The following is a 72,089-nucleotide window of genomic DNA, read 5'->3' on the forward strand; positions in this document are numbered from 1 at the left end:
CCAATCACCGATTCTAAACCCCCGACATCAACAAAATCAAAACAAACATTACGGCACAACACACAAAGACAACAATATAACAAACCATGAAAATTTTGGTCCTTTGGCTTAAAACAAAAGAAAGCTTTGGTCAATACATAAGTCGACCAATTTGTTTTTTTTTTACAACCGCCATCATCGATTCTAACACCCCTCGTTTTAAGTTTTTCCCGAGACAAAGCGTTTATTCATAATTGTATCGTAGTTAACACTACACAAGATATCAAGATAATCGAACTTATAGAACAAGATATGAGCGGTAAAAATTATATTGATTCTATCCTCATGCAATCTACATTAAACAATGAGAACTTTATCAAACATAATATATCTACTCACCTGTAGCGCTCTCTGATTATCAGCCAGCTACAAGAAAAACCTTCCTTTCTTCTTTTTCTTCTTTCAGCCAAACTCCTTTTTTTTTTTTCTAAAACCCTCGCGGTAGCTGTATTTTTTTTTTTGTTTTGCCCAACCCTATTCTGTTTTCTTTCTGTTAAAAACAAAACCGCCGAAATAGGGAAGAAGGTTATCCCATAAACCACGTCTCCTATTTCCACTAACACTTATCATATTCTATTTTATCTATTGTCTATTATCTATTATTATTATTATTAATATTATTATTATTATAGGAAAAGCAAAATAAAAAGACGGGGTGTTATAACACCATTTCGAGATAGCCAAACCAGCAGACCTAACATATTGAGAAGATATTTGCCAAAGATTTCAAGAATATTTGCTTTCTTGAACTTAAAAGCTGATTTATATTAAGGGGAAAACAAAAGTGGTTTCTTAATTTGCTGTAAAATGGTCGAATCACTAATGGCTAACATTCTTTTCAATATGTGGTAGTATGATACGCACAACATATTTAGAACATATTTAGAACCCATCAGACAAAATCTCCTCAAGATTCTTTGCAGCATCACGAAACAATGCCTTAAGATCCCAGCATTGCAACTTTTTAAGCGTTGGCTTGTTCTTATGACAACCGACATGTGTGTGCCTTGAACAGGATGTGTTCTATGATATTTATTTAGTTCGGGTCATGTACAAAATGCTGTGAAAAAGAAAATACGATATTTGTCAAAATCAGTGAATTTTAGAATGTAACGACATTTTAATTAGCATCAAGATTTCGAACTATGATATATGTTTTGCTAGCATATGGGCGAGATATATATATATACAATTAATTAATGCGTTCCTAAATAAAAGATCTAGAAAGAAACCGCACCGAAATTCCAAACAGTAGGGTTTCGGTGGGTGCGGTGAATCGGTGAGATAACTTTAGAAGGCCAAGGCTATAAATAATCATATTCTCTTGTATTTTTTGACAAGCATTCTTTCTTCCCTTTTGCATGGGTTCCAACCTTTGGGACGTATTCTAAATTCAATACCTTCTTCCTTTAACCTTCGCTTGATACTTCTGGTCCTTGTTTCTCTCTTATTTGCCCTTCACAGAGAAGAAACATACAAAAAGAGATATAGCTAACTAGAAAAGATGTCGAAGTATGTGGAGTTATTGGACATGGGGGTGAGAATTGCGGCTAGATTCCATTCACACTGCCCTCAAACGGCTCGGATGTATTACCACCCTCCTTCAAACGTTCAAGGCAACCACAAGAACAACGACAACAACCAGAACAATACATCGGATGTCTCTAATCAGCTTGTGAGTGGTAGCTGTGGTAACAAGGCTATGGATGCAGTTGAAACGAAGGATTTGTTTCTATACTTAGTCTGAGATGTACGTCCAATTACCCATATACTATTATACTACCCATCTAATTTTCTTATAGAGTACAGTACTCAAATTCCCATCTATGCACAATGCTTTTCATTTAATCTTCTTTGTGTTCGATTATTCTTATTGATATATATTTTGTTGTGTTATAGACTTATAGAAGACAAATACTATGTAGGTGGAAACGTAGAGAAAGTAGTCTGTGTACAGACTAAATAGGCGTGTCAAGAAAGCTGATGAAATGCGTTTAATTTACTTTAAAACTAATGACCGTTTTCATTCTGTCTGCCAAAGTCGTGATTGACTATGCACAGCTTTTTGTGTGTTATTAACAAATGTACAAGTAGCTGTTCAAAGTTCAAACTTGAAAGTGACAGAGTCAACTCTTGAGGTTTTAATATGTTTTTGCACACGTTTTTCTTGCTCCCCTATAACTTTTGTTCATGCCTTTATTCCACCAAGTTAATCTGAAATTTCGAAAACAATCTTGGTTTTTTGAGTAATCAACAATTCAACATGAAATATACATTACATTCTTATAGTCTGATACTCTGATGAGCGAAAGTTCCGAAAATGTTGCAATATCAGTTTCATCTGTCGAGAGTTTAAAGACTAAGTGAGTGTTATGGCTGTTGTGAATAAATTAGTACGAAAACAATGCTATCCACTACAAATAGATCAACCCTATACAAAGGTTGATCATTCTCTCTAGACAATTCAAGACTTCAACACCCTCAAAGTACTATCTCAACGCTTCTCATTAACAATTTAACAAGCATATAAAGTAAATATAATAATGCAAAAGAGAACCAACTATAAGACAATGATATATCTACATCTATAATGGCTAGTTCCAAATTTTACTAGATATCCAGAATAACATATTACAAGAACTCTCAATTCACTTACAAAGAATGAACACTCAACTTACTAAGAATTTCTCTCTTACAATCTCTTTCTTTCTTTTGGTTAGGTTAAATTTTTACAGAAAAAACTTTATATTTATACTGTTTCCGAAAACAGTCGAAGTCGTGCTGAAAAATGGTGGGGCGTGCCCTTGTCTAGGCATACATAAGCGCGGGCACGCCTTACACTAGAGAAAGAAAAAAAACTATTTTTTTCTCTATATTCTCCACCTCGGTGAGGTTTTAATACATAAAACCGAGCCGAACACATCCAGCAAGAAGTATTAGTCTCGAAACTCCCCGTCAACTGCCCCGAAGGGCCATGCCCACAAAGGGCTATGCCCGCGAAGAGCCACCCACAAAAAGTGTCTTGTTCACGAAGAGCCACAAAGAGTGTCTTGTTCAAGAAAAGTCACCCACAAAGAGTCATGCCCATGAAGAGCACGTCGTGCCCACAAAGAGCTATATTCACAGAGAGTCATGCTCACAAAGAGCAATCACGCCCACGAAGGGTCATGCGTAGGCATCAATCAACAATGCATGAGCCTCCACCATTTGTGGAGTACCTCCAACCAATGTTGGAACTCAACTCCATAGAGAACTTTCTACAACCCAAAGCCTTTTTGCCCGTAGGCAATGAAACAAATTCCTAAGTACAAAACTTGTCACGAGCCTCCACCATTTCATGCATATCCACCGACCAATCTTTGCAATGACCATCTCTAACAACTTCTTCGAAGTCGTTTGGTTCATCACCCTCGATATTCAGTGTGTAGGCAATCGAGTCCGGTTGACCATAATGGTTCACTAGCTTATCATGCCCATACTTCGTAACTTGTTTCACACTTCTCTTTGGCTTTGATCTAGCCAAAGCTTGCTGCTCAGGTTATTGTAGCTTTACTTCTTGTTGAATAGTTCTTTCATTAAGAACCTCACTCTCTATAGCATCCTCTGACGCTTCCATCTCAATCACTTGAGATTTTATAGAATCACCACTATTTCCAGCCTTTTCCAGCCTGCTAAAATGTAGCACCGAAGTCTCTTCAAAGGTAACCTCACTGCTGACTAGGAACTTGTGGTTCTCAAGACACCACAATCCGTATCCCTTTTCATAGCCCAAGAATATAGCTTTCTTAGCTTTAGGATCAAGCTTACTATCCTTCATATGGTAGTAAGCACTAGATCCAAACACGCGCAAAATATCATAATAAGCTGGTTTTCCTGTCCATACCTCATAAGGTGTCTTGCAGTCTATCGCCGGAACTGGTGATATATTATATAAGTAACACGCCATGGCCACTGCATCTGCCTAGAACTCTTTGCCAAGATTGTCATTGGAAAACAAACACCTAGCTTTCTCAAGCAACGTGTGATTCATTCTTTCTGCTAACCCATTATGTTGCGGCGTGCCCCTCACTGTCCAGAGTCTTACAATACCCTGTTGCGCACAGAACTCCTTGAAATGACCATAAGTATATTCAGTACCATTATCAGACCTCAAAGTCTTCACCTTTCTTTCTGTGTGTTTCTCAACCATTGTTTTCCACCTTTTAAATATCTCGAAAACTTCATCCTTGGACTTCAAGATATATACCAACATATAGCGTGTATAATCATCGATGAAAGAGACATAATATCGGTTACCTCCCTTAGAAGCCATTCTAAAGGGTCCCTAAACATCCGTATGCACATAATCCAGGATGCCTCTCGTCTTGTGCTTGCTTGTACCGAACTTGACTATGCATTGCTTGCCATAGACACAATGCTCGCAGAATTCCATACTTGGTTTCTCCAAGTCTTTCAGTAGCCCTTGCTTGCACAACTCAGACAATCCCCCTTGGCTTATATGTCCAAGGCGCATATGCCATAATTTTGTGCACTCATAATCATCACCATATGTACCCACTGCTACATCGCCTATCACTGTACTACCCAACAAAGTATACAAGTTTTCATGTCTTTGACCCTTCATAATGACTAAAGAGTCACTAAGTATCTTTAGGACTCCACCATTTCCCACAAACTTGTGGTCTTTGGAATCCAAGGTACCAAGATAAATAAGATTCTTCTTTAGCTCAAGAACATGCCTCACATCAGTTAAAGTCGTCACTACACCATCATGCATTTTGACCCGTATAGTTCCAATTCATATTGTCTTACAAGCAACATCATTACCCATCAAAACGGAACCTCCACTCAAGTTCTCATAGGTAGCAAACCACTTCCTATTTGGACACATGTGGTAGGAACACCCGAAATCAAAAATCCACTTTTCGGTCATGTGGTTGTCTTGTGTAGACACTGAAAGACTTACATCATCCCCATCGAAGTCGGAAGCATACTTTCTTCACTAACATTCTCATTCTCAAACTTACCACTCATCTTGTTACTCTTTTTCGGGCTAGGGCAATCACATAGATAATGTCCTTTTTCTTTACAATTGTAGCACCGTACATGTTTTGAATGAAGGCTTCTTCAAACTACCCTTCCATTTGCTTGTGGAAGTCATCTCATTTGACATCACCCTCGTCGTCTTTTCTTTTGTTTATTTATCAAACTTCTCTACGTCAAATATAGCATTTGACATTTTGGGAACCTTTTTTTCAAGTCACACACAATAAGCCAAAAAAATATCTCACTCAGGAATTTTATCGAACACTTTGTCTACGCAAATTTTGAGTACTATAGTTATTCACTAAAACTCAAAATCCTAAGTCGTATACCCCGCTCTGATACCAATTGTTGTGAATAAATCAATATGGAAATAATGTTATCCACTACAAATAGATCAACCCTACACAATGATTGATCCTTCGCTCTATACAAGACTTCAACACCCTCTAAGTACTATCACAACGCTTCTCATTAAGAATTTAACAAACATATAAAGTAAATATAATAATACAAAAGAGAACCAACCACAAGACAAGGATATATCGTGGTTTGACAATTTGCCTACGTCCACACTAGCAAGTTCCAAGCTTTACTAGATGTCTAGAGTAACAGATTACAAGAGCTCTCAATTCACTCACAAAGAATGAACACTCAACTCACTAAGAATTTCTCTCTTACAATCTTTATCTTTCTTTCTTTTGGTTAGATTAAGTTTTTACAGAAAAAACTTTATATTTATATTGTTTCCGAAAACAAGTCGAAGTCGTGCTGAAAAACGGTGGGGCGCGCCCTTGGCCAGACAAAAGTCGAGTGCGTGCACGCCTAACAATCTGATCGTTTGCCAAAGAGAGGAGTACAGGCGCGCCCTTGTCCAGGCATACATAAGCGCGGGCGTGACTTACACGAGAGAAAGAAAAAAAAAACTCATTTTTTCTCTAAAATGGCGTTGATATGTTATGGCGTGTGTACATCTCTAAATCCAAAGAGAAAAAAAAAACATGCAACATGCGCGCCAAGACAATTGTTCTAGTTTTTGTTCTCTGATGATTTCAAGTTAGGCATCTAAACTCACAACAATTAGTGGCTCACGTTCCATCACATACTTAAGAGTACTCCATACTAAAAATTTAAATTGACAATTGCCGTTGAAGATAAAGCGTGAAAATTGAATGAAATGGTTTAGTGATCATGTGATATAATGTCCACATGAAAAAAAAAAAAAAATCATCCGATACACTAGCAGAAACTATCACCATGAATTGGCTTCTGACTATCATTTTGGTTGCAATCAAAACGAAATAAGCTTTCTAAGACAATGTAATAGGCTAATAGCAGTCATGCAGGATAGAGGACGCACTTACCCCATAGGATGATTATATTGAGTGTTCAATTTACTAAAAAATACCCCATAGGATGATTATATTGAGTGTTCAATTTACCAAAAAAAAAATTGCATTGATGTTCAAGAGTCGAGACAGTAACCAAAGTTGTGGCTTAACAAAATTATAGAAGCTAACATCCCGCAAGACTATTAAGTATTAGGTAAGTGTCGATGAACGGAATAGAAATTGTATTAGTTGGTGTCCTGTTGTTGTTGTAAACTTCGGAAGAAAGGTGACTATAATATATATCTAAAGATTTGGAATTTTTTTTTTTCGTAATTAGTATTAGAGTTTACAAAAATTTAGAGACTATGTGAAGCCTTGAAAAATAGAGCTAAGAGGGTATAGTTATAATATACTAGCAAGATGCACGTGCTATGCACGCGATGTCAAACAAAACTTAAGGAAGAGTGTAAACATAATTTGCTTAACACTTTTCTTATTTGGTAACCAACTTGGGGGGAAATTGATGTACTGTTCATAATTGTGTTTATGGTTGCTAAATTTTCTTGTTGAGAGAATGAACTTAACATTTAAAGAAGGATATAGGTAAGCATCTTGCTCTTCAATATTGTATACCTGAATTTTGCAAGTTAACTAACACCATTTATTCAAATTGTAAGAAACATAAAACTTCTCGTCCGAGTAAAAACAATAGTGTCATATACTCATATACGATAGAAATCATAATATTATTCTATTACGATTTTTGTATTTCATTATTCAGACTTTTTGTAACATAATCTCCTTACTAGTTATGTTTGGTTTGTTAATGCCCGAGTACTACACTATCGTCCACAAGAAATGCTTAAATTTGATTTGAAGCCACGCTTCTTTAAGAATCTGTTCGAGAACTTAAAGAGGACTTCTCGATTAAGGAGGGCAATTTTTGGGCATATTCACAACAAAGTTAGCTTCTTAATGGCTCTGTTTTTGGGAAGAGTTATATTTAGTTTGAGAAACTGTAAATTCTATTGAGCAACAAATATGCGAGGAAGACAATAGTTTATGAAAATTTTCATTGATTTTGTTAATGATAAAATGGAATTTTTCCATTGCTAAGCCAGGATCACCATATATACAGAAACCCTTCAACCAACAACAACAACAAAGTAAAAAGTTTTAAAATCAATTATATAAAAAGAAGTGAACAATTTTTGCATTAAATGGAAACAAAAGTAGAAATTGTTTTTGCAAACCAAAAACTGTACTAAACTATTTTTTTTTTTTTTTTTCCTATTGTGCGAGTGTCTCTATTACTCTATTATATATTTGAACGAAAAAACTAATCCTAGAAAACTTCTAAATATTTCAATCAAAACAAATTATTATAAGTAATACTTCAAACCCTAAAAACTTTTTACACAAAAATTAGGCTACTTAGTTCGGAAAAAGAGATCCCCCTTAAAAAAACCCCACCATATGGGCCTAATTAGTATCTATAAGAACTTGAGAAAAACAAAGGATGAGGATGGTACCTCGAAAAAAAGAGTTCTTGAGGAGGGAAGGTTGCTTTGATTGACTTGCTTCTAGTTGGCCAATTTGCAGGGAGCCTCATCAAAAGCAGAGCAAAAACCAAAACACTGATCAGGAAGGATCGTCCAAGCACATTTAATTGGAAGAAAAACCCAAGTTAACAGATTGTTCTCCTATAACCTTGTCATTGGTAAATTAATCGGTATAGGCTTTTGCAAATGAATACATTATTGTCCCTAGAAATTCAACATTGAAAATAAATGAAAATGTCTTTTAAGGAAGCATCAAATGGTACAATAAGAATAACCGCCAAGAAAATCAAGGTGTAAGAAGTTAAGCATTTGCAAATCCCCTACGTTGATTGCTTCACAAACCAAAACTCCAAGACTCTTTGGCCGATTGGATTTATTCCTGCTGCTTGTTGTTTGAGGTTTAACTAAAAGTCTTCCATTGAGAACACATGACTCTGAATTTCAATATATATCCACAACTTTGACATTACCATGCTTATTTTAAGTTCTATAAAATCGTTTAAAAGGTCCAAAGTACTCTATGTCAAAGGAGGAATAGCCTATACCCTAAAAGTAAGCATACCGGCCCAAGAACCAAGATTGTCAACGCCCGGACCACTTTAGGCATATAACGTCCAACCGGATTGGCCAACCAGGTGTCTTTTCCACTCCCTTCCTTCGTCACTTTCCTTGCATCATCATATTTCACGTCATCTACATACATGGTGGAGAGTAGTATGTAGTCACCACTATGACGTTCTAAGTTCTAACTGAAGGAGCCTTCTCAACTGCAACACCTACCCAATCGTGTTTCTAGGTAATCGCCAGCAAAAGAAGTCATAGTTCCTCTCCAAGCTTTTGGTTGTTGAGAAGCGCTACATTAATTTGGTGTTTATTGCACACCTTTTGCCTCTTCAAATACCCCAGCTCAGCTAAGAAAATTTATTGTACATTCACAATGTTCACATTTTGGTTGAACACCACAAAACTTCGAGAGGCATACACGAATCCACAAGCACTAAAACTAAAGCGAAAAAAGTGACATGATTAAGGCATAAAACCGGCTTCGTTCCATGCAGTTGAAAAGAGAAGGATAATGTGCAATTGAAAAACCATATGCTTTAATACTTCTTCATGATATAATTAAGAATGAAAATGCTTGTGTTAGATCGTGTACTAAGGCATTTACTGCAGATCTAGAATCACCTAATCATTTCAAGACAAAGGTACTGATTTTCCCACTTGATCTAGCTAAGTAATTTTTAGGAGAGGTACCTGTCCAATGTAGACCTTGCATCGTGGCGTAAAGTATCAGATATTGTGATAGCTCCAATGACACCTTCTCCTTCACGTCCAACATATACAACAGTTTTTGAGTCATTTGATGATGATACCTTAAATGAGCTTTGGGCCTTAATGGCCCAAGCCAATGAGATACGTAAAATATTGAAATGAGATAAGGAGATCCCCAGTGAAACTGTTGTATGAGTGTATGACAGATCCCTTAAATGAGATATCAATAAATTAAGCTAATATGAATAACTACTCACTTATAAATATGGAAGAGATAAATGGATAAAGCCATAAATAATGTAAAGGGCCCAAAACTGGTAGTAATGGACTACCTGAAATGGCGGTTTCTGAGGCGTAAAGGTCGACAATTAAGTTATGTAGTTTTACGACTATAAATACTTTTATCAGCAGCCCCTATGTACCTAGTGATCCTAAATTTCTGATAGTGAAACATCTACCTGTAAAGATTATTCAAAAGTTTCATATATATATGACATACTCCCAAATAAAGAGATCACTGCCATGAAAATAGAGTATAAAAGTGAAAGAGAAAATGCAACTCAAAATGATACATAGTAGGGAAAATTAAATTGCCAAAGCTAGTGGCTGGAATGCATGTGCAAATGTTACTTGGCTGCAAGTTGCTATGTACAATAGGCAAAACCTCAACGACATTTTTCATGCATGTATCTAAGACATCCAACAATTTCAGTTGCAATTAATCTTTATTATATTTATAAAAGTCAATCCCATCTCATCTCCTCTTGATTCTAAATAAGAAACATAAGAAATAAAGAACATAAAAATAAGGATTGTCTGTAACCTACACATTATATATGAATGTTATTCGGTAAAACTTACAATGTTATATCACCCCATACACATTTGCAGTGGAAACCTCGATATAATTGGCGATTATAGGTTACAATGCTTAAATAACAGTTCTTTTCCACGTCATATATTAGAATATTAACAGTCTTTCAAGTATGCATTCACTATTATTAACTATGCATGTAATTAACAGCTCAAAAGTATTAGCAACTATGGGCGGGAAAATTTATTGGATTGAAGGGGTTACATAGGCTCTCTGTTTATCACTCACAAACACAAACAAAGCAAGCGTTGGCTTCAAACAGTGTGTTATAGATTACAAATTGACTTATAATGAAAATGTAAAGCTAGAGCAAGAGAGCATACTTGTCACATTATAGAAGCGGCAATTACCACCCACGGAACCAACAATTGCTCCCTGTTAAATGAAGTTTATACGAAAAATGAGGCAAATTTCTTGTACCAGCAGTAGAAAAAAGAACAAACAATAAAGGGTTGGAAGAAATAAATCACATACCTTCCCATCAGGACGATAACAAAGAGCTGTGACTATTTCTTTAACATCAGTCCAATCAACAACACGACAACCAGGAACATCCCAAATGCAAACTTTTCCATCTATGGAACCACGATGAATGAATAATTATCGTCCCACGGATTAAATTGAATACATGTCACTGCATTACATGTTAAGAAACAAACATATCGGTGACTTAAGAATTAAGATAACTATGAAGAAGCGGGACAAAAATGGTATTGTCATGCCCCGTGATCGATCCTAGGAAACCGATACATTAGTAACCATATGTGTGTCGGATAGTAACACCGCAAGCAGCGAGAAACCTACCATAATTGTTGTGAGAAAAAACTCGAGGCATCGATCACATCCTACTCGCCACAAGTTTAACCGTTTTATCGAGAGAGGAAGACACGAAGATTTGCAAAAAGCGTCACGGTAATTATTAGAAATATCAAACTGGGTTTCTTCGAGAATATCGTTTAATGTTCGTGATAGAAGTACTAACCATATGATTTGACCAAGACAAATCCAAGATCTCACCATCGCTTGTGCCCGTAGAACTCATGCGGTGGCTTCTCCGATCGAAAGACTCTTGGGGAAAATGGCACAAGATGAATCGATGTTTCTTCGGGTTCTTAACCTTCCTAATCCAGTAACTTTAATGTTTTCATATTCGCTGCGTACCTTTCTCTGGAGAAACCATGTAGACACCATCAGTGCGATGGAATTTCCTGTGCTTCCAGTTGAAGTTCTGTTGCACAACTGGAATTTTCAAAGAACATTACATCCTTTAGAATAGAAAATCGCAATGAGAAGATAATTTAATCTCTCTTCAAATATAAAGAAAGCAATCAAATCTTTAGGTAAAAGTAAAGAAAAAAGGAGGTTAAGAAACAAAAAGGCCTACCTGAATTGTCTTGACTGAAGGCTTGGTTGAAGGCTTGGTTGAGACGTCATCCCATTTGCTTGTAGTGACAGATAACACGGTAGACTTTCTGACACTACCGTGTTATCTGTTTGAGGCTACGGTTACACGATCCAGGCTAGGGGGAGAAATACAACTAAACAGTATCTTGCTAATTCAGGCAATCATAGGACCAAGGCCAACAGACCGCAAGAATAAAGGATAGTGACAGGGATAAGTAAAACATTTCTAATATAATCATTCAGAAGGGAGTCTGATTCCAACCTTGAATGTGTGTTCAGAAACTAAAAGATGATTATGGAACTGGGAAGTTTGGCTCTGTAACGCTAGTTAAGTGTTTAGTAGTTCTTTCTTATGAATCAAATGTTTGCCTCATATATCTCGGAAGCGGGACCGCAAAGCATTGCTCTTGCTTTCCTATCCGGAGTGACCCGGATAATATCATTTGTTCATACACGTAAGGAACACGGTTATCAAGCACATTATCAAATTCTTGTTAAGATAAAACTTAAAAGATTAATCTAGATGAAGAAATGCTAAAACTTAGTAAAAGTGTCATTTAGAATGAGGCAATTTAACTGCCACGAGATTAAAGTACAAGTTACCCGGGCAATCCTCCATATCAAAAACGAGGGTAAGAGGCACATAGCTCACTGAGATCAATTATAGTCATGCTAAAATAATAACTATTTTTTATCATTGTTTCCATGATGTCATCTAAGAAGCATACAAATTTCTAAACTAACACCTTCTTACTATTCACTTAGTTAGTATAGGACTCATGGGGAGTCTTGGGATCGCAAGAGGTGGAGAGGCCCTCCATAAAATGCATGAGCATAAAATTGTCCTCATGTGGCAAGGAATATCCATGTGGAGTAGTGGCAATTGCTCAAACAAAATCCTTTGAGTTACATTGAAAAGAGTCCTCCAAAGCTACGGGTGGGAAAACATCCGAACTAATGTAGTAACATCCGGACATCGAACAACTGAACAACTGAACTCTTTCTAATTCAAATTTGAGAACCAAAGACCCGGTTGATACGGTTCTAACAGACATTACGACATGTTCCCCACACTAAAGGTGCACCTACTCATTGACGGACTTAGAAGGTATACTTCTAATCAATTACACATTGAGCCCCTTACCCGTTTTTATAGTGGGCAAGTCAAACCCCTAAGAACATGACTAAACAACTAATAGTACCGCCACACCTTCCCGATTTACACGCTTAATGTGTGTTACTATGTGTGTGTGCTTAATGTAAAGAACATAATAACCACAATAAAATAAATTTCCCCTCACCTTCAATCCATGTACATAATCATCGCGCTTATAATAAGCCAGACTCTTAGCAGCTCTCCATTCCGCAGTCCCCATTCCATCTACAAAACAAAGACAAACCCAAATAAAAAACACATAAACCACAATGAAACAATCCAAAAATCCAAAAATCATCCAAACTAATACTAACAATGATTATTCTCGCAAACCAAAATCACAGGCAAATGATTTAGTGTTTGGAAACAAAAAGGCCTACATGAATTGTCTTGACCGTAGGCTTTTGATGGGTTCCTTCCTCCCATGTCGACGACCACGCTAGAAACCACCGCATAACAAATAAATTTGTCGAAGTCCTTCTTTAGTTACATTCGATCTAACCGGAATTGGAGGCATAAAGCAAAAACCAGTACTGGAAATTTATCAGCATACCTTACTCTGTCATCTTTGTACAACAATAACAATAAGGTAAAGTCAAATCCAATCTGAAATCTACACCTATAAATCTAAATTGGGGAAAAAAGAAAGAGAGAACACATGCAAATATTAGAAGAAGAGTTGGTTAGGTTGCTTAAAGAGTTGTGCGCAATTTCCACATCCAAAGATACTTTGAATGAGTTACAGAGATACTTTGAATGAGTTCATGAAGAAAGGAGGGGAAGTTGAAAGAACTAAGTTTTTTGGACTGTTTTTAAGACCCGATATTAATGGAAATTTAAGTGGGTATTAATGGTAAGGCTACCCCGCGTACATTTCAATATAGGCGTGGATTTGGTTTTTGACCTGAATTGACATAAAACTCCTTTGTGAGTGTGTTGTAATTGAATGGTATAAATAAAAATAAAAATTTAAATGACGAAATAGTCCTTTTTAAAGACATTGAATAATTTTTTTTTATATTTAATTAGGGGTATTTGGTGGTAGAAAAAAGGCTGGTCTAATTTAAAAGGCCAGGTTAATTATGATGTATTTTACTAATAGAGATATCTAAAGATATATCTAAAGATTTTGAATTCATTTTTTTTCGTAATTAGTATTAGAATTTACAAAAAGTTGGAGACTCTGTTAAGCCTTGAAAAATAGAGCCAAGAGAGTATAGCTATAATATATATCTAAAGATTTTTGTGGTTGGGGTATTATATTTGCTTTTAACAGCCCATATAGCCCCCCATTGGATTTGTCTGTGGTTGGGGTGAATGAAATTACTATGTAGTCCTGATGGATTGGGTCAGGATCCACCCATTTAGCAGTATAAAGATGGGCCAAACGGCCCAAACCCAACCTACGTTTGTATGTCTTACAAGTTGCTACCGAGCGAGCACTGACTACGTAGTGAGAAAGCACGCAGTGCTCATGCGTTAGAATTGCAGCTGAGAAAGAAACCTTAATTGCCTCATAGTCAAAATTTCGGAATCTCATGTTAAGAGTCAAATACAAAATGAAGGAGCAGGCGTGTAAGGTGGCCGTGTAAAGAGTAACTTTTTACAGATGAACGAAGTATAGACTGTCTTAGACACGTTTACATTTAAACTCCAAAATCAATTTCTCCTCCCAGTTTCCATCCGATCCAGAATTGAGTTTGAGTCATATGTGTGGAGTTCTGATGTCTCTCTGTTACGTTCGGATGGCATATAAACGCTTTCAATCTCCGAGGGCTGGAAATTATAACCATTTTCTGTGTTTGAAGACGGTTCGGCAATGCTTCCTCTCTCGGCCAACATCTCAATATACGCATGGGGACTAAAACCTGCATCCAACATTCCAACAAGAGGAAGAATTCATTAAAAGTAGAGAAAAACTTATCTTAAATATTCCTGAAATTTGAAAGGGGAGATGGCGCAAATTCACATAGGTCAACGTGAGAATATATACAATATAACATAGTTACATGGATGATAGAAATTTTGTAGGGACAGATGATAGAAAACATACCATCTGGATGATAAGGAGGAGGAAAAAACTGCAAATAACACGCTGAAGCCACAGTTAATCCTGCAAAACAGAGAGAAAACATTAAGAAGTGTTTGCTGTACATAACACTTAACAGACATTTCATTTGACTAGACATGATTCCGCTGACTACAAATTAAGATTAACTCAAGATGTACGAACCTATAAGACCACCAGCAAACACATCTTGCCAATGATGCCAATAGTCATCAACTCGAGATATTCCAACAAGGGCTGCAACAAGCAAGGGAAGTAAAGGAATGCAAAGCTTTGCAACATGCCCTTTGCGATCAAAGATTCTAATTTTCCCCGATAAGTACCAAGCAAGGAAACCAAGACCTGCAAAGGACCCTACAAAAAATTGAATGCAAGTGTTTATTTTACTTTTTCATTTCATTCTTATCAACAATAAACTGTGAGATCAGTTGAGATTTATAATCCCTTATCGGGTCTAAAGCCTTGCGTTCAAATGTATAAATCCTAGGGCCTCTCCACTTATCACCAATTGGTTTTAAGTTGGATGCCCAAATTCTACAAGATCAATTACTTATTAAATACAAGAATGGAACATCTAAATATTGTGGAAAAAAAACTTTCACTGAAACAAGCGACAAGTAAAAGATTAAATTCAAAATGATTCCAGGAAATTGATGCGTAGTGGGTGAAGACCGCTTTCAATATCAAATATTTGCCTAACAGCTAAATTGTTCTCTCAGCTGAACCAATTTGCACAAAGTGTTTTTATCAAATGAAATCTAATGGATAATACCGCTCCTTGCGAAATCCAAAATCCAAATCCTCATGTAGATATTCATCTCTAATAAGTCATTAACTCATTAGGAGTATTTCAAGATTGATGTCAGACATGGTTGTACAGGTCTTAGAAAAGACTTAAAACTAAATAAATACAAGTTATTAGCTTTTGTCCACTAAGACTCTAAGAGCACAAACACACGATTCAAAAGATTCATCACCATCCCTCAAACTGGAAATCCCTAACGTCTACTAGCAGAAAATTGGAAAGTGACGGCAGAAACAGTGGATCATGTTCAAATAGGGAAAACACACATATATCCACTACAAGCTCCACACACAAAAAAAAGTATCCACCACCATGGTCAACGAAGACTGAGGGCTATAATTAAATGTAAAACTGCAAATTAACACTGCATGGAACATATGATCATCTAACAATGTCACTGCTTACATGAAGTATGCCCACTCGGAAAACTCTTATGTCCTTCCTTGATGACTGCCTTATCTCCATGACAAATAACATTCTTTGTGACAGTATCGTAAAACTGCACATGCCAAATCACCAAGATCGTGTGACCTTTGTGTAAACTAATCACGAATTCATGGAAATACTAAAAGAAAAATTAAACGATAACAAGGTAGCAACAGTAAGACCATACATCCTTCCCATCAGGAAAACAACGCCAAAAGAAGTCTGGTCGAGGTCGACCCACAGCATCTTTAATTGCATCCGTTATAACACCAGTTATAAGTACAGAAAAAAGAAGTCCTGGATTCAAAGAATTCAGTCAGTAGGTACATCAAGATGACCCCAGAAACAAACAGGTTGTTTACATATATTATATAAGAAACCAAACGTACCTAATATGGCGTGGTGCAGATCATATACGTCCTTTCTGTAAAAGTAGATCACAGCAAAGATTGCAAAAGGCAATAATATTGCAATCACCTGTCGTTGCAAAGAGATAAGCAAACATTTCTCAGAAAGCCGCAATTCATGCAATAACTACGAAAGAAAGGTTTAAAAAAAACAAATAGTTAGGATGCGGAACATACCGGAACAGACCAAAATGGCACAGTATTGCTTTTCAGTGGATACTTAAGGTCGGTAAACATATCTTCTCCAACAAAGCGGTAAAATGGATTTATAACGTTCAACACAATTTCTATCCCCACGAGAAGTACCAGTATTATCCAGTCATGCATATGAAACCTTGCCACATGAACTCCATGAGACTTTATAGTATGTGATCCCAACTGAATCTCTGGCATCTTCACCAACTGAAAAACGATAAAACATCACTTTGTTCTCAATTACTATCGAAGAATAAGTACAAAAAAATTATCATGGATAGAACTTCATGAAGAATGAAAGGAATAGTCTATCCTGCATGCCAATTCAAATTTGCAGGTTACCTAAACATTTTGTCTTATGTTAAGAGAAGTACAGAAGTTCAAGAGTTAATTGAAAGTTGTAAAAGGAAAAAAAATAAAAGTAAAGAACATAATACAATAATATCATAAAAACAAAATAACCAACCCTAAACACATTGAAAGCAATAAAGTACCTTCTAGCTTAGTTCATAAAACCTTTGGGTGATGATAGTAGAGGTATGGGGTTCGAACCCCACTACACACTATTGAGTTACTGATCTCTTTAAAAACAGGCTTGCCCACACATTTTTAGTAAGTGCCTTCTAGCTTAGTTGGTAAAACCTTTGAGTGATGATACTAGAGGTCTGGGTTCGAACCCCGCTACACACTATTAAGTTACTGATCTCTTTAAAAACAAACTTGCCCACACATTTTTTTGCAAGTGCCGACTAGCAAAGTCGGTAAAACCTTTGGGTGATGATACCAGAGGTCTGGGGATCGAACCCCGGCAGCATCAAAGAGTTACTGATCTCATTTAAAACAAGCTTACCAATAAAAATTAAAAAAAAAAAAAAAAAAAAGTAAAGTGCAACAGTTTGTTCAATAAGACATTGTGGAATACGAGTTGCATAAAAACTTGTTTGAGAAATTTGATATCAAGGCCATTTTTTAGCTAATATAAAATAACTTGTTATTAAAAACTTAAGTTACGTTGACACGGATACATGTGTCCGTATTAGACATGTCTATGAAATGTCTGACACAGTAAAATACCAAATATTGAGGAATATCACATACAATATGTGTGCGACATGTATCTAACACAGATTATTTCTAAAATATGGTGTCCATGAAACACAGTAAAAAATTGTATCTCCCACACAGAACACAGCGCCTTCGACAACCTATTATATGTATGACAAAAGACATGCTTGAAAGATGCTCTGAACATAAAATTTACATAGAAAATATTAAAGACCAAATTATCGACCTGTGAGTACCACGAGTCAACAGTGTGGAGGATACTAATGACTTAATTATAGACAGTGTGGACCCCGAGTAAAAAATGTGAGGTACAAACGAGGATCATTCTCCATTACATAAGGTTGAAATATAACATATCATTTTTGTTCTGGTTTAGTACTTTAGTTTAAGTTTGAACATTTGAACTCAAAACAATTAAGAGTTTAAGACAAGACTCTTTTCTATCCAAAAGTACAAGAACATTTGTAATCGAGTGCGAGTTAAAACCCAATGCCTTGTGAAAATCTGTAATTTCAATTACCATAGACTCATTGACTTTATCTAATATACTCCAAACGCCTTTTCAGAAATTTATGGAAATCATTGAAATAAGCAAGTTTTTGTTGATGTTCATTTTTTTATATATGTTCACTTGCTACAATCTCACTGTTTTAATCTAACTCCAAAGTTATCAAGTATCACATCTGACTATCTGAGGGTGTCCTAGTAATACTCAAGGAAAACTTGTATCAACCTACAAATTCAAAACTCACAAAAAAATTACCAAAAAAAGTGACTTTAAGACCCCTCATATGAATCGACAGTAAAACATAAAACATCTACAAGTAACAAAAATGAACATCAACAAAAACTGGTTAAATGAATATATGTATAAGATTAACGTTTTAAGAAAAGAAACTGACCTGAGAGAATAAGATCAGAAGAGCCGCCAAAGAAAATAGAACTACAGAAGATGAGAAAGAGAAAGAGTTTGGAGTTATCTATGTCGGGCCGAAAGCGTGGAGAAACAACAGCATGTTGCCAAAAAATGAGACCTCTGCTATGTTGACTGTTGTATATGAAATACTGTACTTGGGGAGATTTTAATTGAGGAAGTCAAGGACTTTGAGATCCTGGGACCCCCACTGGTCCCCATCATATAGACTCTTTGTAGGGACTAGGGAGTCAAGGAGATGGTCAATACTGGATTTTGCCATTAGGCGGCCCATCTAGTCACATGTTGTCTCTTTGTTTCCCCTCGCTCTTCTTTTTCTTAAAGTTTGAGCATAACGCGAAATTTGTATGGATTTTTTAGTTGGGCTAATTACTACGCGAAATTTGTATGGATTTTTTAGTTGGGCTAATTACTACGCGAAATTTGTATGGATTTTTTAGTTGGGCTAATTACCTCGACATACAGAAACTACCTACCTACATAATAAACTAAAAATTAATTTTATGGGTATGTGATCTCTATAACATCTGATTGAGCTGATTTTTTATGGAAATATTATTTATGATAAGAAAATAATATCTACCAAAAATCAGCCATTTGAATTGCATATGTCAATTACGTATTTCATTTTTGTATATCAACGTAACCAGCCCGTTTTTTAATATATTCTAAACATTTTGAAAAGTAGCGTTAAAAGTTAGAACGATGGTTTCAATAAAAAATTAAAACTATAAAACAAAACCAAACAACATTGTGTGCACTTTGCACTAGGCAATAAGAAGAGATGGATGGAGTTTACCAGAGTCGTTTTTTTAGCCTTGTCTGAGTCTTCTTTGATTCTTTTTAGGATTAAATATTCACTCCAAACTTGTTTAGTTTCCCTCCTTAAACTTTTCTTTTCTCCATCATTTCAAACTCTCCCTCCACCATTACTGTCCTTTAAGTGGAAGTTAAGACTGTTTGCACTTTGCGCGCCATTTTCTCCTAAATGTGCTACTAAAGTAAACTGTAAAAGTACTTCCCTCGGGTCCCAGTAACACAAAAGCTGGGAAGTTTTTTTTCGATAAGTTGGAAGTATTCCCAGAGTAAACATCCTAATTTTTTCGTCTAAGTTAAGACTGTTTGCACTCCACTTTCATTTGAGACGCCCTTTCTATTCCCAGACCTAGTGAGATGCATTAGACTGCTACCAAAATCATTTATTTGGCCTCTTCTTTAGGCAATTTATTTTAATCAGGTGGAATTTGCGACTTCAATTTTGAAATCATCCTGACAATTTGTTTCATCTGGGCTTTACTTGATATATCAGGCCATAACAGTTGGATTGCCAGTAGGTGCGGCGGAACCAACGTAGTACAAAAGTTCAACATCGTGTGCTGCATTAGATATTTAGATCTGTTGTTTAAATGCTGAAGAACGATGAAACCAAAGTTGTTTAAAGTTTGAACGCTGCAGTACCCTGTGTTCTGCTTCAACGTTGGGTTGACAGTTGACGCGACGAAGTAGAAGTACCAAAGTTCTGAACGCATTAGTTCCGCTGTGTGAGCCATTTTCAGATGTTCAGTGGGAAGCCACCGTCTCTTCCGGCTTCTGTCTTTTTTCATAGCTTACTAACCGCAATGCTAATCAAATTAACAAATGAAAACAGAACATCTCATATTAATTATTATTCAGTTAGTTTCCATGGTTAACACGGAGGCAATTTAAAGAGCAATCTGACCATCAATTAAGTGGCACTGAGATTTAAAAATATCAACAAGTTCGTAAATTAGTTTGCTCGATGATAAAAATTGGAGAAAAATGCTAGTTCACCATGATGTGAACTTATTGTGCATGACTTTTATATCTTCCGCTCACCATAGTATTTTTTTATTTTTTTTGCAAAGAGGGGTGCTTCTCAGAATTCACAACTTACTGACCATTAAATTCTAGATTCAATAACTAACCTTGAGTCTTCAACATGGCTACTTTCTAAAAGGCAAATTAATACACCATCTGTACAACATACATCTTTTGCAAATAAAATGCGGTGCATGTACAAAATTGAGTCTAAGGCGGCCGAGCAGAAATTCCATCTCAGATACAAGATATACAGAGTTACCTTCTCCCAGACTCCATTTCATCCAGGCTATGGTCATGTGCTTCAGATAATCCAATAGATCCATGGTTGTTCCGCTCATTTTGCTGCTGCACTACCTGCACCTCCATCGCTTGCACGTTAAGTGAATTGACAGTGATGGTCGGTTCTGTACCGCGCTCCTCCAGCATGCGGAAATATTCATAAGGACCCCAACCTACAACCAGAAGATGAAAAATCAGTTTAAAAACAAAGACATCATATAGCTGCTACACAATATCTACAATAGAAATGAATTTATTTGGCTCTAACTACAGAGAGGCAAATGCATGTTTTATTACAAGAAGATATATAAAATAACTTCTGTGAGTTTTTAGATAGTATCGCATAAAATGCATATCTAAACATTAAACTTCACAAAAACACATTCAGGTAAAGGAAAATAAGTGTAAAAGGAAAGAAAACAGCACACAATTCACTGACAATAGATGAAAATGTTACCATCATCACTATAAGGAGACGGGAAGAACTGCAGGTAGCAAAATGTCGCAACCGCCAAACCTACAGAAAAAATTGTGGAGGAAGTTAATAAATTCAAGTATCTGAATAGTTTTATATATACTAAAATATGACAAATCAAATGCACAAACCTAAGATGCCTCCTGCAAATACATCTTGCCAGTGGTGCCAGTAATCATCCACCCGAGATATAGCAACAAGACAAGCAACAAGTATAGGAAGAATGACAATGCATAACTTTGCCACATGGCCTTTGCGATCAAATACTTTAATTTTTCCTGACAAGTACAATGAAAGAAAACCAAGACCAGCAAAGGCCCCTGCACAAAAAATGATAAGATATATCAAGCTGTTTCTTAGAAGCAAACATGTAAGTTTGATATAAGGGTACAGCATACAGAAGTAAAATTTTCGTATTTCCTTCCACATTACAGTAAACCCACTTCATTTATTGCTATAATACAGTGCACATATTCTATAACATGATGCATATTCAAGTTCATTTACTATAATATCAGCACTGCTTATCGTTTCATCTGTAAGAAGCGATATTAAACAAACCTTTGAAGATACCATCTACCTATTGATCCCACTTTGTATCATTTAAGGATATGAGAAACAATTAGCAAGGTCCAAAAGTGAAAGTCTGGCCTAAGAACCTAATCAATCCCTTGCCAGTTTCCATAGATGATTGACCATTGGTAGCACCTAGGACAACAGTTTTAAACTATATTGATACTGCAGTGTTACAAACCACCAAGTAAGGGGCTGATCCTGATAAGAGTCCAATGGATCGAAATCAGGATACAGCAATAAGGGAGGACAGTAAGACAAGACTCCTAGAAAAGAAAATTATGGCCTTGTGACAGTGTAGATTTCAAAAATTCAAGCGTTTGTTAGTGCACTTTCTCCTCTATCCAATGTAAAGAAGATGCTGGTCACAAATAAACGTATTGATTATTGTGAATCATTGAAGATTCAGGAGCTTGTTAGATACTGACCGGTTTTTTATCAACAACTAATACGTACATTTTTAACTGGCATGGAAACCCCGGTTATGCATTATTAAGACAGTATTTAGCATTGTTTATGCTTCACTATGAGATACCTATACTAAAAAGAACAATTACTACTTTCAAGCTATACACTATCAAAATTAAGAAATTGTTCACATTACAGACAAGGTGAGTTGTTTTTAAAATATTTAATCATAATTAACCCAAATGTGCTTCCACATCATATATCAAACTGTAATTTTCAAGATATAATCTTGTATTGACTCCAAAAATGTTCATAGTAATTAGTAGAAGCAACTATCCCAGAGTGCTTTTCCAAATGCATTTAAAAATGGTGCTTACATGAAGCATGACCGCTCGGAAAACTTTTGTGTCCTTCCTTTATGACGCTAGCCACTCCATGGCAAACAACATTACCCAAATGATCATAGACCTGCAATACCACATAAAATTTGCTACGGTCAGGAGGTTGACACAATATCATATTTATATCATTATCGAAAAAATAAATAAATAAAAATATATATATATATATGGGGATGGTTATATGAACTCCGCCTTATAGTGACTCCAAAGCTACTCCACTCCTAATAGTAGACTTACAAGATGAATTGAGAGCTAATTTTTTGTGGAGATATACATCACATGATGGAGAACACCCCCACAAAAAATCAGCTCAATTGAATACGTTTAACATTGTCAAAAGTTGTACCGAAATTAAAAGATTATGGGCCGTTGGATAATTTCATAACATTATAAACGATTTTTGACTTTTTGTGAGGATGATCTCTATTGTGTGGAGTACATCGCCACCAAAAATTAGCTTCGAATTCATTGTATTTAGTGGTGGTCTTTTTAGAGTCATTTTAAGTGGAGTACATATGTATGATATTTATATTCCTTTTTGATATAATAATACGAAGCCCATACATTGAGCAACCGAAATCAGTTCGCAATTGTGAAGACCATTCCTGCAATGTATTGGTCCAATATTGAGGTCTAACACACATACGAAATTGTTAAATAGTAATACGAATCGCAAGTGGACCTTTTGGATGGTTGTAAATGCACTTATCTGTTTTAGAAATGAACCCCTTGATAAGGATAACCCCAGTTAAGGAGTACATCATGTGAGTGCAATCCCATGGGACATGGAGTATGTACTGACCCTTACATTGACATCTCAATACCATGGAGCTAAAACTTATATACACAGGAAATTGAAATTTCCCAACCCATCCAATTAAACCATTGTACCATGTCAACTACTCAAGTTAGTAATGTTGAAATGGAACTATTGGGATGATGATCAAAGTAGTAAGGAAGATCGAATCACAGTTCTATACTTCTATTGTCCAACATGATCTCCATAGAGCTCATCAATGAGAAGCTTAACCATAACCTCCCCACAAATATGTAACATAAAGTTTAGAATACAGTAAACATGTACAAATGAAAAGAACATACATCCTTCCCGTCAGGAAAACAACGCCAGTAGAAATCCGGTCGAGGTCGGCCAACAGCATTCTTTATTGCATCCGTTAAAACCGCCGATATCAGTATAGAGTATAAGAGCCCTGTCTTTCGCAAACCATGATTCAATATCAGATAAAATTAATAGAACTCTTCTTTGGCTAGTGGTGTCTAAAAAATAAATACATTTCATAATAAGAATGAGGAGAGAGAATAGAATGACCTAGAACACCATGATGCAGATCATAGACGTCTCTCCGACGATAGTAGACGAACAGAAAAATAAGGACTGGTAACAGGACTGCAATCAACTGGTACAGTGAAAGATGAAGTCTGTCAATGAAACTTGTTTGAAAAAGATCAAACTAGGATTCCAGGAATGGCCACGCAGGAGTTATCAGTTACAGTACTAAAATATTTATCCATAAGATACTTACTGGAACAGCCCATACAGGCACGGTATTGTCTTTCAAAGGATACTTGAGATCAGTCATCATGTCCCTCCCCACATAGCGGTAAAAAGGATGAGTAACATATAAAACTATCTCAATACCACCAAGAACCAATAGTATAATCCAGTCATGCATATGCGTTCTTGCAACTTGAAATCCATGGGATCTTAGAGTATGTGCACCAAGGTGTACCTCTCTCATTCTATCCTATTAAGAACAATCACAGGAAGGATATTAATTAACACATACATTCAAGAGGGATTATTACACATATAAAATTAACAACTCACTTCCGCCCAACAAACCACAATCGGCTTCCTTTATGAAAGGCAGTGAAGTAAGAAAATGAGAATCCATTCAAAAAATGAAAGTAAAAATTTCGTTTTTAAGATAATACATACACAGAAACATTTCTGTATCTATATGAACTAGCAAGTTACATCATTTCCGTACATATAACATTTGGGATGTTCCACAAAACAACTGTTCCTTTTAACCAATCTTTTAAACCAAAACAAAATTTCAAATGGAATGTTACTACTTTTCGCCATAAACAAATTTAATAAGCAAAATATCCAGCACACAATTTCGAGTTCAAACTTACAACACAACAAAATCAGAACCACACACTTAACCTCTAAGAAGTCTCGACAAACAAATTCTGGAGTCCAGATCCAAATCCCATTCACACCATCCCATGTGTAAAGAGACAAGATCCTAGCCATTTTAGTAAATACTTTGACAACAAACCTCCACCCTACCACTATTGTGTATTGATTAATGACTTCATTTAACGACCTTAAAGAAACACACTTAAATATTTCTATTCACAAATATATAAAATATAGAAGCCAAAACCACCTTTTGAAGAGACAAGAGTTCCTCCTCTAAAGCATGGCTAGCATTCTGAGCAAAACCAGAAATATATAAGTTTCTTCATAATATAATAATGATCCTAATCTAATAAATAAGCATACAAACCTTCTTTTTCACGATTCTTTTAAAAAATAAAAATAAACAAACGATATTATCATAGTCATAATTTCAAAGATTGCGACAGTTATTATATAACAAAACTGGATGGTGCAATTCATCTTCAAAATGACATGTCATACAGTAATATCTCCAAATCTAACTAAAACTCTACACCAACCTGAGAATGAAACATTCCTTTAAGTTTCTCAAACCAAGTGAGAAACCCAGATCTTCTACGAAACAGAGAAGACATCTTTAGCGTACCAAAACAATTTTCAAAACAAGTGAGATTTTATAAAACTAACTGTCTTATCTCTTCAACATAAAACAAAAAAGCCAAAGTAAAAACAACACATGCGAGAGAGAGAAACAAAAATAAAGATTAAAGTAAAAGGAGAAGGAGAAAAAAAAAAGTTACCTGAAAGTGACAGGGAGAATTGTGGACGATAAATTCAAAAAGCAGAAGAGAATCCTTTGTTTTGGGGAAATGGATAAGAATGTTGGTGAAACAGTTAGAATGCAGGTTAAGTTTTAGTAAATTTGATGTACGGGATTACTTTGCGAACGGCGGTTCTTTCTTTGTTGGTTTGTTGGGCGGGCTTTGAATTCCAATTGGGTGGGAAGTTGCTATTTTGCCAAGTTGGGAGCGTGAGAACTCACCTTAATAATATAAAGGTTGGTAGATTTTCTATTCACCCGCTCAAAGTCTCAAACCGTATGGTTATAACCGTTAGCACCAATCCTGTTGGGAAATATTTTTATCAACGAACCTACCTTCTTTAGGTGGCTGCACGTTTACCTGAATTGAGCGTCAACATTCTTATTCCCAGTGTCCAATTAGTGACTGGAAATAGTGAGAGTGCTCTAAGTTCTGCTTGGTCCGTTACCAATGTTAATAGCGCATACGAGAGGTCGTGCACGACTCTTGGTCTGTTCCCCTCTCAGGCGCTCACACCCATGTAAAGTGGTGTTTTTGGTTTCGTTTAGGAGAGTGGAATTGGATTTAGGAAAAAGTTTAAACCGAGTTTGTTGTTGAGCGAACTGCCTACGTATCTTCTCTTGATTCTGGGAGGAGAGAAGAATCAGGTCTCACGTAGTTCATATAGATGGTATTTATAGACATTGGTAGATCCTCAAGACACGTGTATTGTCATGTACATATGTAGGGCGGAGATTGAGTATGAGTGTTAGGTTGGTTTTGGTTGAAATTGTGTGATGATTGGAAGTGGGTGCAATAGTTCATATATCACGGTGATTGGAAGTACAGGTATGGCTGCTGTGATGATTGCACCTGGATAAGGGATGGTGTCCTTATCTGAAGCGTTCTGCTTTAGGTCGCTCATTCGCTTTAAGGTATTCTTGAGCGAAGTGAAGTGTATCACCTACATGAAGCGAGCTACTCACAAATCGATCTTGGAGGTCGGTGTCATGAGTTCGCTACGATATTTGCTTATGTTTAACGCGTGCTTAATATTCTTTAATGAGAATATTACTCCCTTTTGACCCCTCGATGGATTGTGTTGTACATTAAAGCGATCTGGCGACTTTGTTACCAAATGCGTGTTGAGCATGAGTGGAAGAGCGGGCTGGCGTGAAAGGAACTGACTGCTTCGCCATAAGGGTCGAGTCGTGTTGTATAACGAGTGAATGTGAACTGGAGGTTGGCATGCGGTTGGCACGTGACAGAATCATAGCAGTTGGGAAGAAAACGTGTTGCCGCATTTTCCGGAACCCTGAAAAGACAGTCCTTGAGACACGTGTGCGGGCTAGGGCGTAGGTGATAATCATAACTCCTTGGTAACTGAACGGGCGATTGCATAAAATTGAATTTGGAATAATTGGAAAGTTATTTCCTGTTTTCTTCTTCAGCAAAACCGCAAGCTAGGGTTTCTCAGGTGAGTGCTTCTGCTGCCGTTACCTTTCCATTTTCAGTGTTCTTTCTTCTTGTTCAAGTGATGTGTGTCTAGGAGGTAGGTCGGTGTTAGGTTTTATTGTTTAAGCTTGGGTATTTGATAAGAAGAAAACGTAAAAATGTCTAACTCTGACGATACTCAATCTAAAGAGGTTCGGGAGATCTCTTTAAGTTGTGGGGAGTATGAGGAAGATAAAGAAGAGTTGGTGAGTCTTGGGAGTCGATCTGAGCATGGTGAGGCTGAAGTTAGGGAAGATGAGGGTAGTGTACGATCTGGTTCTGTTGGTGTTGTGGCTAGCACGTCAAGTCGCGATGAAGGGTCATCTTCAAGTGGGTTGCCCCCTAGGACAGTGGATCGTTTTGCAACGAGTGCGTTCTCCGAACTTAGGGCAACTTACAGGATAGATATACCCGACTTGGAGATATACAAACCAGAATTGCGTGAAAATGTGCGGAGTGAAGAATATAACCCTCCAAATGGTGGGATTATAATCTGCGAGGGTCAGTTGATAGCACATATGCGAATACCGTTCTCAAAACTGGTTTGTGATTTTTTAACTGAATGTTAGAAATCCCCTTGTCAGTTTATTGGTAACACCTAGTGGCTGTTCAAGGTGTTCAACTTATTGAATGATAGTGGTGAATACCACATAGGGGTATCTGATATTATGGAACATTTTGTTGTCAAGCAATCTCGCAATTTCAACTTTAGCTTGCAAACTTTGAGTGGGCATTCTAGTGTTATGGATGGTGTAAGCAATGAGGCTTGGAAGAAGAGGTTTGGAAGAAGTGTCAAGGTGTTCTTTCATCAGCGATTTGGCGAGTGTCGTGTTGCGCACACGACAAGCGTTGGAGAATGTCCAGGGTGGCGAAAGACTCTTTCATACCTGTTTCCATGCACAGTAGTTTGGCTTTGAACCGACCTATAAATTCACGAATTGTTTCGTCTTCGCCAAGTGAGAGTTGAAACAACGAATCCAGATCAGCTTTCTTACGCCTGTTATGGACGTACTGACTAGCAAATGAATCGGTGAGCTGCTCGAAGGTCTTTATCAAGTCTTGCTCGAGTGAGAAAAACCAATCGAGTGCACCGTCTTTGAGACTGGCGGGAAACAAACGAAAGTGGAGGTGATCAAACTCTGGTGCGCTACATAGTGTCAGGCTTTGAATATAACGAGCCACATGTTGACCAGGGAACGTGCTGCCATTGTACATCGGAAAACATGGCTGAACAAAATCTTGAGGGGAGGGTTTACTGAGTACCTCCTTAGTGAACGGCGATGCGCGGTATGTCTTGAGCATTTTCTGAACGATCTGGGTTGCGTCTTTTCAGATCGCGACTCTAGCCAATCCTTTCGGCGTACTCGTTAAACCGCTGTTGATTAACCGTTGATGTCATTCAAGCCGACGTTCCCAACTAGTTGTTGTTGCGGCGCCTACTTGTGTGTACGAAAGCAACATTTTTCTGCCTTAGCAAGGAAATGCTCTCATTCGTTAAACCTAGCTGGTTTGCGAGGTTTTGAACTTGAGCTTCGAGGCTTGCCATGCTTCATGGGCTTGAGAATTTTTCTTTTTGGTAGTAGGATTTATGAAGTGGTTCTCAAGGAATCGAGACCACAGACGGCGCCAATGTAAATGGGCGTTTTTGGTTTCCTTTACATATAGGGGAGGAAGGAGAGTGGAATTGGATTTAGGAAAAGGTTTAGACCGAGTTCGTTATTGAGCGAACTGCCTACATATCTTCTCTTTATTCTGGGGGGAGAGAAGAATCAGGTAGTCTCACGTAGTTCATATAGGTGGTATTTATAGGCATTGGAAGGTCTAGATCTTCGAGACACGTGTATTGTCATGTACATATGTAGGGCGGAGATTGAGTATGAGTGTTAGGTTGGTTTTGGTTGGAATTGTGTGATGATTGGGAGTGGGTGCAGTAATTCATATATCACGGTGATTGGAAGTACAGGTATGGTTGTTGTGATGATTGCACCTGGATAAGGGATGGTGTCCTTATCTGAAGCGTTCTACTTTAGGTCGCTCATTCGCCTTGAGGTATTCTTGAGCGAGCTGAAGTGTACCACCTACATGAAGCGAGCTGCTCACGAATCAATCTTGGAGGTCGGTGTCATGAGTTCGCTATGATCTCTACTTATGCTTAATGCGTGCTTAATATTTTTAATGAGAATATTACTCCCTTACAACCACAAAGATCACGCGTTAGTAGCAAACTTACTTTGTTACCAAACTTTGGGAGTGACAGACTGACAATCCTTTTACATTATAGTGATCGCCAACAAAGTACATATACATGTTGTGAAACATTTACAGAGAAGCGCTGGACGTATGGCATGTCTATTGTGTTGCGTCCAGTGTTCGTGATTTCGAACGAAACCTCGGACTTCCGCCCAAAAAATCGAAACCAAATATAGAGTCAAAATATTGATTGTTCCGAAATCGATTGAAATTTCAAATATGATAGGGGTCGAAATTTGATAAATTTTGGTTTTTGGATTTGTCGGAATTTTTCCCGAACTATGGTTGCGTCATCCGATTGAATTTTTTTCTCGTGTCGGACCTCTTTTATTGATGCTTGATGTTTCCACATTTCAGGATTATTGCCTTATTGGTAGCATTTTGTGATACTCCTCAAAATTATCCACTCCTATTATACTATTAGAGCATTCCCAATGCAAATCACTATGAGGGAAAATTTAGAGTTTTCACTTTTGAATACCAAAAAACTCTTGCTCAACGCAAGGGTGACAAAGTCGGTGACGTGTAACTAAGTCACAACGAGGGTATCACTTGCTACTGAGATTTTCATTGAGTTGTGAGCTTTGGATGTAATGTTTTATTCTATTTCGTGTGTGTGTGTTTTTTTTTATTTGTTTAATTAATTAATTAATTATTTTATTTTTATTATTTTTTTTTCCGGATGGAATGTTTCAAAAAAAATCTAAAAAATAAAAAAAAAAAAATTGCAAAATAATTTTTTTAAAATGATCGGGATGTTTCAAAAAAAGTCGGCATTTTTTTTTCAAATTTTACATTCAAACGGAATCAAACATTCTGTCCGAGATTCAAAATCACCTCTGCATTGGGGACCCTCACCTTGTTTTTCATCAAACCGGTAGCAAAGATGAGAAATTGAACCTACGTGGAGGTGAAAAACACTGACTTACATTTGGAATGCTCTTAAACATTTATGGCTTTATGTTACACTCTGTGTTCACATTCCGAACCAAAATGTCAGAATTCCACCAGATGTTTCGGTTTTTCAAAAAAATGAAAAAAAAACAACACAGGATTGAAATATTAGTGATTTCAAAATTAATCGAAATTAAAATATAACATGGATAAAAATATTGTGAATTTCAGTTTTAAATATTGTGAATTTTAATTTTTTAAATTTCTGAAATTCCAATAACTTCAAAATCCCGAAACTATAGCCACTGGACTACATTTACTTTAATTTGATATTGGCTGATTGAGTGTTGCACACAATTTGACTTGTATAAGATTTTGTTAATTAGGTCCACAAAAATTGATGACATTCAGATAAGATCAAATTTGCGCCGCCTCCTACGGACATATAGGAGGGAAACTAAGTTTAGTTACAACTTACCAGACCAACTAAAAAGACTTTTTTTTTTTTTTAATGAGAACTAACTAAAAAGACGTTGATGAATGATGATAGACTTCATATTTCTTTTCAACTTACATGAATCAGTAATAATTTTCGTCATGATAGGCAAATAATTTTATAGTGGGTCCGCAAATAATTTCATAGTGGGTCCAAACCTGTCAGCCTAAAAAAGTCGATTTGATTTGAATGAGACACATGTGGTTGGTTTCTTTACTAAATTTATCCACCCACACATGGACCAAAATATCGCATATATATATATATATATATATATATATATGATATATTGTCGATATATATCGGTATTTTGGTACACCGATATCGATATTTTCGATATATATCCACCGAATATAGAATATTTTTTTCCCGATATATATCAAAATTTTCCGATATAAAATTTTATATCACCGATATAATTGATATATACGATATTTACGATATATATCGGTTGACTTTTGACCATTTTTAAATATAAATCCGATATTTCCGATATATTTCCGATATTATATGTCTAATATATCCGATATTTTCAATATTTTAAATAGTTTGGAATGGTCACCAAAATAATAAATATATCCGATATATATCGGTTTTGGATACACCGATATATTGATCGATATCGATATTTTGGGCCTTGCACCCACAAGCTTGATGGTGCCCAGAACTCCAGAAGAACATTGAATATTTTTATTCCAGGTGATGAACAGATCATATCTTGCCCTGACTGCGACCTTACTAGCTAACTTCTTATGGTTCTCTTGCTATCTAACTATCTTCATAGTATAGAAGTATAGAACTCTATCTTCCTAAAGGAAAATAAAAATCCACTTCAATCCCTCCTAGGCAGGCTAGAAGGCAAATCTTAATGTTTTTCTTCGTACAAACACTCATCTATACCGCTATACGGCTATAATGATAATGTTCATCTAAAAGTTTTTTTTTTTTTTAATAGTAAATCTAAAAACTATATATTTATAATCCCTCCTAAGCTATTTATAACTCACCTTTGACTTAAAGACTTTACCAATGCCAATTTTTAGTAGACTATTTTTCGCAATCTATTATCTATATAATAAAACAAATACCTCTAATGAAAGATTTTCTCTCTCCTAAGTGACACTCTAATACGAGAGTTAGCTTTTTATCTCTTCTATGTGACACTCTACCATGAAAGATAGTATTTTCTAATAGTCTACAATCCAACGTGCATGAACTTCTTTAGAGAGTTTGAGTGTATTTCTAATTTTTAAATTTGGAGAGTTTGAGTGTATCTTCAATTCTTATATATTTAATCAAATAAAAAAAATTGCTAAAAAATGGGTGATTTGTATAAAGTAATTTCCTATTACGAATCAAACACTTTTAGTGTTCCAATTCTTATATATTTGATCATATCAAATAAAAAAAAATTGATAAAAAATAGGTGATTTGTATGAAGCTAATTCTCTATTACAAATCATACAATTTTAGTGTCTATGATAAAACACAGACTTCTTTCACTAAAACAGAGACCTCCAATTCTTATATATTTGATCAAATAAAAAAAATTGCTAAAAAATAGGTGATTTGTAGAAAATAATTTCCTATTACGAATCAAACAATTTTAGTGTTCTAATTCTTATATATTTGATCATATCAAATAAAAAAATTTGTTAAAAAATAGGTGATTTGTATAAACTAATTCTCTATTACAAATCATACACTTTTAGTGTATATGATAAAGCACCGACTTCTTTCACTAAAGTAGAGACCTCCAACGGAGGATTTTCACTCTCCTATATGACACTATAATATGAGAGTTAGTCTTTTCTCTCTCCTATGTCGCACTCTTAATATAAAAGATAGTCTTTTTTAATAGCCTATAATCTCAAATATATGGAACATCTTTGGAGAGTTTGAGTGTAATTCTAATTCTTATATTTGGAAAGTTTGAGTGTATTTCCAATTCTTATATATTTGATCAAATAAAAAAAATTGCTAAAAAATAAGTGATTTGTAAAAAGTTCATATTACGAATCAAACACTTTTAGTGTTCCAATTCTTATATATTTGATTAAATAAAAAAAATTGCTAAAATATAGGTGATTTGTATAAGCTAATTCCCTATTACAAATCATACAATTTTAGTGTTTATGATAAAGCACCGACTTATTTCGAATATATGCTTAACACAACCTCAAAAATACTACATATTCTTCAGTTAATAACTTATTATAGGGTGTAAAATCAGCTTCTGACGGTTCCCCACATTCTTTAAGGATTATGTGAGATATACCGAATTAGAACACTCAAAATATTATTCGTATAACCCTTTCATATATATACCTAAAATTTGCATTTGTTGTTGGTTATTATCTTCTTAAGAAGTAGACTAATATACTTCTCGAGTAAGTGCCAGAATACTCATCACGTACTCTCACATTTTTAACATATGCATTTTTCATCTTTTTCGTTTTTCTTTCTTGGATCTCATTCTGATTTTCAAACACATATAGGCTACAATATGATAATACATATTAAAAGTCTAAATCTGTAAAAAGAACACCGACTTAATTATTATGAAGGACTATTTTTATTTGCACATTTGGTTTATGCTTCTTTGTATGATATTGTTTCGTTAGACAATCTAATGATATATTTTATAATCATCCAAACACAACCTCTCACATACATACACTCGAACACTCGATTCAGAAAATACCAAAGTTAACACGAGATCAAATGTCAAGATGCAAACTCTCCAAAGTTCTTTCTCATTAATGTAAAAAACTGTGTTTCTATCGGTTTAAGAACACTATGAAAGGATCGGACGATCACCAATAGTCATATTTGGAAGATAGATAGATGTAATACACGGTTATGCATGTGATGTTTTTCTATTCAATGTATATAGAGCAATAGAGTACATTTACATGTGAATCCATAAAGCTTTTTCCATCACAATAAGAGCTGATTATAACAATCTAGATTTTGTATTCGGATATCATCGGAAAACACAAATGAACTCAAAAGAAAATTTGTATTTGACATTTTGGACGGTTTCCTTTAGGGCCCAAATGGTAAGCAAAATCTTAAGTATATGTACTTAACTAATTTCATTTATAAACAATACATTGACTTTCTTTGAACTGAATATATACAACATTTTTACATTTCATTTTGAGCTCCTGGAACAGAAATTGGAACTGACTCTTATAACAAATAAAAAATACGGTGAGTGAAATCACTTCATTCAGGAGCGAGGATTAAATTGACTGATCGAGACGGCTGGCTTTGGTTTCGTAAGTTTTTTTTTTTTCCTGAGTACAGGAAGATGGGATAGTGCTAAAAATAAATTTTCAAAATTTGTGCTCATTATGAGTGTAGGAAGATGTGATAGTGCTAAAAGATATGGGTCAGGATGATTATAGAATGTTCATATCATGGAGTAGGATCCTGCCAAATATGTTTCACCTCTCTAACTTCATAAATGGGTGTGGATCGGATACTTATAGAATGTCCATATCATCATGGAGTAAGATCTTGCCAAGTTGCATAATTAATAATATGATGTCCTATATGAGCTACTCTTGGTATTGCATAAGAAAGTTATTATTGAATTTGTATTGTGATGAGCATTTCAAAGTGATGGAACTACAGTTGAACTTGCAATAGCTCAACAACCTTTATTCGATACACAACAAACTTTGGTTGCAAAGAGAGCCACCTAAACATTTTTTTGGTTGTAGGAATTTTAATAATTTTGGAGTAAAATATATCGAAGTTTAAAAATTCTTACGAGTGTTCTACTGATAATTGATAGATGATAATTCTTTGGTCCAAAAGAATGAAGAGTGTTTGTGTAAATTATTGTTATACTTATTTTTGTGACACTTTATTGATATCATCAAACTTAACCCTTTCAACATTAGTGCAATATTGGAAGAACTTTGTCATACTATTTCTTTATCCAAATTTTGTTTTGCAATGTGCTTGCAGAAACATTGAGAATAGTTAAATCTACTATAAGAAATAAAGAAAAATGTAGAATAAGATGAAATATTTGAACATTTTATTGTAAGTTCAAGGTGTGTGTTAGAAGCTTCAAGTTTGGAAATAGAATGTTATTTGAAAGACATACTCTTATTTCATCCATTTGATTATTAGATTGTTCAAATTTGAAAATTAATGGTTATTACTCATTTTACTCACCCAATCTTACGTTAACACTTTGACATGTTCACATTGACGAAAGACATAGAACAACATGATATTCTCTGTTATTCATGTTGGAATTGAATAAATATATTTTGCATATATACAAATAATCATCTAGAAAAAGAGAAAATATTTGGGAGAGTATTCTAAGTAGGTGAACGCATTTTCTTGAAAGAGAATCTTTTTTGTATTCATCAATTCATCGTAAAATATGTTCATGTGATAAATCTTTTCAAGTGGGAGTAGTGTATTCTTTGAGGATATAGAAACAATCAATCTGTTTTAATGATTTGATAGATATTTTAGTTATTTGTACACATTAGTACGTAAGTCGAGCGGTGATGATTTACCGCTAAATTACTATAAATCTAAGAAAACTATTATACAAGTTAGATCGAGTTTAAGATAATTTCATTTGAAAATTATGGATTAATATCCCAAACCATAAAATGAAGAGGTTATCTCAATTTGATCCCTTAGTTTCAAAGTACTTATGCACCATAATCGATGCTCATTAACGTATTTTGGTTGATTTTCAATAAAATTATATTCTGATTCAAAAATTTGTGTGAGACATTTTGTAAAGTCTTTTCAGTACAGAAAATATTTAATATATTTCGGGCGTATGCCCGGGTCCAAAATCTAGTGACAAGCTATAACCAGCCAAACCATATTTTCTATTCCTCGTAAAATCTAAATGCAGCCATTTTTTTTTTTATTTTTTTTTTAAGTGGAAATTTTTATTAATAATGATAACAAGTTTTACAATGATTAAGACAAACATACAATAAGCTCCACCGCCAAGTTTTTATGAATGGTAAATTTTATCCTCCTAAATGCAAATTTGTTTGAACCAGCTGTCATTACGTTATTGTTTATAACTTTCTGTAACCTCTTAAGGAGCTCAATAAACTGTTGTGCCAAGAAACCGAAAGTATCAAAACTGAAAGGAATGAAACAATGCTGGTTAGCCCTACAAACATCCTCATGTTTCTCAATCTTTCCTGTCATTGCTCTATTAGCTGCTTCTCCCACCTCAAAAATTTCATTCTCAAGCCCTACCAACGGAGATGCTCCAGTTACATCAACACATGCATGTTTCCCCTCAAACCAACTATAGATCAATACATCTGCAAGCCGAAACGTCGATCTACCTTCATTCGGATCAGTGAGAAAATTGACATAAGCCTCTTTCTTTAATTGTACTCTAACCTTCTAAAATGCATCACATAAAATATCTATAACATGATCATATCGACATTCGACATTTGAAACTTGAAAAATATCTACAATGTACTGCATGGTCCCTGAAAGCATCCAATCTACTCTTTTTGAAAAGGAGAACATAGACCACTATCATAGTTCAAAGAAATCATGAAACGGTACCAGATAATGGAACGATACTCCACTGGCGACATACGCTGTCTAAGTCCCTCAATCGGAATAGCAAGTAGAAAATCATTTGCGTGTTTTGACTGTAAGCATCCAATGATTGCTTTTTGACGAGCAAATAACTCAATCTCTTTCTTAAGACCAGCAACAATCTTACTGTAGAACGCTTCTGCCAAAACTTTTTGTGGTTTTGAGAGGACGATAGCATTTATAACCAGAGAATTGAGGTCAAAATTGGATAAACAGAGACAACATGCACTACTAGCAACATCAAAAATCTCATCCAACAGCATTGGACCACAACTCCTAAGAATGTGGTTCTGAAGCTCAGAAATCTGACAACGGGAGGCCACAAAAGCAAAAGTAAATACATTAGTGACACAATAAAAACCTATCCTACCAAGACGTAATTGGAGTGTCGATAAACGTCATTGCAAATCACTGAAGCCAGGACCATCATAAACCACAATACTTTGGAAAACACTGCGGATATGTTGATCAAAAGTCTTGGCTACCACTCTGAAAAAAGATGGTAGACAAATATGAATCGTGAAGACTAACTTAGAGAGCCCAACACAAACTCGTAAGAGCGCTAGCTCACACTGTGGATATTCCAATACAGCTAAACGGTTCATCAAAGTCATAGCATTTTCAACACGCTTGCGAACAAGGTCCATGACAAAAGATGAATCAATGCTGACCACACCTCCAAGCAACCTGACCCCCTACTGAGGACGTGACAAATATAAAGAAAAGAAACCGGGAGTAGAGCGACATGGATCCAGTGATGGCCAAAATATCTTAGTTTTAGCCACGTTAAAAACCAATCCGTAGGAAGGTCATTTATCCTTAATCATACCCAAAGCTGTCGCCACCTGTTTTGTATCTCTGATCAGAGTCCCATCATCTAGGTACCAAGCCTGTAGCAATAACTAACAACTGAACTAGATTCGGAAAATCAGGGAATACAACACCAATGCAAAGAGAATGGGACCCAAAGGGTCGCTTTGTTGGACTCTAATAACAGACCATATATAGCTATCCCCCAAATAAAATCTCACAGGTTGACAATACAAGTACTCGACCCAAGAGGCAATAGTTGGGCAACGGATACAAACCTCTCAAGATAATAGTCCGATCAACCATGTTAAAAACATTCTAAAAATATATAAGTAGCATTGAAAGGGAGGTATTGTCCCTGTTAGCATACACAATACGGTTGACAACGTGCAAAATCGTCTCTGCTCTACCAAAAACACCAACTCCATACTGAAAATCTTGTAAATACCCTACTACATCTTTGGAAAATTCTTTCATTGCAATCTTGGAAACCAAACGACACCAAACCATTCCCAAAACTATAGGATGAATACTATTATCCGGCTTAAAAAGTGGAGTAAGCAGAACACTTACTATAAATTCCACCAACTGTTGTGGACATCGTCCCTGTAACCAAAGATTCACCACATAGGTTAATACATCTAGAAAATTAGACGATATAGCTGCTGCAACACCACTTAAGGCATCCAATAAGTGCTGAGCACAGAGACCATCAAGTTTGCAAATTAGTTTGCTCGATGATAAAAATCGGAGAGAAATGTCCGTTCACCATGATGTTAACTTATTGTGCATGACTTTTATATCTTCTGCTCACCATAGTATTTTTTTTTTTTTTTGCAAAGAGGGGTGTTTATCAGAATTCACAACTTACTGACCATTAAATTCTAGATTCAATAACTAACCTTGAAGTTTTCAACATAGCTACTTTCTAAAAGGCAAATTAATACAACATCTAATTAATACAACATATGTACAACATACATGTTTTACAAATAAAATACGGTGCATGTACAAAATTGAGTCTAAGGTGGCTGCAGTAGAAATTCGATCTCAGACAAAGTACAAGATATACAGAGTTACCTTCTCCCAGACTCCATTTCATCCAAGCAATGTTCATGTGCTTCAGATAAACCAATGGGTCCATGGTTGCTCCGTTCATTTTGCTGTTGCACTACCTGCACCTCCATCGCTTGCACGTTAAGTGAATTGACAGTGTTGGCCTGTTCTGTACAGCGCTCCTCCAACATACGGAAATATTCATAAGGACCCCAACCTCCATCCAAAAGATGAAAAACCAGTTTAAATACAAAGACATCATATAGCTGCTACACAATGTCTACAATAGAAATGAATTTATTTGGCACTAACTACAGAGAGGCAAATGCATGTTTTATTACAAGAAGATACATAAAATAACTTCTGCGAGTTTTAGATTGTATCACATAAAATGCATATCTAAACATTAAACTTCACAAAAATACATTCAGATAAAGGAAATTAAAATAAGTATAAAAGGGAAGAAAACAGCACACAATTCACTGTCAATAGATGAAAATGTTACCATCATCACTATAAGGAGACGGGAAGAACTGCAGGTAGCAAAATGTCGCAACCGCCAAACCTACAGAAAAAATTTGTTGGAAGTTAATAAATTCAAGTATCTGAATAGTTTTATATATACTAAAATATGACAAACCAAATGCACAAACCTAAGATGCCTCCAGCAAACACATCTTGCCAGTGGTGCCAGTAATCATCCACCCGAGATATACCAACAAGACAAGCAACAAATATAGGAAGAATGACAATGCATAACTTTGCCACATGGCCTTTGCGATCAAATACTTTAATTTTTCCTGACAAGTACAATGAAAGAAAACCAAGACCAGCAAAGGCCACTGCACAAAAATGATAAGATATATCAAGCTGTTTCTTAGAAACAAACATGTAAGTTTGATATAAACGTACAGCATACAGAAGTAAAATTTTCTTATTTCCTTCCACATTACAGTAAACCCACTTCATTTATTGTTATAATACAGTGCACATATTCTATAACATGATGCATATTCAAATTCATTTACTATAATATCAGCACTGCTTATCGTTTCTTCTGTAAGAAGCAATATTAAACAAACCTTTGAACTTTTGAAGATACCATCTACCTATTGATCCCACTTTGTATCAACTAAGGATATGAAAAACAATTAGCAAGGTCCAAAAGTGACAGTCTGGCCTAAGAACCTAATCAATCCCTTGCCAGTTTCCATAGATGATTGACCATTGGTAGCACCTAGGACAACAATTTTAAACTATATTGATACTACAGTATTACAAACCACCAAGTAAAGGGCTGATCCTTATAAGAGTCCAATGGATCGAAATCATGATCCAACAATAGGGGAGGGCAGTAAGACAAGACTCCTAGAAAAGAAAATTATGGCCTTGTGACAGTGTAGATTTCAAAAATTCAAGCGTTTGTTAGTGCACTTTCTCCTCTATCCAATGTAAAGAAGATGCTGGTCACAAATATACGTATTGATTATTGTGAATCATCAAAGATTCAGGAGCTTGTTAGATACTGACCGGTTTTTTTATCAACAACTAATACGTACATTTTTAACTGGCATGGAAACCCCGGTTATGCATTATTAAGACAGTATTCATTGTTTATGCTTCACTATGAGATACCTATACTAAAAAGAACAATTACTACTTTCAAGCTATACACTATCAAACTTAAGAAATTGTTCACATTACAGACGAGGTGTGTTGTTTTTAAAATATTTAATCATAATTAACCCAAATGTGCTTCCACATCATATATCAAACTGTAATTTTCAAGAGATAATCTTGTATTGACTCCAAAAATGTTCATAGTAATTAGTAGAAGCAACTATCTCAGAGTGCTTTTCCATATGCATTTAAAAATGGTGCTTACATGAAGTATGACCGCTCGGAAAACTTTTGTGTCCTTCCTTTATGACGCTAGCCACTCCATGACAAACAACGTTACCCAAATGATCATAGACCTGCAATACCACATAAAATTTGCTACGGTCAGGAGGTTGACACAATATCATATTTAGATCATTATCAAATAAATAAATAAACTGAAATCAGTTCGCAATTGTGAAGGCCATTCTTGCAATGTATTGGTCCAATATTGAGGTCTAACCACATATGAAATTGTTAAATAGTAATACGAATCGCAAGTGGACCTTTTGTATGGTTGCAAATGCACTTCTGTTTTAGCAATGAACCCCTAGATAAGGATAACCCCAGTTAAGGAGTACGTCATGTGAGTGCAATCCCATGGGACATGGAGTATGTATTGACCCTTACATTGACATCTCAGTACCATGGAGCTAAAACTTCAGTCAATTCTATAATTTCTAACTGTAAGCCATTGTACCATGTCAACTACTCAAGTTAGTAATGTTGAAATGGAACTATTGTAAGGATGATAATCAAAGTAGTGAGGAAGATCGCATCACAGTTCTATACTTCTATTGTCGAACATGATCTCCATAGAGCCCATCAATGAGAAGCTTAACCATAACCTCCCCTCAATATGTAACATAAAGTTTAGAATACGGTAAACATGTACAAATGAGAAGAACATACATCCTTCCCATCAGGAAAACAACGCCAGAAGAAATCCGGTCGAGGTCGGCCAACAGCATTCTTTATTGCATCCGTTAAAACCGCTGTTATCAGTATAGAGTAAAAGAGCCCTGTCTTTTGCAAACAATGATTCAATATCAGATAAAAAATTAATAGAACTCTTCTTTGGCTAATGGAGTCTAAAAAATAAATACATTTCATAATAAGAATGGGGAGAGAGAATAGAATGACCTAGAACACCATGATGCAGATCATAGACGTCTCTCCGACGATAGTAGATGAACACAAAAATAAGGACTGGTAACAGGATAGCAACCACCTAAAGATGAAGTCTGTCAATGAAACTTGTTTGAAAAAGATCAAACTAGGATTCCAGGAATGGCCACGCAGTAGTTATCAGTTACAGTACTATAATATTTATCCATAAGATACTTACTAGAACAGCCCATACAGGCACGGTATTGTCTTTCAAAGGATACTTGAGATCAGTCATCATGTCCCTCCCCACAAAGCGGTAAAAAGGATGAATAACAGCATATAAAACTATCACAATACCACCAAGAAGCAATAGTATAATCCAGTCATGCATATGCGTTCTTGCAACTCGAAATCCATGGGATCTTAGAGTATGTGCACCAAGCTGTACCTCCCTCATTCTATCGTATTAAGAACAATCATGAGAAGGATATTAATTAACACATATATTCAAGATGGATTATTACACAAAAAATTAACAACTCACTTCCGCCTAACAAACCACAATCGGCTTCCTTTATGAAAGGCAGTGAAGCAATAAAATGAGAATCCTTTCAAAGAATGAAAGTAAAAATTTCGTTTTTAAGATAATACACAGAAACATTTCTGTATCTATATGACCTAGCAAGTTACATCATTTCCATACATATAACATTTGGGATGTTCCACAAAACAACTGTTCCTTTTAACCAATCTTTTAAACCAAAACAAAATTTCAGATGGAATATTACTACTTTTCGCCATAAACAAATTTAATTTAATAAGCAAAATATCCAGCACACAATTTCGAGTTCAAAACTTACAACACAACAAAATCAGAACCACACACTTAACCTTTAAGAAGTCTCGACAAACAAAACAGCATCCCATGTGTAAAGATATCACTATTCCCCGTATAGCTTGAAAACTCTATACAAAGTGCAAAATCCTAGCCATTTTAGTAAATACTTTCACAACAAACCTCCACCTACCACTATTGTGTATTGGTTAATGACTTCATTTAACGACCTTAAAGAAACACACTTAAATATTTCTATTCACAAATATATAAAACCACCTTTTGAAGAGACAAGAGTTCCTCCTCTAAAGCATGGCTAGCATTCTGAGCAAAACCAGAGACACATAAGTTTCTTCATAATATAATAATGATACTAATTTAATAAATAAACATACAAACTTTCTTTTTTCATAATTCAAACGATATTATCAAGTCATAATTTCAAAGATTGCGACAGTTATTAACAGTACCAGACACATAACAAAACTGGATGGTGCAATTCATTTTTGAAAACAACGTGTATACGAAATAAGACAAAATGACATGTCATACAGTAACATCTCCAAATCTAACTAAAATTCTACACCAACCTGAGAATGAAACATTCCTTTAAGTTTCTCAAACCAAGTGAGAAACTTAAATCTTCTACGAAACAGAGAAGACATCTTTAGCGTACCAAAACAATTTTCAAAACAAATGAGATTTTATAAAACTAACTGTCTTATCTCTTCAACATAAAACAAAAAAGCCAAAGTAAAAACAACACATGCGAGAGAGAGAAACAAAAATAAAGATAAAAGCAAAAGTAAAAGGAGAAGGAGAAAAAAAAATGTTACCTGAAAGTGACGGGGAAATTGTGGATGATAATTCAAAAAGCAGAAGAGAATCCTTTGTTTTGGGGAAATGGATAAGAATGTTGGTGAAACAGTTATGTTTCTGGCTAAGAATGCAGGTTAAGTTTTAGAGCATTCCGAAAGCAAGTCACTCTTGTCACCTCCATGTAAACTCTATTTTCTCTCTTTTCCACTATTTTGATGAAAAACAAGGTGAGCCTACCCAATACAAAGGTGACTATTATTTTCGAACCGGATGTTTAATTCCGTTCGAATGTAAAAAAATAAAAAAAATGAACATCCAATCTGATGTTAAAAAAACAAACTGAAAAAAAATCGAAAAAACACTGAGGCGGAAAAAAAACCGATTTTTTTTTTTTTTTAAAATATACTAGATGGAATAAAACATCCCGTCGCTATCTCGATTAAATGTTTCACTCTCGTTTTGACTTGAAAAAATAGTCACCTTGATATTCACATTTGCATTGAACAAATATTTTTGACCATTTGGAAGTGAATGTTGTCACATTCCTTTTATATTCATCTGCATTGGGACTGCTGAACTGCTCTTAGTAAATTTGATGTACGGGATTACTTTGCGAACTCGGTTCTTTCTTTGTTGGTTTGTTGAGCGGGTTTTGAATTCCAATTGGGTGGGAAGTTGCCATAACGTTTACCTGAATTGAGCGTCAACATTTGAGCATTGCCACTTCCCACTTTCCCAGTATCCAATTCCAATTATTGTCTGGAAATAGTGAGAGTGCCCTAAGTTCTGTTTGGTCCGTTACCAATATGAATTGCGCATGCGAGAGGTCGTGCACGACTCTTGGTCTGTTCCCTCTCAGGCGCTCACACCCAAAGATCACGCGTTACAGTCTTTTTACATTAGAGTGATCGTAGAACAAAGTATATATACATGTTGTGAAACTTTTTACAGACAGACGTTGGACTTATCGCATGTCTATTGTGTTGGGTAATCCAATTGCATTTTCTTCTCATGTGGGACCCTGTTTTTTTTTTGTGAGCGGACCCCTGTTATTGATGATTGATGTTTCCACATTTCATGATTATTGGGCGCATTTTGTGATACTCTTCAAAACCATCCACTATTAAGCATTTATGCAGTTATACTACGCTCAGAGTTCACGATTTCGAATGAAATATCGGAATTCCACCGGATGTGTTGGTTTTTCAAAAAAAAAAAATAATAATATAAAGTTGAAATATTAATGATTTCAAAATTAATCAAAATCAAAATATAATATAGATCGAAATATTATGAATTTTGGTTTTTTAGATTTCCAAAATTCCAATAATTTTAAAATTCAAACTATAGCCACACTGACGGGATCATTGTCGTACTGGACTACATTTACCTCAATTTGATATTGAAGCAGTAACTTCTAAAAGATTGAGTATTGCACACAATTTGACTTGTATAAGATTTTGTTAATTAGGTCCATGTTTCGACCGGATATGATCAAAACATCAAGTGTTGATAAAAGAGACGAAGGACGTAGAAAAGTAATTAGAAAAATGATGGTGATCCGGGGAAAGATGAGACTGTACCTTGCGGTTGCCTACGTACCCAAATTATCAATGAGATCAAGTCTCAAGAACGTAGTTCTAAATGAAAAATAGTTTGGTATTTATATAGGTAGAGTAAAGAATCCTTATAGCTCAAGTATTATTGTAGTTTGAGTCATTGTGATAGAATATAATTATATCTTTTGATAAGAAACGAATTTGGACATAAATTAACGTACATTAGTGTCAAGCGTGTAAGGTTCAGGTTTGACGCATGAGCGTACGTGAGTTAACGGGCCTGTACATCGATTCGTAGTATTGCGAATTGGGCTTTAGCCCTGTCGGTCGCGAATAAAGTGGAGATTCCTACCAATGGACGTTCACCACGTAGGTGGGGTCGAAACACACGCCCTCTTTGGCATGCGAACAAAGTTCATATGGCGAAAAAGAAAAAAAAAATGGCGGAATGTATAGCGAAGTGTCGTGCGAAAAGAAATAATTGGAAAATTGATCGAGAAAAAAATTAAGTGAATTATCGGGAACGAAATAATGTCAAACTAACGATATCACGGGACACAATGTAGTTAAATAAAAGATGGAATAAAAATGCACGTAAATAAAATTGCAAAAAATCAATTAAAAATCGCACGGAAGCGTGTCACGTAATAATACGAAATTTGAATTCGATAATGCGTGCCAACGGAATAGCGATACTTGGATTATACCGTTGAAAATTAAATGTAGGGGCAATTTAGTAATAATAGTAATAAAAGGAAGTTAAATACGAATTGGACTCAAAATGTTTGGATGAGATAAGAATGTGGAGGAGATAAGAATTTAGATTAGGGATGAAGTTGGATTAGCAAAGAATCCCACCAGCAATGTAAAACTAGATCGAAGAAAAATTATATAAGTGTTGGCTAAGTTCCATACGCAAAATAAAAAAAAAAAAAAAAATCGAATTGGTGGAGACGTTAAGGCATACACAGCGAAAAGGAAAAAGTTAGTATTAATAGGTTAGACTGATTCGCAATGTTTTCCGCTTCTCTCTTTCTTATATGTTACGTAATGTATAGCAATGTAAGACTATACGGTTGCTTATACATTAGCGATATCTCAAATTGAATTGCATACATGACATAGTCAGTATACGATAATCTATTTGTATATTATATTATATTATAATATACATTGCTTATGTTATATTACATTGCTTACAATCAGAATTCATATGACTATACGGTTGCTTATTTTATCAGATTAACTAACACCGAAAAGTTAAATGGTGGGGCTTAGAATCGAATTGTAGTGGGGCATGCCACTGTTAAATACAAATTGTAAGGTTTCTGAACCAAGGAGATAAAGATGAATATCAAGAATAACCATTAAACTACCGGGAACATGAACATGAACGTAACACACATTGAATGAAGCTATAAAAAGCTTATAAGGAAGCTATAAACTCTATTATATATGAAAGTGGGAAACTAATCTAGGATTTTTATATGTGGTTGTAAAACACTTGGTGGGTCTGATCATTCGAAATTTACAAGTCTGTCATTGGTATTGTAGTTGCAAGATAAGAGAATTTGGGAAGGTATACTCAACAAAATTTAACTGGAGTAGAAAATCGGCCAGACAAACAAATTTAAGTAGAAAATTGAAAGAAACACGTTGACTTAAAAAATCAAAAAGGTATACTGAACCTGTGGCGTTGAATTGTTTAGATTTGGTTGCTTTTAGTTAATATGATTGTTGACTTGTTGACTTTGGTAGGAAGAATTGATATGACGAAAAGTTTTTGTTTTTTTGTGGTTTGTGTCGTAGGTAGAACCGGTGGTATTACGGGCAAAAGATATTGACGAAAAGTTTCAAACGGAAAGATCACAATGCCGTAGAAAATAATAATAATAATAATAATAAATAAGCTGAATAAAGTATTCGCTTAGAAAGTTAACGTAATGCGAATTTTTGCCACACAGAGAAACGACGGTTGTATGAGCCTCGGAAAGTTTCGCTCAGAAAGTTCGGCTTAATGCCTTAGAAAAAATAATGAAGCTGTCAAAAAATTTCACTTGGAAAATTTCTCGTAGAAAGATCGGCAGAATGCCTTAAAAAAAATAATGACGTTGACGAAAATTTTTGCTCGGAAAATTTTTCGTAGAAAGATCGGCATAATTCCTTAGAAAAAAAAAATGGTGGGAAAATAGTTAACCGAAAGCACTAAGCAAGAAAGCTTAATGCAGATTTCAAAAGAAGAAAATGAAGATTTAATCGAACAACCGTAAGACAATTGTGAGACAATTGATTAGGTAATTGTGTGAATGTAATACCATAGAGCTAAAACTTCTTTTGATGAAAAATAAAAATAAAGTATGTTTTGGCAATTGAATATAGTTGCGATGTCTGATAACATACTCAGTGTAAAACTGACAATGTTGTTGATTTATATAGATGACACGAAATAGAATGAAACGCTCCCAATACTAACTTTAAGCTTGCAAAATTAGATTGAGTGAAAAAATGCTCCGACGCAGAACTGACGAAACGAAACGGGATAACTTCATCAGATGTTGACATAGCGCGAGTAACCGACTAAGCGAGCGTAAAATCGTTCAATTTAGACTGACGAAATTAAATGTGGTAAATTCATCAGATTTTGTTGTAACGATAATACGACTAAGCGAGTGTACATCGTTCAACTTAGACTGCCGAAATTAAACATGGTAATTTCGCCAAATTTTGTTGTAGTGATAGTAACGACTAAGCGAGCGTAAAAGCGTTCAACTTAGACTGACGAAATTAAACGTGGTAATTTCGTCAGATTTTGTTGTAACGATAGTAACGACTAAGCGAGCGTAAAAGCGTTCAACTTAGACTGACGAAATTAAACGTGGTAATTTCGTCAGATTTTGTCGGAGCGATAGTAACTACTAAGCGAGCGTAAAAGCGTTCAACTTAGACTGACAAAATTAAACGTGGTAATTTCGTCAGATTTTGTCGGAGCGATAGTAACGTTGCGATGGAAACAAAATTATAACATTAGAACTCAGGTTTTTCGTTCAACTTGTTAATTTTGTCCGCTCATTTAGTAAAATAATTTGTTGCGACGAACCAGAAACGAACACTGTCAGGGGCTATCGGAAATACCAATAATGTCAATGCCCCATTTCGCAAATGACCAAGGTTTATGGATTGGATGACGCTTCGTCGTGGGAAGTTGACCCATATCATATATCATGTGTTTGATAAGGCACACACTTATCGGACAAACGCTTAACATCCTTTGGCATATATGACCACCAATACCATTGGATCATTGCTATGTGAGCGAGACTTCGCCCCCGGGAGTGGTGTTCACATAATCCTGAATGAATTCTTCGAGGCCTAGTAAATTGTTCGTTCTGCCCAAACAACGAAGGATAGGATTGAGACTTGTGCTGCTGTGATAGAGTTTTTTAGTCATCAGGAATTCCTGAGCATCGTCAGCTGCATGATCGTCGTCGGTAGATACCGAGACATTATCAGTGCCATGCTCGTTGGAATCATCTTACAGCATAAGTGGTTAATTCAGTGTTGTCATAATAGTGACGACTTTATTTTCCACGGACAAGTATGCGATAGAATCAGGATGCCTTACATCATAACGCGGATACTGTACAGTAATGATAGATGTAAAATTGCATGCAATTCGTTGAACGAAGTCTAAATAAACGTCCATTCTATCATTGCGAGCCGCATATTATCATTCAAATTGGCTAACGACTAGCTTAGAATAATTAATCGTAACTTAGTCGCCCCCAGCTGAAGAGTTGTGCGTATACCACAAATGACAGTTTCGGACTCGGCCATATTATTTGACGCATCAAATCCCCAATGTAGAGACCTCTCAATTATGTCTTCATTCAGCTTCAAGATGACACAAACAAGACCGGAGGCAGACTTATTATGCGAACTATCGGTGTAAATCTAGCAAGTAGCTGATATATCCGATAAATATTTCAAGTCATCGCCCCCGGGAGGTAATGACAATTAGAGATCGACGTTTTCCTCATCGAGTAATGCTTTCGACATAGGAATATCATCAATAAGAAAATCAGTCATTAGCGAAACCAAAGTTTGTCTCTGTTTAATTGTATGAGTGTCAGAGACAATGTTGTAAACCCCTAAGGTAACTTTTCCATTTCTGCGACTCGATCCGTAGGCGTTCGCGAAAAAACTTCATGCGCGGATATTCGACAAGTATAAACTCCGACTATTCCTTCTTTGAAATAAGCTTTAAGTCGCCCGACAAAGATGAAACAAGGCCGGTGTAATATTTTCAATACAAGAATGCCTCGAGACATATGACGGACATTATCGCGCGGATGATGACGAAGAATCGCCGAGGCGATAACCGTGTTGAATAATTTGGCGATCGGTAGAAACGGTAGCGAAGTCGTATGCAATCGGATGTTGAAAAGGAATAGGAGGGAGTAGTTCGATACCGCCAGGTTGATCTGGAACCGCACATTCGCGATGATCGTCAGTAAGTGCATCGAGAACTTAGGCTCGTCGAGTATTCGTCATAACTTTTGTAGAACGTGATCGTCGGTTTTGCATAAGAACCGCAGACGGCGCCAATTATGTTTCGACCAGATATGATCAAAACATCAAGTGTTGATAAAAGAGACGAAGAACGTAGAAAAGTAATTAGAAAAATGATGGTGATCGGGGGAAAGATGAGACTGTACCTTGCGGTTGCCTACGTACCCAAATTATCAATGGGATCAAGTCTTAAGAACGTAGTTCTGAATGAAAAATAGTTTGGTATTTATATAGATAGAGTAGAGAATCCTTGTAGCTCAAGTATTCTTGTAGCTTGAGTCATTGTGATATAATATAACTCTCAACTGATAATTATTTCTTTTGATAAGAAACGAATCTGGACATAAATTAACGTACATTAGTGGCAAGCCATGTGGCTAAGGTTCAGCCTTAGACACATGAGTTAATGGGCCTGTACATCGATTCATGGTATTGCGAATTGGGCTTTAGCCCTGTCGATTAAACGAATAAAGTGGATATTCTTACCAATGGACGTTCGCCATGTAGGTGGGGGTCGAAACAGTCCACAAAAATTGATTACATTCAGATAAGATCAGTTTGCGCTTCCTCCTATGGACAAATAGGAGGGAAACTAAGGGGGTGTTTGTTTTTCCTACTTATAAGTGCTAGACCACTTATAAGCACTTGTAAGTGGTGGACCACTAGTTTTTACCCATTTGTTTTTTCCCATTTATAAGTAGCCAATGGTAAAAAAAACTTATAAGTATGGCCGAAAGTTGTAAGCGATAAAATCCTACTTACACCAACTTATAAGTTGGGATTAGACATAAAATTACATAACTACCCATAGATGCATATAAAATTACATAACTAACCAAATAGCAAATGAGTTGATGCAAATGAAAAGAAATTAATGTCTTTCCAATAGCATTTCATGATTATCATAATAAACAGTATGTCTATTGTGGATTGTTTAATGCATGGTCTATATGAATTTATTTCTACTTCCATTAAATTAATTTCTTATATGATCATCATTAACTTCGATAAGAGAGTACATGTGTTATTAAAATACGGGTAAAATTGTAATGTCGCCACTTATAAGTGCTTGAAAAAACAAACACCCCTACCACTTATAAGTACTTATAAATAGCAAAAAACAAACAAGTTTTAGGACCTATTTATAAGTAACACTTATAAGTGTTTGACACTTATAAGTAGCAAACACTTATAAGTAGAAAAAACAAACACCCCCTAAGTTTACGGTTACAACTTACAAGACCAACTAAAAAGACTTTTGTTTTTATGAGAACTAACTAAAAAGACATTGATGATAGACTCTCTTTTTTCGATAATTGATTGATTTTTATTGAAGGGAAATATTGTGGTTGTACACACAAATATCAAGTCTAAGATACATATGCAAAATTAAACCAGATAACATCAAAACAAAAACAACATCCATGTAATCTTGAATTTTGTAACTGATCAGAATCGTCTTCAACCAATGAGCCTGTGTCTCCGTTATCGCTGCAACAACAATTCAATCCAAGAGTGAAACATAACCCTCCAACTCCGACAGAAAATACCCGGAGGCCAAACCAGCACCAAGAAGAGATCTCATGATTGGAAGAAGTGTCAGATTAGCACCTCCATAAGAGAATGCCCAACCAGATGCACGACAACAGCGCGGCAGTGGCCCAACAATACTCAAGGTATCGATACACCAAGAGATAAGATACGTCAGAGAGAAGAACTCATTCCACCATAGTTAAATAGGAAAGCAACAACAACAACAAAAACATAAACATACCTGATCTTCTAACAGATCTAAAAAACTACATCTTAATACCACAACCAACAACAAAATTCTACAACAAAAGACACTAAAAACAAACATCAGATCTAGCTTATGATAGATAATAAGTGATGCTAGAACAGCTAACACCTGACATTTGCAGATCAGAACACAAGTTAAAGAACTCCAGAAGAAAAACTCTATTTTTTTTTTCTTCTTCTTCATTGCAGATCTGGATAAGAAAAGGGACTTTGCTCAGAGAGAGAGAGAGAGAGCAAATACATGATTTAATGTGGTTCGGACAATGATGCCTACTTCCACAAGAGCAAATCCTTCTATAAGTGTGGAAAGAAATATTACAATCCCTCATTTCAAGTCTCTCAAAACTTACTAGACCACTCTTCTCTCTTTACAAGTTTTTCATCTTTGTAAGGGTTTCCTCTTAATTTTGGTTGCTCTCAAAATTGGGTTTCTATTCAAGACTTAGTTTTCCAAAACCCGAAACTCTTCTATTTATATTGGGGTGAAATATCAGTGTAAAAACACGTTCTCGATATTATGGCGAAATATCGAAATCTGGTATGTTTAGGCATGAACGCGGGCGCGCTCTGTGCAAGGCCAATCTGAGTGCGCGCGCGCCTTCTTCTATTTCAAGTTTTTCCCAATTATAGTAGACATGTTTTGTGAGAGGCTAAAAAAAACTATCTTCTTTTTTAAGGCAAGGGCGCGAGCGCGCCTTGGGCAAGGCCAATCTGAGCGCGCGTTCGACTTCTTCATAGGAACAGTACATGTTTCTATCACATGGTGAGGGACTCACACCCAACAATCTCCCCCTCCCAAGCCATGAGGGTGGTACTCCAAATATTCCCGAATCAACAAGAGAAGTGTGCTACTATTTCGGCAGTAGCACAACAAACATCAAACTTACCTTTTAGTAAATTTTTTGTCATCATATCCGACCCGTTCTTGTCGATATGGATATTCTCAATGCACAATTACTTCTCTTTGAGAACTTCTCTAATCCAATGATAACGTACATGTATCACTACACCATTTATGTGATATTGCAATAGATGAGATTTTTCTTTAGTAACACTTATACATCCGTTAGAAAAATATTCATAATTTTTTTTTCCGATAATACCTTATATATCATCAAACTCTAAATCATATCATCAAACTCTAAATCATAACCGGCACAACGTTTGTCAGTAGGCAGTTTGGTAGCTAACACACTTGCTGCTGATGGAAAGTCCATTTCGCCAGCAAATGTGCCTCTCCATTAGCCATTCTACTGATCCATTTAAACTTACAAAATAAGAAAGAATAGCTCAAGTTTAACAAATAGTCCCTCAAACATTCAAATAACCAAGAGCAGGTAGGACTATTTAGTGCTTTGAGAACCTCTACACAATCCTCTTCAATCAGAACTGCATTCCACCCATTAGCTTTTGCTAGCAAAATTACCACCTCAGCTGCCACCATTTCGACTTCTTCTGTTGACCTGGCTTTGAATCTTCTTGTTGCTGCTCCTACTATCTTGCCTTCATTATCCCAAGCTATGGAGCCAGCTGTTGCCCATCCTATTGTGGGCTTGAATGAGGCATCGAACCTGATGTTAATACAATCATTAGGGATAATAGGAAACAGAGAATCAAAATCAGCTTGTTCAGAGTAAAAACCAAGATGATTAGAGTTTCTATTATTAGGGTTTCTTGTAACAAGTCCTGTGTAGCACTTGTCTGCCTCCACATCACTCCTCCTGATGGTCCTTTTTTCTATTAGGCCTTCGATGTTCAAACTTAGCTTCATTCCTTGTTATCCAAATATTGTACAACAAGTAGTAAGCTTTAGTCCCAGCTTGCGCTATCTCTTGGTTCTTGCTATGACACCAGCTAATGAATTTAGTAACCCATGCTTTGGCATTGTTCCTGCCTTGGCTCTCCACTCTCAGTCCCAAGCCTGAGGAGAACCACATGGCTTTAGACCATTCACATTCAAAGAACAGATGGCCATCAGTCTCTAAAGTCTTGAAACACAGGGGGCATGAGAAATCCCCCACCATATTTCTTATTGCCAGCTTGTCCCCCATAGGTAAGTTATACGTACATATAAACTTTCCATAAGAACAATTGGACATTGGCTGGTAATTTGGCTTTCCAGAGGAGCTTAGTAGTTTGGGAGTTAAAACTGGATCTCTGCCCTTCATCTTTATCCTTAGTTATAAATTTGTAGGCAGACTTCACAGTGAACCTCCCAGCCTTATTCTCACTCCACACCATCCTATCCTTGCCAAGGCCCAAATGTCTAATCATCACTTCTTGGATTCTCAAAGCCAGATGAGGAGGGAATAAGGTTGTTATCGTAGCCTCATCCCAACCAGTTCCATTTTCATTAAACAAGTCAACCACAAGGAGGTCATTCAAACTGGAATCCTCCACTCTTAGCTCCCTTAGAGCCTTAGGTTTTCCATTACATAAAACCCAAGGATCATCCAGGACTGAAGTGGAGGTTCCACTATGAATCCCCCATATCAAACCCTACTAATCAAGTTGAAAGTTCTGTGTATGCCTTTCCAAAAGTAAGAAGCTTACCCAGGAGGTTTCTAGATGTCCCCAATCAAGTTTTTCCCATATATGCTTGCTAGGGTTTTAGTCCATACAAAGTTTATGTCTGTAGTACCTTTCCAAGGAAGCTTGTCTAGCATAGCTAGATTCATATCCCTCATTTTTCTGAACCCTAAGCCTCCTTCAGACTTGGGTTTGCATATGTTGTCCCACCCAATGGTGTGGACACTTTTTGATTCTTCAGTACCATGCCAAAAGAAATCCCTACATGCTTTGTATATCTTATTACAAGTAGACACAGATAGCATATAGGTAGCCATAACATACAAAGGGGTGGCTTGCACCACAGATTGGATCAGGGTAGTCCTACCAGCCTGAGATAAAACCTTAGCCTTCCACCCTTTGATCTTATTATGAATTTTATTATTTACCAAATAATCAAAATCCTCAGCCTTTTTTTGGGAAATCATAATAGGGATACCCATATATTTATCTTTTGGATCAAACACCCTCATCTTCCAAAACTTCTTAAGTTTGATTTTGTTTCTAAAGTTGATATTTCTACTAAAGAACATGCTAGACTTATCAAAATTGATAAGCTGACCAGAGGTATCACAATAATCTTGAAGGATGTTCTTGAGATACCCCCCATCCTCAAGATTGGCTCTAGTTAACAAAATCAAATCATCAGCATAGAGAAGATGGGTGATAGAAGGAGAAGTTCTCCTAATCTTGATCCCATGTACTTTCTCTTCCATCTCAGCTTTACCAATCATCCTGGACAGGGTTTCAGACATGTTAATAAAAAGGTAAGGGGACAGGGGATCCCCTTGTCTGAGACCTCTTTCAGGGATAATCTTGTTAAGAGGACTATCATTGAGTAGAACTTGGAAAGACACAGTAGATAAACATTGCTGAATCATGGTTCTCCATTTTTTATTAAAACCTAGCCTCTTATAGAGATTATCTATCAAAGACCACTCAACCTTATCATATGCTTTTGCCATATCCATCTTTAAGGCTACCCAACCATTATTCTTAGCCTTCATGTTTTTCATTTGATGAAACAACTCACAAGCCAAGCCAGTAATATTCCCTATATTTCTCCCTTTTATGAAAGCCCCTTGGAAGGGAGACAATTTTATTCAAATGACACTTGAGCCTATTGGCTAAAATCTTTGAAATCACCTCATATCAAAAGTTACAGAGACTTATAGGCCTAAAATTTGCCATAGCCTCAGGGTTGCTCATTTTGGGAATAAGAGCAATAAAAGTTTCATTAAAAGTAGGATTTAACACTCCTTTAATGAAAAAATCCTTCACAAAGGCAGAAATACTAATACCCACAATATCCCAAGTCTGTTGATAAAAACAGCCTTGGAAACCATCTGGCCCAGGTGCCTTCAAACTTCCTATTTTCCAGACTACTCTCCAAATATCCTCATTGGTAGGAACAACAGTCAAGATATTATTTTCCCTTTCAGTAATGCAAGGGTGGAACAAGTTGAGAATGCTATCATTTTTCTGAGGTTGGTCAGAGCTGAAGAGATCTCTGAAGTAGGTATTAATGTTATCCCCCACTTCAGCTTTCCCCAAGCTCCAACCCCCATCATGCTTTTTCAGCTTCTCAATCTTGTTCTTCCTTCTCCTATAAATGGTTGAGAGATGGAAGAACCTAATTTTTCTCCCTCCATCTTTCAACCAATGAGTAGTAGATTTTTGCTTCCAAAAACTCTCCTATTTAACCAACCAATCAAAAAGTTTAGATTTTAAAACCTTTGCTCTATCATAATTGATTGGAGAGTTTTTCAAAACAGCCTCCAACTCCTTATTCACTTTCTTGATGTTAGTGAAAATATTGCCAAAAACTTTTTTATTCCAGATGACAATATGTTGTTGAGTCATCTTTTGCTTAATAATCACATTAATATCAGGTATATCATGTGTGATAGACTTCCAAACAGTATCAATAACAGACATACAAGAATTATCAGAGAACCACATATTATAGAATCTAAATGGTTTTTCATGCTCAGTTCTATTGTCTTCCTTAGTTTTAAGATTAATGATAATAGACAAATGATCAGATGTTGCATTAACTACATTATTTACTTGCATATGAGGAAACATCATAAGCTAGGCATCATTTGCCATAGCTCTATCTAACCGTTCAATGATATGGTCTTGTGGGGCTATGTTGTTACTCCAAAATATAGGACCCTTAAACCCCAGATCAATAAGCCCCAAATCATTAGAAATACTATCAACCGTTGCTTAAATACTCAAATAATTATGTAACATTTCTTTAGATATTTAGTTACGTTTCACTATACGTTAGAAATTAAGAAATGAGAAAAAGAAAATTCACATGGAAAAAAAAAAACACAGGGAAAACTTAAGCACGAGTTTTTCACCTCTCGCGCTCATCGAAAAGTGAAAAACAGGTTGCCCATAAATAGGGTGTTCATGGGTCGGTTATGGGTCGGTTTTTACCAGTTTCGGTTCTGGGTCTATTTTTAGCGGTTCCTATCGGGTTCGGTTCTTTCGGGTTTTTTTCTATATTTTGAAAACCCGGACCTATACCCATTAAATAAGTCGGTTCCGGTTCCGGTTTCGGTTCCTTATCGGGTTATACATTTTTATTGCTAAAATTATTTTTTTTAGTTATATAACCGATATAAAAGTTGGTTTACGGGAACTATAACACTTGTCATCGATATTTCTATCCTCTCATAAGAAGTAATGGTCCTAAATTCAATAATAATATTTGAAAGTTATCTAAAAATTTTAAATACATTATCATATATTATATGTATGTGTATATTTTAAATCGAACATATGTATATTATACTATACGCAATGCGTCATATATAGAATAAATACCACATGTACCACAATTGTTAGTTAGCATTGCACGTATTCGTTATCTAATATATATACATGTAATATATCAAGCACGTACACGTTCATGTATTAGTTAATATAGACAAGTGCATAAGTTAATTCATAGTATACGACTATAATATAGGCGTGACACGTAAATATTATTATTAATATTTATAATACAGATATTTAATGTAATATTATAAAAGATGCATTTAATAACACACATTCACTATTATGCTAAATGTTATATATATTTAGTATAATTTTACACCTAACAAATATAGACTATATATAATACTATATATAATAATAATGTTTGGGTTTGTTTTTATTTAGTGTAATATAATACTAAATTCTATATATCAAAATCAAACTAATCGGTTCCGGTTTCGGTACGCAATGCGTCATATATAGAATAAATACCACATGTACCACAATTGTTAGTTAGCATTGCACTTATTCGTTATCTAATATATATACATGTAATATATACGTTCATGTATTAGTTAATATATTTAATGCATAAATTAATTCATAGTATACGACTATACATATAGACGTAGACACGTAAATATTATTATTAATATTTATAATACAGATATTTAATGTAATATTAAAAAAAATGCATTTAATAACACACATTCACTATTATGCTAAATGTTATATATATTTAGTATAATTTTACACCTAACAAATATAGACTATATATAATACTATATATAATAATAATGTTTGGGTTTGTTTTTATTTAGTGTAATATAATACTAAATTCTATATATCAAAATCAAACTAATCGGTTCCGGTTTCGGTTCGGGTATCCATCGGTTTTTTACTATTTGGTTCTAACGGGTTCGGTTTTTTATCGGGTCGGTTCTTGAAGACCCACTTTAAATGGGTATAACATTTTAGGACCCAGACCCGCTATAAATGATTCCGGTTCCGGTTCCAGTTCGGATAATTGGGTACCCATGCACACCCCTACCCATAAAGGATAAAAACCTAAACCATAGGGTTAGAGGTGGAATTCGAGCTAATTGAGCCGAGTATTGGTGAGCTCGGGTTCGGCTCGGTAAATTTTAGTGAAGGCTCAAGCTCGGCTCATGTTAAGTTTCGAGCTTCAAATTGAGCTTGAGCTCGGCTCAGTTGGTATAGGAAAAGCTCAGCTCAAGCTCAATAAGCTCAGTTACCCAAACGAGCCCAAGCCGAGTTTGAGCTTGGAAAGCTCATTTAGTATATGAGCGGCTGGACACATTTAAAACTGCAAATTGTAAAACTAAATTTAGTATACTAAATTTGAAACTGGCATGTTTTAGTTTTACAAGCTCATTTAGTATGAGTAGGCACAGAACCGTAAAACGTGGTACTTAGTTTATCTGGATTCTTTATCAGAAAAACACCTTGACCTCCATAAGTGAGGATTAGTGCAGGATAAACCAAAAATGAGAAAGCTGCTGCTGGACACATTTAAAACGCAAATTGTAAAAGCTGCAGTTTAGTATACTAAATTTGAACCCGACATGTCATCTCATCACTTCAATACTTCATCTTAAAACGCAATTGTTTTACAATTGAATGCCGATTCAATTAAAATAGAACAAATTAAGGTTCAAATTTCATTCCAAACATATCAAAAAGGTGGTTACATACAACTGCATCGTCCAGTACATACTACAAAATAAGAAGTTATTTGTTATCAACAACCACACTGGACACATTTAAACCATTTGATCCACTTCATTCTGCTTGAATACATTTTAAGCATCTCAAGCTTTAGTCCTCTGCGGCAGTGCGGTCTTACACCTAAAAAAAAGGTAGAGAAGTAGGAGAGGAGAAGAAAAGGAAGTGGAAAACTGAAGAAGAAGAAGAAGAAAAAAGAAAAAAGTAGAAAGAAATGAAATGTACCTTAACAGACCAAAAGTTCATAAAGTTTTTCATGCTAAAACAACCAAAAATCTCTAAAACAACTTCAGTGAAGATATAAGTTAGCACCAAAATCGAAATTAAAAAAAACAACATAGAAAATTCTATAAGACCTTACCATATCAAGGAAAAAGAACATGATGAACAGGAAGAAAATTACATCTGACCCTATAAAGAACACAACACTATATAAACACATTTATATATGCGTAAAGAAATATTAATAATGGTAAACTTGAACAAATAAAATGAACTTACATTTGATTTACCAATCCCAAATTCAGTGGGCAACCAATCTCCAGTACAAATCAAACCTTCTATTGTGTCCTCATTTATGAGCTTGATCATCAATGACTCTTTTTCTTTGCACTAAAAGCACTCTCGAATAACTGAAGTCACGGGGATCAAAAGAATGTCACGAGCCATCTTCGAAAGGATACGAAACTTTAAAGTGTTTGCTTTCCACCAATCCAAAATATCAATATGTTGCCCATCATCACCAACATAAATGCCTTCATCTAAATACACATCTATCTCAGATTTAAGTAAAGATTGAGTGATATTATTTTTCGTGGCCCACATTTCAAACTCATCTCTCGAATTCGCTTTTCCACTTGACCTCTTTGCCTCCAACACCACTCTCACTTTGCTAACATTGTTTGTTGTACTTGCTTCTTTAGAGACATAATCCTCATAAAGAGCTACTAATGCTTTCGAACAACTTCAAGTTCATCCTTGGCTTCTTGTTCAAGATAAAATTTTCTTAAAACATATTCAATATACTTAAGTTTGTTCAGTGGATCCAAAGCAAGTACCTATAGCCATCAATAAGCTACACTCTTTCCAATATTTGTCAAATTTCTCTTTCATGGCAGCTACCATACATATCATCCATTCTCTAGAATCTAAAGACATTACATCCAAAATTTCCCTAACTTTCCAAATTTCAGGAAAAAACAGATTTGATGTTGGATAACATTGTCCCGAAAATGCAAGTGTCGCATCATCAAATATCTCCAAAAACTGACACACATCTGAAGCTCTTTTCCATTCTTCCTCGGATGGTAAGTAATCGTAATGAGGATCTCTTTCCTTGTACCTTGGAAAGACATCCTTGAATATAAGTGCACTCCTCAACATATAATAAGTTGAGTTCCATCTCGTGGGTACATCAAGAGTCAACCCTTGGCTACTTGGCAACTTTAGTTGTTTCACAATTTCATCAAATTTGTGAAGGCGTGAAGGGTCATTGTGACGTACTTCACGCGGTTTCACCTAATATTTTCTACAACTTTTTTAATCTGTTTCAGCCCATCCTATACCATAAGATTAAGAATGTGTGCGCAACACCTAACATGAAATACCTTACCACCAAAATAAAGTCTATCCCCAAAACTCTCTTTCAAGCAAGTGACCGCTGCATAATTTGCTGAGGCATTGTCAAGTGTAATAGAGGATACTTTATCTTCAATCCCCCATTCACTAAGACAACTGAAAATGCCATCAGCTATGTTAACTCTAGTGTGGAGAGGTGGTAAGCAACAAAAGTTCAACACACGCTTTTGGAGCTTCCACTCGGAGTCTACAAAGTGACCTGTAAGGCACATATAACCTACAGTCTGGTTTGAGGTCCATAAATCTGACGTTAGACCTATCTTTCCAATACTCGCAAATGTCGATCTTAATTTTTCTTTTTCAACTTCATAAACTTTCAAGCAATAGTCTCTAATGGGTTTTGAAATCTTTGGATCAAAGCGAAGGTTTAGAGCTTTACAAAACAACAAACAGTTCATGTTCAACCATCATGAAAGGGTACTCATATGCAATAATAGCCTTTGCTAATATATCTTTTACTTTATCCTTATCATACCTATATGCAGTTAAATTACCTTCACCAAATTCAAATGCCAACAAACCTTGTTTCATACCTTTGCCTTTGACATTCTTAGCAGCACCATGAGGAATGCATGTACTCAAATGCCTTGTAAGATGACTTGTTGCCCCTCCTTTCTTATAAGAAAATGGTTGCTTGCAGTGATTACATTGAGCACCCTTTACTTCGCCATTTTTTTCAAGCACCACAGTAAATTCAGTCCAAGTTTTTGACGTCTTAGGTCTGGGCCTCTTCTTTATATTTGGAACTTCTGTCACTTCACTTTGGATATTTTCAGACTGGAGGGGTAACGTGATATTCGACCCATCTATGTCGGGTACAAACTGAGGTTGTAAATGAGACATGCCTACCAAAAAAATTGTATGCAACAAACATTTAAATCAATAGGCTATGTGAAGTAATAGTAGCAAAAATCAGTTAAAGAACAAGAAATAAAAATGATTCATAACAATACTTTTTAAAATTAAATAAGGATCTAAAAAGAAAAAAAAATATAAAATGAGTAACGAAGGAAGATGGCTTAGTAATTTGAGTAAGAAACTAGAAAAGTACCTGACTTGGTACTAGTGTTAGTGTCTTAGTGATAGAGTACTGAGTACGTGAGTGGGAAAAAGATGAAAAGGTTATGGAGGCTGAGACTTGAATGTGGAAGTTGGAAACCTAGAAAAAAGAAACTGCCATTTTATATCTTGGGTCTCGGACTTAGACTCTTGGGTAATGGACTACTTTGAGTGGGCTTGTGCAAAATGTATCACAACTAATTTATTGAGCTGGCTCGTGAGCTACTCAGGCTCGCCTCGGCTCAAATAGTTAAACGAGCCGAGTCTTAAATGGAGCTTGAACTCGGCTCACATAGTTAAACGAGCGAGCTTAAACGAGCCAAGCCCGAGCTGAGCCCGAGCCGAACCCGAGCTACTCGGCTCAAATTCCACCCCTACATAGGGTTGTTCCTCACTCAGTGAGTCATCCTCTCCTCTTCTTCTTCTTGCTCTTTTTTCTCTTCTCCTTCCTTCCTCCTTGTACAAATTGTCTAGAATTTTGATTTCCGTGTTTGTTTTATATTGCTAGGGTTTCGAGATTTTGGTGTAATTGTTCAATCTACTGAACGAATGGTTCTCTTTAACAGAGGCAAGTGATTGTTGGTCACGGTTGCTAAATTTTTAAACAAGATTGTTTTTTAAATGAAAAGAAGGGTGATTTTTATGGGCATTTCGTTGAAGATTGATTTCTTAAGTTTTCTAAGTAACATGTTTTTCTATGTTTCTTAAGGTTCTAATTCAAATATTGGACAAGATGAGAGCTTTTCCATTTCTCTGTTCATAAGGTAATACCTTTTTCTCTTCTTGGTTGTTACTTTTTGAGTTTATAATGCTTTGGTTTGTAACAAATTTGCTTACTTTTGATCATTCTTTATCGAATTCATGATTTGGGGTTCAATATTTTCAGTTTTTTGAAGGTGCTTCTTGTTGTTATTGTTGTGACTTCTTACTATGTGTTCGATCTGCACAAGGTATAACTAATGTAGTGTTTTAAGTGTAACAAGGTTTTAGCTTATGGGTTTGGTTAAATTACTTTAAATTATTATGTGAAAGATTGTATCTTTATAGCTTCATGTGTTGTTCTCATGTTCGGTTTCTTGTCTAGTTTTATAATCAATGAGGATTTTCTTTTTACTGTATTTAAATAGCATTGGCCTTGTTTGACATATAGTAGAAAAACAATCTTGTAGCTTTATGTAATGCAATTGTCCTCGATTGGCGCATAGGATCATATCTACATTAAAAATCAAATTATGGTTAGCAATTAGTAATTACTTGTGCCTCAACTGTAACTTCAAGCTTCAGTTAATGAAGTAGAGGCTTTGCATTAGTGTGAACGGCTTACGTGCATCCAGATTGGTGAGTGTTGTCCGATTTTGACTTTCTTAAACATACTACCTATCTCTTATTGTGACTGTTGTCAGAGTTTTTTTCTTTTCTTTTCTGTTTGTGATAGAACAATATTATGGAATTTGTGGCTAATTATCTTGTATCTAGCATAGCGAGTCTTGCATATTGAAAGAAAATTTCTTGGTAGGTGCATTGACAGCCAAAGTCCCAACCAAATTTTGTTAATACGCAGGAAACAGCTGGTGTCTTTAATTTGTGTGCAAAGATACAGAAAAACAAACATTTTGCTAAAGGAAACTTCAGTTAGTTAAGTATTCTTATACTTGATTAAGCATGTTACTAACTCTTTTAGTGTTAAATAAAAAATACACCTAGTTAATTATTAAGAAGATAAGAACAAAAACAGTGATTTCGGATTAGGAATGTATTGTATTGATACAATCTGTTAAGCACCTCGACCATTACAAACTTGATCATTTTGCTTGAAGAATCAATTCACTTTGTATATTTGTTGATTGATATGATATTTATAATGTGTTTATTTTTTGTAAACAATGAAATCATAATATGCAGGATCTCAAGAAGACAGAGAAAACAGATCTGTATTTCTTCTATGTGGAGTTGATATAGCCATTTAATGGTTGGCCATACTTGTGTGTTAGGTTCACATTTTTATGAGATGATCCAAGATCATATTTATTTAAGGTGGTTAACTGAAGGTACAAGTTGATAGACAGGGAATAGTGGTGTGGTCTTCGCTGTTGAGTTGTACCCTGCTGGGGCAACTAGAAATTCTCAAGATGGTGTCACACAGATCTTATTGGGAGTTGTCTGCCCGTTCTTAAGGAGATGGTCAAGTAGAACATGCCATTGCTGGTAATTTCTTTTGCGTCGTAGATAGATACTTGCATGCTTAAAACTTGTATTTTGGGTCTAAAGTCATAATTTGAAATTGTGTCCGATCCTTCTTTTGAATCTTTCCATACTCTATTATACTGATTAATCATGAGGTTGGTTTGAGCAACAGCTCCGATTGCTAACAAAATTCAACAACCATCTATTCATAATTAGGCCCAGCTTACAAATGTCTAGATTCTTATATTTGAGATATGTCTGACTAATTAGAAAAAGGGGAAATCTTAACCTTGCTACTTTAACTTAGTCCAAAAAAACAACACTTAAGTTCTTTTGATGGCAACCCACTGCCTAAGGTCTTTTGCTTTGGGGTTCATTTACAATCTAGAGAACTCTTAGGGATGATTTTAATTGTTGTTACCCTTGATGCTCCCCTAATGATTTTTTGTTTTTCCAACAAACCTGTTTTGTACAATCTCTTGCAGTTTGTCTTTTATTAGTAATTAGTGGTGAATGGTAATATCATGAAAAATTGAACCTAGCACAAATTGCAACCATGGTGTTTTAGTTTGGTTTTTTTTTCATAGTCTTTGTATACTTGGTAAATGCTATAGGTTTGATTTACTATGTTATGCCTCTCATACTTACATTATTATATTGGTTTCTGATTTTCTAGTCTTTGTATATTTGATATTCAATTGCTAAATGCATATCCTTGTACTTGAGACATTGCTGTCTTCAAGGACAAGAACTCGGTATATATTTGAGTTATATGGTTTTTCACTGTTTGCCAAATTTACGTATGTAATGCCTACTATGTGTATGCAATTGTTGCCATTTGCAGGATAGTTTATGGGCTGGGTCCAACTTTGGATTATGAGATAAAAGATGCATCTTTTATATAAAAAGTTGCTTGTTTTGTAGTTATTCGTTATTTGATCCGAAATAAATTAGGTTTTTTGTTAGATCTGTTTACTCTCTTGTGTTGTGACTTGATTTTCTTAGTGTTAGATCAATGTTTTATCTAACACTATTAATGGTTCACCAGTGCTGGTGGTATATGTTTTACTTTACAGTAGATCCTTATGTAAGATATATTATTGGTTGTTTCCTTTTTATTTTCTTTTTGGATTGATATATTATTGTTGTTATTACTGGATGTGCTTGCTTTAAGCCAAAAGAGTGCTACTTAGCAAAAAGAAGTTGCAGGATCTTGAGTAGCAACTTAGCAATGACTCTCAGCAGGTAGTTTGTTTTATTTTTACTATTTATCCTTGTTATCCAATCCTCCATTTGTATGACCTTTCATCAAAGACAATACGGGGATGGAGACTGCCAATGGTGGACAACTTGTGGTTAATCCAACACACTAGTCATAGGAGGAAGGCAGCGTTGCCAAAGATGCGCTGAAGTAACGCTTGGCTTAGTGTGTGAGAAGGAGCCAAAGTTACAAAGAGGTGCTTTGCGTGCTGAAGAGGAAGTGGAGCAGAAGCTGCCTACTGCTGAGGCAGGCCAGTCATATATTTTGCTGAGTTGTTTCTTCTTTTTTATTTTTTCAGGAAAGAAAAAAAAAATCTTTTTCCCATAAATGGTTAGCATTCTTCATGTATTTGTTGTTTGAGTGAAATATTTTTTGTATCCCATCTGGTTTGCACTTTTTAAACTTTATAAACAACTGCACATCAGCTTAAAAACTGACACCTCTTTAGAATTGAATGATGAAACTGTGTCTGCTTTTTTGAGGGTGATGGTTTATATAAAAAAGAAGGATTTGTCCAAAAATTAATAGAGCTAATAGGAGCAACAAATCGATCTTGACCTAAATAGAATTGAATAGAGAAACTACTCCTACATACATCTTAATTAGGGGTGTAATACGGAGTGGGCCGGGTCAATTGTGGGTCAAATAGTGATGGGTCGGGGTGGGTCTAGGGGATATAAATCCGGTGTGAAGTCCCAGATGAGGCGGGTTGAAGTGTAAATGTCTTAATATCATCACTTTGGGCTGTTGGGTGGAGTTCTGGGGTGGGTTTTGGGCGGGTCATATGGGTCGGGTGGAAATTATCATTTTAACCCAATTTTACTCAAAAAAAACTTTCTAATTCTGCAAAGTAATATATTTCCAATTCACAGCATAGAGAAAAAATGGAATCAATCAATAAAAAATAAACAAAAATAAAAAAACTTGAATTTGAACCCAAAATCATATCGTAAATTTGAAATTTATTTATCGTGATTTACTGGTTTTGTAAATTGATTATTTTCCATAGTATGATAAAATGAAGATGGGAGCAAGGATCTATAGTACAAAACAATAAAATATAAACTAAAAGAATTCGAAATTAATATAAGGATGAATGATTTATCTTCTCCAAAATTCGAAAGTTGAATTTGAATTTTTGATATTTTCCTAATATTCAAACTTGAATATGTGAAATTGATGTTGAACTTATAAGTTTGTATTCATATCTCTCAAATTCCTACAAAAGTTAAAATAAATTATAAACAAAATACAAAAATATTAGAGTTAGAGTCTTGAAATTGTCTTGGTCAACTGGCTTTTTGACACTGATGCGGGTCGAGGCGGTTTCGACGGTCGGGTTTGAGCATAGAACCTATACCCATAGCCCGACTGTATGAAAACGGTGGCGGGGCGGAATAGATCTATTTTCGGGTCGGTGCGGGTTTGGATGGCGGGTGAAGACCGAGTACCCCACTGGATGATGGGTCAACGGTTTTTTTTTACACTCCTAATCTTAATTAACATGGTTTTGCCATCTTTCTACTGTATAAAACATTTTCCTAAGGGCTTAAATAAATACAAAGGTGTACTACTACATGATAGGGCTCCAGATCGATGTACTTATGCTGCTATACCCAAGTGGACAATTGGAGGCCTGATCTATCCAATCGGTTGTTAGTTGTTACAGCAGTCAACTTTTCTTATCTAGTAAGAGTCTAGGCTTCTTAGCAGTCTTCTTCTAGTCAATCTGATTGTTAGGAATTGATATCCAACAAAAATTTTCATTGGCACTTTTTGTACCTCTAGAGAAAATATGACAAGCGAAAACATTAAAAAATTACTTACACATTTCTGATGTAATATATGGCATGCATTTTGGGGCATCTAGGTTGGCATTGGATTGCATAGTTCATTGTTCCCCAATTGCCATTGGGATTTTCAACCAAGTTTGACATCCAATGATCTACATTGTCATTGAAAACCTAAAAATTGATTGACCTACTACTCTACTAGCCATGGGTACAGTCATGGATACCCTAGAAACCAATTGACTCAACACAAATAGCATAGTTTTTGGAGCTCCTTAGATGACCAAATTTTGCAGCCTATCCATGACAAGATTCTCTATAGATCGAGGAAAGTATTAATATGAGCTACTAATCGGAAATATTCTACTTTATGAGTTTATATATTGGAAATCTTAAATTAGACACTTATGTGAGTACGTCTTCCGATCTTGCCTTTGTTTTTGTTGTTTGAATTTTAATTCAAAATGTTCTAGCATGATCAGTGGATCGGAATAATACTTTCCTTCATTTTATAGTTGGCAGTAAGTGGAAGCCAAGTGGTTAAAACAAGTTAACTAATTTATGGAAGGCAAGAAAAATAATGGATGCGAAACAAAGACATTACTAATGGTATGTTAATATATAATTAGTATGCTTTTGTATGGGTGATGTATTAGTCTTGTACTCTGTAAGATGAAAATATATTTCTTTATTGATATTTGCAGATATTTTGAACTTTTGATGGAGCGTGTTGATAAAGTTGAAGCATTAGCCCTTTATTACTTAATTCTTGGGTCATTTCTGATGTATTTTGGGTGGAAAATTTCGAGTTTAGAGTATATGTATACGTGAAAGGAACTTTGTACTTTGTGTTTTTCTATCATTATAAGATTAATAAAATTATTAATTTTTTAGTTGTATAGTACTGATTGTGGATTGTGTTATGTTGAACAGTTGAAGTGGTGTGGTGGTAGAATTTAGTTAATATGTAATTGAGTGAATAGGTACAGTTGCATTGTGGGTGGCTGACCAAAACAAAAGCCCACAAAATCCAATTATTTTTTTTAATACAACAAACTATTAGTAACGGATGCATATCCGTTAGAATTGGATAATTGTAAACAATTAATCAGTTGTAAACAAATTAGTAAGTGTTACTAACAAATTGTAACGTTTGATATCCGTTACTGAAATTAATTTAAGTAACATTTAATAACCGTTAGTAAATTTTGTAACGGATATAACCGGTACTAATATCCGTCACTAATATTTGTCACGCTTTTAAGTCAACGCAAGATAACCGTTACTAATATCCGTCACTAATATTTGTTACGCTTTTGTGTCAACGCAAGATAACCGTTACTAATATTTTTTGTAATGGATGTATATCCGTTACAAATCTTCTTTTATGGTGTAGTGTATGTGCTTGGATCTAGAATGAAAACTCGGATTTTTATTCAAATGGATGGCGCTCTGACTGTCACACAAAACTACAAACTGGTTCTGCTTTAGCCATAGTTTATTAAAAAACATATTCATCCATAATATCTCTTTGCAATACTCTGTGGCTGCAATATACTCGGCTTCTATAGTAGAGGGCAACACACTTTTGCAACTTCGATTGCCAAAAAAATGCTCCCCCTGCAAAAGTAAACTGATAACCAAAAGTGGACTTCATCGAGTCAACATCACTTGTCATGTCTGCATCTGTGTAGCCTTCAAGTATGGTCCTACTCCTACCAAAACACAAGCACGCCTTGGAAGTGCCCTTGAAATATCTCAATATCCACTTAACACCTTCCCAATGCTCTTTACTCAGATTTGATAGAAATCGGCTTACAACACCCACGACAAAATCAATATCCAGTCTTGTACACACCATTGCATACATCAACCTGTCCACTGCGGATGCATAAGAAATCTTTTTCATTTAACTATTCTCATGCTCACCCTTTGGACACATATCTTTGGTCACAAAGCGGACAACTGACTAGCTTCGCTTGATCCATGTTGAATCTCTTCAAGATCTTCTCAATGTAGTTTTCTTGAGAAAGCCACAACTTCCCACTCTTTCTGTTATGAGTGATCCACATACCAAGTATCTGCTTTGCTTGGCCCAAATCATTCATATCAAAGGCCTTACTCAAGTCTTTCTTCAGCTTGGTTGATGTTTTGGCCAACTATCAACATATCATCCACATACAACAAGAGCACTATGAAATCCCCATCAGAAAATTTCTGAACAAACACACAATGATTGGAAGAAAACTTCATATAGTCGTGCTTCACCATAAATGACTCAAACTTCATGTACCACTATCTCGGTGCCTACTGCAACCTATACAAACTCTTTCTCAACTTGCATACTAGGTGCTCCTTGCCTTTGACCTCAAACCCCTCTAGCTGGTCCATGTAGACATCTTCTTCAAGATCTCCATGAAGAAACACTGTCTCGACATCTAGTTGCTCAACCTCTATGTTCATACTTGCGGTCAACTCAATACCACCTTGATAGAAGTCATCTTAACTATAAGAGAGAAAATTTCATCAAAGTCAATACCTTTCCTTTGACTGAATCCCTTTACAACAAGGCAATGAGCTTTGTGCCTTGGATGCGGATTATTCTCCTCATGCTTGACCTTGAAGATCCACTTATTCTTGAGATCTTTTCTTCCTTTCGGTTTCTCAATGAAGTCATAAGTGTGATTCTTATGCAAAGAACCCATCTCATCTTGCATGACCTCCGACCACTTCTCCTTGTATGTACCTTCAAGAGCTTCTTGATAGTACATAAGTTCTCCACTACTAGATAGAAAAATATATGTATGTGGTGGATACCTGGTTGAAACTTGTCTTTCTCTTTTGAATCTCCTTACCACATCTTCTTGTGGCTTAGGTGGATGCACTTCTGCTTGCTCAGGTGGTGGTTCATGCACTTCATCTACATCTTCTATATCAATAAATTCTATCCCATCATGAGCAATAGGATCATCATCATGAGCTTCAAACCCATGGTTCTCTACATTCTCAATGCCTTCTACACATTGCACAGTAGGAACTTCTAGTTTTAAGTCAACAAGATTATCAATGAAAGCTTCTAGCTTCTCACCATTCTCAAAGTCTGCTATTGTTTGGTCTTCTAAGAACACAATATCTTGAATTCGGATTACCTTCTTGTTGATCGAATCATAAAATTTGTAGCCAAATTTATCATCCCCATAACCCAGAAAAATGCACTGCTTGGCTTTGTCATCAAGCTTGGATCTCTCATTCTTAGGAATATTAACAAATGCCCTGCACCCAAATACCCTAAAGTATCCATAATCAATATCTCTGCCTGACCATACTCTCTTTGGATAATCACTATTCAGAGGCTTCGAAGGCGATAGGTTGATCACATGTACAGCTGTGCGCATTGCTTCTACCCAGTAACTTCTTGATAACTTAGAGTGAGATAACATGTATCTCATCCTCTCTACAATGGTACAGTTCATCCTCTCGGCAATACCATTGTGCTGCAGTGTTTTGGGAACTGTTTGCTTTGGGAACTGCTTGCTCATGACGAATCCCATTACTCTTACAATACTCTTCAAACGGCCCAATGTACTTTCTCCCATTATCTGAGCTAATACACTTCAAAGGCTTTCCTATCTCTCTTTCCACCATGCTATGGAAAGTCTTGAACACGCTAAAAACTTCATCCTTAGTTTTCAGACTATATGCCCATATCTTTTATGATGCATCATCAATGAAAGTCAAGAAGTACAAAGCTCCCCCATGGGACTTCACTTTCATAGGACCACATAAATTTGTGTGTACTAGCTCAAGGACATTCTCCTTTTGGTGAGAAGGGAATTTTGGAAAGACATCCTGTGTTGCTTTCCAACCAAACAATGAGTACATCTATTTAAATGCGTACCTTTGATGTTTGGCAAGGCCTTTTGCTTGGCAATAATTTCCATGCCTTTCTCTCCCATATGAAACAGTCTCTTATGCCATAGTTCTCTTATGCCATAGTTCGGTGGAAGCTTCTTCTTGTGCTGCATTTAACTCTGCTTTATACAAACTAGCTTGTGTCTTGTAAAGCGAGCAACTCTTCTTTCCTTTAGCTACCACAAATGAACTTTTGCTTAGTTTCCATACCGTATTGCCAAACGAGCTCTGTAAACAATCATCATCTAACTTCCCAGCAGAAATTAGGCTTAGCCGAATATTAGGGGATATGTCTTACATCCTTGAGTGTCGAAGTGTAGCCGACATTGGTTTCTACATGAACATCACCAATGCTTATAATCTTTGAGACTCCAATGTTACCCATCTTCACTTCACCAAATTCACCACATTTGTAGGTAGTGAAGAAACTTTTGTGCGGTGTGACATGATAGGACGCTCTTTTATCTATCACCCACTTTGTATCCTGACATGAGGTACTAACATAACACTCACCACAATCTGACACAATCTCCACTAGATCATCGTTTGTTATTGCGGCAGTATCTCAGTTTGTACTTCCGTTCCTATTTACCATGTATTTATGTACATAATTATTCTTCTCATCCCTCTTCAGTGTTCTAAACTCATACATGAAGTGACCCTTGGTGGCACAATAATAATATTGTCTCTCTGCCTTAGGAGTTATAGCTTCACCCCTAGATTTGCTTCTGTCATCACCTCTAGAATGAGATTATTTTTCTACTCTTGTCTCCTCATTAAACAATGCCCCAGTAGCCATCTCCATGGAAATGATTCTATCCTTAGCGGCTCCGCCAAGAGAAACTGCTAAAGTCTCCCAACTGTCGGGTAGAAAATTCAATAGTAACAAAGCCTCAACTTTGTCACCCATATCAATCTTCATCAAATGCAAGTGATTGATGGTATTATGTATTTCATTAAGATGCTCAGACATTGAAGAACCTTCTTTGTACCTCGTGTTAGCAAACTTCTTAATGAGTAGTACTTTGTTTCCGGCCGACTTTCTCTCATAGAGGTCTTCTAGTTTCTTCCACAAGCCAAAAATGATAGTCTCTTAGGATGCGTGCTGGAAGACACTGTTGTCAATCCATTGTCGAATGCACCCAATTGTTTTTCTGTCAAGCTTACTCCACTTAGCCGTGGCTATTGCGTATGGTTTTACTTCTCCATTCTCAATGGGTTGTGCCAAGTCCTTCCAATAAAACAAGTCTTCCATCTTGGCTTTTCAAATAGTGTAGTTACCTCTATTTAGACTAGTCATGCGAGTGTTTATATAATGATCCATCTTAATAAGCTATTTCAACTCAAACCTCCTCTCAGGAATTTTATCAAACACCTTCCGAGCAAGATTTAGATAACTTCCTTTGTGATTAATCTAACCAAGACTCTGATACTACTTGTTGGGGGAAACGATAGCAATCGATCACAACTAAGATAGCTTACACTTGGACAATCTACTACTCCAATTAAAATTTTAATCTTTCACTACAACCAACAACCAACCCAACCTTCCTAAGCAATCAACAACTATCACTAACAAATAATAATAAAGCAAAGAAAGTAAAGCATACCACAACACAAGATGTAATGTGGTTCAGCCAATGATGCCTACTTCCACAAGAGCAAATCCTTTTATAAGTGTGGGAATGAAGATTACAATCTCTCCTCTCAAGTCTCTTCAAACTTACTAGATCACTCTTCTCTCCTTACAAGCTTTTCCCCATTGCAAGGGTTTCATGTCAATTTTGGTTACTTTCAAAATTGGGTTTCAATTCAAGATTTGGTTTTCCAAAACCCAAAACTCTTATATATTATATTGGGGTGAAATATTAGTGTAAAAACACGTTCTCGATATTCTGGCGAAATATCGAAACTTGGTATTTTTAGGCATGAGCGCGGGCGCGCTCTGTACAAGGCCAATTTGAGCGCACGCGCGCCCTCTTCTATTTCCAATTTTTCCCAATTCTAGTAAATGATAAGTGTTTTATTATTATTATTATTATTAGATGTGTGAATAGTAATAAAGAGATGCTAGAACAGTAGAATGAATAGGAAAAACAATAAATTGATACTCTCTAAATCATGAGATATAGAGGAGTAGTCGTGTTCGGTCCACTCTAATTGTATGTTACTTGAATGCACATTTAGATTGCTAAACTATTTTACTAATGAGAGTACTAAGATATCAAAACAGTACTTTTAAGATTATAAACAATGATTTGATGATATGAGAAAGGATTAGAGAGGGGTTAATCCACCACACGATTTGATTGGCTATTAGTTTAGTCATCGAATTGCCTGTCTTGATCCCTTGTAAACAACCTACATCTTTATAGTCATTGTTTGACTAGCAAGAGAGATTAGCACCTACCCCCACAAATCTCTTTGATGGGGTTTATAATATCTAGTTCTCCATTATGAGCTCTATCTCTAGGCACTCACAACGAAGAACTTGAAGTTCTTATGCAAAACAATAATGAACTAAAGACTAATCATCCTCACATGGCTTCATAAACCCCCTCTAATGGAGGTTTATCCTTGTGTCATCGGATTCATATTAACTACACAATCAATATAAAACATAATGTAAAAGAACTTGAATTGAAAAAGCTTTATTGCTAATGTTTAATGGA

At 35.7% G+C, this 72,089-nt stretch overlaps 3 protein-coding genes and 3 long non-coding RNA genes across 21 annotated transcripts; 1 reads left to right on the forward strand and 5 right to left on the reverse strand.

The window, feature by feature from the left end:
* Positions 1 to 9,181: 9,181 nt before the first annotated feature.
* On the reverse strand, positions 9,182 to 10,708 carry LOC147479325 (uncharacterized). Its single transcript, XR_015203731.1, has 3 exons — positions 10,596 to 10,708; positions 10,445 to 10,496; positions 9,182 to 9,299 (listed from the first exon to the last, which is right to left on the reverse strand). It is a non-coding gene; the product is annotated as an uncharacterized LOC147479325 (long non-coding RNA).
* Positions 10,709 to 14,173: 3,465 nt separating this feature from the next.
* On the reverse strand, positions 14,174 to 18,930 carry LOC147479326 (lipid phosphate phosphatase 2-like). The gene is made up of 8 exons (XM_086579872.1): positions 18,550 to 18,930; positions 16,565 to 16,789; positions 16,370 to 16,457; positions 16,168 to 16,277; positions 15,960 to 16,053; positions 14,915 to 15,103; positions 14,735 to 14,794; positions 14,174 to 14,549 (listed from the first exon to the last, which is right to left on the reverse strand). The coding sequence occupies exons 2-8, from the start codon at positions 16,778 to 16,780 to the stop codon at positions 14,341 to 14,343; spliced, it is 966 nt and encodes a 321-aa protein (XP_086435998.1). The 5' UTR covers positions 16,781 to 16,789; positions 18,550 to 18,930; the 3' UTR covers positions 14,174 to 14,340.
* Positions 18,931 to 20,496: 1,566 nt separating this feature from the next.
* Positions 20,497 to 25,886, reverse strand: LOC147479327 (lipid phosphate phosphatase 2-like). Of its 6 annotated transcripts, none has more exons than XM_086581249.1 (9): positions 25,512 to 25,751; positions 24,980 to 25,024; positions 24,104 to 24,325; positions 23,890 to 23,977; positions 23,661 to 23,770; positions 22,536 to 22,626; positions 21,309 to 21,497; positions 21,160 to 21,219; positions 20,497 to 20,875 (listed from the first exon to the last, which is right to left on the reverse strand). In XM_086581249.1, the coding sequence occupies exons 3-9, from the start codon at positions 24,317 to 24,319 to the stop codon at positions 20,679 to 20,681; spliced, it is 951 nt and encodes a 316-aa protein (XP_086437375.1). In that variant the 5' UTR covers positions 24,320 to 24,325; positions 24,980 to 25,024; positions 25,512 to 25,751; the 3' UTR covers positions 20,497 to 20,678. The 6 variants fall into 6 exon arrangements, with proteins under 6 accessions (XP_086437375.1, XP_086437373.1, XP_086437378.1 ...); XM_086581247.1 differs by lacking the exon at positions 25,512 to 25,751 and adding an exon at positions 25,272 to 25,412; XM_086581252.1 differs by lacking the exon at positions 25,512 to 25,751 and adding an exon at positions 25,272 to 25,350 and having other exon boundaries at positions 24,104 to 24,320.
* Positions 25,887 to 37,948: 12,062 nt separating this feature from the next.
* LOC147479328 (putative lipid phosphate phosphatase 3, chloroplastic) lies at positions 37,949 to 42,786 on the reverse strand. 8 transcript variants are annotated; one of them, XM_086581254.1, is made up of 9 exons: positions 42,574 to 42,674; positions 42,017 to 42,061; positions 41,141 to 41,360; positions 40,936 to 41,023; positions 40,705 to 40,814; positions 40,019 to 40,109; positions 38,787 to 38,975; positions 38,639 to 38,698; positions 37,949 to 38,350 (listed from the first exon to the last, which is right to left on the reverse strand). In XM_086581254.1, the coding sequence occupies exons 3-9, from the start codon at positions 41,357 to 41,359 to the stop codon at positions 38,154 to 38,156; spliced, it is 954 nt and encodes a 317-aa protein (XP_086437380.1). In that variant the 5' UTR covers position 41,360; positions 42,017 to 42,061; positions 42,574 to 42,674; the 3' UTR covers positions 37,949 to 38,153. The 8 variants fall into 8 exon arrangements, with proteins under 8 accessions (XP_086437380.1, XP_086437381.1, XP_086437382.1 ...); XM_086581255.1 differs by lacking the exon at positions 42,574 to 42,674 and adding an exon at positions 42,328 to 42,427; XM_086581256.1 differs by lacking the exon at positions 42,574 to 42,674 and adding an exon at positions 42,208 to 42,229.
* A 12,615-nt stretch (positions 42,787 to 55,401) lies between these two features.
* LOC147479329 (uncharacterized) lies at positions 55,402 to 64,148 on the forward strand. 4 transcript variants are annotated; one of them, XR_015205478.1, is made up of 3 exons: positions 55,402 to 55,454; positions 60,779 to 60,838; positions 60,980 to 64,148. It is a non-coding gene; the product is annotated as an uncharacterized LOC147479329 (long non-coding RNA). The 4 variants fall into 4 exon arrangements; XR_015205477.1 differs by lacking the exon at positions 55,402 to 55,454 and adding an exon at positions 60,343 to 60,668; XR_015205479.1 differs by lacking the exon at positions 55,402 to 55,454 and having other exon boundaries at positions 60,679 to 60,838; positions 60,980 to 61,220; positions 61,832 to 64,148.
* On the reverse strand, positions 57,490 to 60,355 carry LOC147479330 (uncharacterized). Its single transcript, XR_015205480.1, has 3 exons — positions 60,263 to 60,355; positions 59,745 to 60,056; positions 57,490 to 57,746 (listed from the first exon to the last, which is right to left on the reverse strand). It is a non-coding gene; the product is annotated as an uncharacterized LOC147479330 (long non-coding RNA).
* Positions 64,149 to 72,089: the final 7,941 nt, after the last annotated feature.

Source organism: Coptis chinensis, chromosome 8 (assembly GCF_015680905.1).
Source record: "Coptis chinensis isolate HL-2020 chromosome 8, ASM1568090v1, whole genome shotgun sequence".
NCBI lineage: Eukaryota > Viridiplantae > Streptophyta > Magnoliopsida > Ranunculales > Ranunculaceae > Coptis > Coptis chinensis.

Excerpts from the sequence above, each read along its gene's own strand:
- LOC147479326 (XM_086579872.1), bottom strand. The coding sequence starts at position 16,780 with ATGCCAGAGATTCAGTTGGGATCACATACTATAAAGTCTCATGGAGTT. Across the intron at positions 15,104-15,959 it reads TCCGAGTGGGCATACTTCAT|GGTCCTTTGCAGGTCTTGGT; the intron begins GTAAGCAGTGAC and ends AATTTTTTGTAG. Across the intron at positions 14,795-14,914 it reads GTTTGCTGGTGGTCTTATAG|GATTAACTGTGGCTTCAGCG; the intron begins GTTCGTACATCT and ends TCTGTTTTGCAG.
- LOC147479327 (XM_086581247.1), bottom strand. The coding sequence starts at position 25,346 with ATGTCTTCTCTGTTTCGTAGAAGATCTGGGTTTCTCACTTGGTTTGAG. Across the intron at positions 21,498-22,535 it reads TCCGAGCGGTCATGCTTCAT|GGGCCTTTGCTGGTCTTGGT; the intron begins GTAAGCACCATT and ends TTTTTTGTGCAG. Across the intron at positions 21,220-21,308 it reads ATTTGCAGGAGGCATCTTAG|GTTTGGCGGTTGCGACATTT; the intron begins GTTTGTGCATTT and ends TTTTTTCTGTAG.
- LOC147479328 (XM_086581258.1), bottom strand. The coding sequence starts at position 41,359 with ATGAGGGAGGTACAGCTTGGTGCACATACTCTAAGATCCCATGGATTT. Across the intron at positions 40,815-40,935 it reads TCTGCATCATGGTGTTCTAG|GGCTCTTTTACTCTATACTG; the intron begins GTCATTCTATTC and ends TGCAAAAGACAG. Across the intron at positions 38,976-40,018 it reads TCCGAGCGGTCATACTTCAT|TGGCCTTTGCTGGTCTTGGT; the intron begins GTAAGCACCATT and ends ATTTTTGTGCAG.